The sequence below is a fragment of the Lates calcarifer genome, linkage group LG2 (genome assembly GCF_001640805.2).
Source record: "Lates calcarifer isolate ASB-BC8 linkage group LG2, TLL_Latcal_v3, whole genome shotgun sequence".
Taxonomy (NCBI): Eukaryota; Metazoa; Chordata; class Actinopteri; family Centropomidae; genus Lates; species Lates calcarifer.
The window spans coordinates 29,798,598-29,870,686 of record NC_066834.1 but is presented as its reverse complement, the minus strand read 5'-3'; the positions used below and the strand labels follow the sequence as shown (position 1 = coordinate 29,870,686).

At 40.3% G+C, this 72,089-nt stretch overlaps 1 protein-coding gene across 3 annotated transcripts; it reads right to left on the bottom strand.

Annotated features, from left to right (window-relative positions):
- Window positions 1-21,823: 21,823 nt before the first annotated feature.
- On the bottom strand, window positions 21,824-41,815 carry vstm2b (V-set and transmembrane domain containing 2B). Of its 3 annotated transcripts, none has more exons than XM_018668062.2 (5): window positions 41,075-41,814; window positions 40,352-40,539; window positions 39,717-39,746; window positions 38,443-38,888; window positions 21,824-22,994 (listed from the first exon to the last, which is right to left on the bottom strand). In XM_018668062.2, exons 1-5 carry the CDS (start codon window positions 41,145-41,147, stop codon window positions 22,934-22,936), a joined length of 798 nt encoding a protein of 265 aa, XP_018523578.1. In that variant the 5' UTR covers window positions 41,148-41,814; the 3' UTR covers window positions 21,824-22,933. The 3 variants fall into 3 exon arrangements, with proteins under 3 accessions (XP_018523578.1, XP_018523577.1, XP_018523579.1); XM_018668061.2 differs by having other exon boundaries at window positions 21,835-22,994; window positions 38,447-38,888; window positions 41,075-41,807; XM_018668063.2 differs by lacking the exon at window positions 21,824-22,994 and adding an exon at window positions 34,566-34,735 and having other exon boundaries at window positions 38,447-38,888; window positions 41,075-41,815.
- Between the last annotated feature and the right edge of the window lie 30,274 nt (window positions 41,816-72,089).

Below are 72,089 nucleotides of genomic sequence, written 5' to 3'. Positions count from 1 at the left end.
AAGCCAAGAAAATAGCTGTAACAACTGATGCAGGGACAGCTCTCATGTTGGATTTTTTTGTCACTGTCACGTTACATCATTCTGTGCTTTAGACTCTAAGCACAGATGAGAGATACACTGCTGACAACTAGTCTGAGGTGCGTTTTTGATAAGTGGAGCTTGGGAGGTAAAGTTAGTGTATCTGTACACTACAGTGCAAAGAAACATGACATGACAACATATTATTTTGGTTTGGGTGGAGGGCACGGGTTAATTATGATGTCATGACTAATCCACTTAAATTGACGTGATTAATTGACTTCAAAAAGTAATTAAAATGCCTGTCCCTAATCCCTAAACTTCTGCTATTCTGTAATTTAAAACTCAGCTATCAGTATTTCCTCTGCGTTTTTGCTGTTTTATTTTATTCCTCTATATACAGGTCTCACAATGAAATCCTGATCTCAGTGTGATATACAAATAAAATTAAGCATATCAACTTAAGGAAATTTGTGTTTGGTTTATTTCTTTGTTGTAACAATGTTTCTTAATAAATCTTAAACCGCTGGAAAGCCTGTTTATTACCCTTTTAAATGGTGCCACAGTTGTAAGGAACATGCAATACATGAAAAATTTGTCAAATCTTCTCTGCCAATGCCAAACAGTTTATATTGCTGTTGTTATTGACTCTTGTTTTGAGCTTCTGGTCTCATAGGGCTGGCAGGAAGCCTGCCATGACTGCCCTTCACCGTCAGGCCCATTCTGGTGTCGGCAACACATGCACTGGAACCTGAACATGTGGAGGAATGTTATGTTCAGCGATGACTTCAGTTTCTGCCTACGGCAGTTGCATCGTAGGGTCAAAGTGTGGAGAAGATGTGGAGAATGACCTAACACTACATTTTGGTGGAGGCAGTGTGATGGTGTGGGGCGGCATCTCCCTCACTGGAAAAATGAGGCTTGTCATCATTGGAGGCAGTCTCAATGCAGAGAGAGATCGAGATGAGATTCTGCAACCAGTGGCAATCCCATATCTCCACAGTCTGGGACCAAACGCTATCTCTCAAGATGACAACACTCGCCCCCACAGAGCAGGGTTTATCAGAGACTACCTCCAGAATCTGTTACAACAAAAAAAATAATCTACCAAACACAAATTTCCTTACTTTTGGTGCTAAGTTTATATAGCAGCATATTAACATTCTAACCAACACAGCATGTACTTTATAAATAGAATACTCTTAAAACACTTTAAATGTTTTACCAACCAAGTGTATGGATGCAGTAAACATACAAACTAGAGCTCTTCACTGAGCAGGGAGCAGAAGTCTATGTGGCTTTAACCACAGCCGCAATGAGGGCTCCTCCAATGTGGAGTAGCTCACATTGGAGGAGTATATATGTATATATATACATATACATATATATATATATGTTTTCTCTTAAAACAAAAGCCATGGGGGACATAGTTAAATCACCATTTCCTGGATATATAACAGTGTGATCTGTACAAAATGATACATTACATACATTAAATAAAAAATGTGACCGTATTGTCACGGGGTCAGCTATTTGACCTGTTCTGTCAGTGTCTCTCTGTCTGTTTGTCTGTCTCTGTGTTGCCTGCCCCTCACCCTTGCACTCTGTCACTTCTGCTGGGTCTGCCTGCTTGCCACTCCACACCTGCCTTGCTGCTGCAATCAAGCTCATCTGGTTCCCATCAGCTCATCACCCAGGTTGCACTTAATCCCTGCTCCTGCCTTCAGTCCCTGCTGGATCATTGCACATGCACACAACATGCACATGGTTTGTAAAGAGATTTTGGAAGTTTTGGCTCTTCTTAGCTCCAGCATCTGCACTAGCAGTTGTGCCAGTCAGATCTTAACCTAACCTGTTTCTTCTATTCAGTTCCTGCCTGCCTGCCATTCCCTCCAGTCTGCCAGCCGCTCAACCTTCCCATCGGGACCTGCACCTCCAGCAGCACAACTTCCCCCAGGACTCTTTCACCTGCCACCGCACCCCTCTTTAGACCTGCACACTCTGCACACCCCTTTCCACCTCAAGTTCCAAAATAAAACTTTATTTGTTCTACAGTCTGTGCTCTGCTTTTTGGGGTTCCTTGCACAGGCGTGACAGATATTTTGTGTGGCTTACCTCCTGCATGGCAAATAAAATGCGGACCACTTAAACTTAGTCCCTTCTCCTTTGCTTTTAAACACTTGCACAAATTGAAATAGGGTTTGCACTCATCTCTTTGTCTTTTATTTCCTTTAGAGTCTCAAATTTTGTTGTCTTTGGATTTAAGATTACTAGTCTCCTCTTATGACCCTCTTTATATGAACTAGAAGAAAGTATTTTTAAAGCCCAGCTTTTTTCATTTTTCGTGCTCTTGATCTAGATAGATGTGTTTCTTGTAAATAATTAACCTGTGACTTTTCCTTTTTTTTAGCTTTGCTCAACCCGTTTACATTCAAAGATACCACCTTGAGTTGGTTATATTGCATTTTGTCTAGAGATAGACCAACAAATAAATAGTTCCCTAAAGTTTTCTACAGTAAATAACGTTTTCCAAAATTTCAATATAACTGAAATGTTATTTTATCTTTCACTTTTCTTTATCTTTGTTTTAAGTTCAAACAAAAACAAAAAGTGCAGGGAGTTCCCCAGGTCAGCAACATCTCTTAGCTTGGAGCTTCTCCACCCGGCAAAACTTTTTCTCCTCTCTGCCGTGTGTGCGAGCCCTGTGCATGCACAGCTTTCACTGCTAATTAGCTGTTACTTGTGCCGTGGCTCTGTGTGTAACCAATCAGATGGTGTTGTGGGTGGGACAATGCTGAAGACAGAGAGGCGCAACTGCATCAGAGCCAAAATAACCCAGTTTTAAATCGATCTCTTTTCAGCCGTTGGATTAAAAAAAAAAAAAGGCAGATGCTGATATGCGTCAAAATGCCAAATATCAGTCTATCCCTAATTTTGTCCTTTCTTAAAGTCTTCCCTCTCACTGACACTTAACACATAAAAAACACAATGAACTATAACACCACAACAATCCTTCTGATACCAACGGGCTACTCTCCCTAAGCCCATGTCCCTGTTGGAAGGGGAGGGGAAAATCCTCCAGAAAAGGTAGAGCCCCTCACTAGAGGTGGGTGGAGATACCAACAGGTGCCTTGCCTTCTAGTACAGTGCAACATTTCCCTGTAGACCTTCTCCACCAGTCTATTTGTTAAATAAAAGTAGCCTTTGTAACACTGGGAGGAGAGCTGTGTCCTTGTTTCTAGGCTGTATAATTTTAACAAGAAATGAAATAAAACAGAATACACACCCCCCAAGTTTTGCTGGACCTCTGTTCCCCTTTTCCTCAACTATTTTACTGCCTCTTGCAGACTGTCATGGAGCCGGGGTCCTTAGGTCCAGTGGATTCTGATCCATGTTAAAAGCATCTGGAACCTGATGACTTTTTCCTTCAGAGTTTCATTTCGGTGTAGTCATTGTGGTCAAAGAACAGGGGTATGTTGTTTAGTTTAATCAGTTTCTGCCAGGCCTGTTTCAGAATCATCTCTTTGGTGTCCAGTCGGAGAAAGTTACCAATTTTGGATTGCAGTGTCTCTCTGGGTTCCAGTCTCCTCGCAACTGCTCAGTCTGCCTGTTGAATCAGTAGACTGGTCCCCTCTGGCAAAGTTAGCTCCCTCTGTAGTAGCTCCTTGTCAAAGCAGGGGACCGACTCCTCTTCCCTTTGTTAAGTTCACGTATTTCTTTAGTGATATTGGCTAAACATTTATGTAGTGTTGGTCTCTCTTCCAAGGCTCCTGCCCCTCTGCCATTCCCCTCTTCTTTGGAGTTTGTTTCCATAATGGGTTTAGGCTCTTTCTCCTGTGTTTTTGGGTTCTTTTGGCTACTTTGTCGTCTACCCCCTCTCATTCCTCGTTTGAGTCAATATTGAATTCGGTTTGTCATTGGTTGGGAGTATTATTTGTCTTTGACTGGTGGGAGCTTCTCTCTATGCTGCCATCTTGCTTGCTGCTCAACCGGAAGTCCCATAACTACATTTTTAATCAGTGTAGTGTGCAGTTAAAGTGCAGTTTTAGATAAACTGCTGCCTTGCTTTGCCTGGTTTGGTTTTAAACTGCTTGACCTAGTTTGGCTTTGATTAAAATTGTCTTGTTTATCCCTGACCCTGTTAAATTTGGATCATTCCATCAGTCATTTTAGTGTATTTTAATTCAAACTGTTATTTTCATATAAGTTTTATTCAGCTTCAGCTCATTCTAAGCAGTTTAATTGGGGGAATTTTTTTCTTCATAGGCTGTTTCTTTTCTCAAAAGTATCAAAGTGACTAAGGTGCTTACATACAACATGCGATGATGTGTGTTTCACCAGAGTAGGCCATCACTCATTGTGAAGATTTTATTTATTTAATTGTATATTGAATTGTTTTGTTTAATAGTTTCTAGGAGATTATGCAATTTGTATTCATGTATTTTTTTTTTTTTACTTTATTCAATTGTTCCTTAAACTTTATAGATACATTTTAAATGGTTTTCTTTTAAGCACAGTTGTCTTCTTAATTGAGCAAAATCACACATCTGCATTTCTGTGGACTTACCTGTGTTAGAGGAAAACATTCCTGCTAAAAATTTAGATTAACTCAAGCCTTTTACATAAAGAGTATATTCTCTGGGTGAGAGGTAACTCACCACTACATTATTTTGTATTACTGCAATTTATTACCACACTGTACTACCTAGACAACATTTTGATGAACTGTCCCTCCCAACATGGTGCAGTACAATACAACAGCACAATGTAAGCCTCAGAAATAAGCATATAGTTGAGTCAGCATCTCTGAACAAACCTGAGCACTATAAGCTTCAGTAGGTATTGGTAGCGTCCGTGCTTTGTGTGTCCTCCACAATGTTTATCCATATACACAATCTGTCATGCATGAGCACGCATACATTCACTCTCTGCCATGACTACAGTTAGTGGTGCTAATCTGTCAGCCCTTCAGCCTACCTTTTTCCTAAACTAATTCAACCTGGACAACCCCGCCTTGGCTAATCCAACTCTCTGGCATTTACATTTAGAATGCTTTCAGTTTATCAAATCATCCCAACATTGTGGTAAATTCACTTTCCCTAAATCCCCTTTGGAGAGGATTAAAATGGTGAAGCAAGGCAGGTCAGGGGGAAAATAAAAGCAAATTAAAAGGTGCTCATTTGTCAGCTTGGTTGCTTTCATGGAATCCTTATTGTGTCAAAATGTAATTAGTGCTCTTCAGAAAGCATTTTCCAGCAGCTGTGGGTGTCTCCATGGGGCAGTGGGACACATGGGCAGCATCAGAACCTGATATTTTATTTTTGTACCACCCATTCACTGTCCTGGCAAACCTAATCATCTAGATATAATTATGGACATCCAATATTGAAAATGGTTATTATGGTCTCTTATAAGAGATGCAGGTGACTTATGATCTATTTTTATGCCATCAATTTCTCTAAGCGCTTTCTAACTCGCCATCTCCCTCACACACACACACACACACACACACACTAAGCTGCATGGTAAAGGATGGACCAGGAGAAATTAGACACAAGGCAATAAAACAGACATTCAAATTTAGGAACTGAGGCCTCTGAAGTGCAATAGCACACCAGATGAGGGCAAGTGTGTGTGTGTGTGTTTACTATATGTGGATCTCACATTTATTTACTGTCCTGATCACTGTCTCTACCAAGGGGCCCCTATCGTCTGATGAAGCCAGTTGAAGCTATTAGCAAAGTTTCAGGAGCAGGACCACACCTCAACCACACCCCTTCCGGCAGTCTCATAAATACCAACCTAATCGTCTTCATCTCTTTCACTCTCGTATTCCACACCAGTACCGAGAACGCCATACATTGCCTCAAGCAAACCTTAATTGATTGTGCTAAATCCTTCCTCTTCTTAGCAATGATCTCCCCTGCCTTTGAGAAGCCCCTCTCTGATGGCATTTAGGATGTCCGTGTACACAGAAACTTCAACACCATGTGGTACAGGTGGGGGTACACAAGTTTTTGAGTACACCAGTACTCAAGTGGATCCTCATTTCTTCTAATATTATTCTCTTCTAGGTATCTTTCCACTTGTACTGTTGTGTCTGCTGTGGCATGAAGTTTTTATGCTTTGGTCCACTGTAGCAGATGCCGTAGTGGTATCAATAATACAGCAGTAGTAATAATAGAAGTGATAAAGTAGTAATTGCAAAAGAAGCAATAATGCTAGAAGCAGTACTAGTAATTTTATAACCACAGGTGTTGAGTGGGGATGTAGGAGCAGCAGGAGGCTTGTCATCTGCACCTGAACTTCATCCAATCTTTGTTTGGAAGTAGTGCTTGTCCTAAAGTAGGTGAAAAGCTGGGATGCCAGTGCCCTTTGCTACCTAATGTCTGCAACTACAGCAGCTCCCAGTAGCTGGAGCCATTTGCCCCAAGATACAAGTGCCCCCTGCAACCTCCTGCTTCCAAACACAGCAACTTGTGACAGGCTCTGTCAGCAGGGCTGACTGACGCTGAGGATGCGAACAGGGTTGCTGATTCTGGTTTCCTCTCTCTCCTTCTCTCTTTCTCCCTCTCTCTTTGACTGGGTGTGGTGAGTGAGTGTTGGTGTGCAGGAGTGTGTTGAGCATGCAGCTCGTGTGAGTGACTTTTTCTCTGTTTGTTTGTGTAATATGTTATTTACTTGTTGTTTGGGGGAGTGTTAGTTGCTGTACTTTGGGTATTGGGGGTTTTTGTTCAGGGTTTCCTCTTCGGTGGCAGGGGCCGTCGCCATGTCCGGTGGGGCTCGCTCCAGCTGAGAATGTGGGGTTGCTGATACTTTAAGTGGGGAGATCCAGACTGAGAGAAGTCGCAGAGAAGGAACACTCTGTTTATTCCCTGGCAAAAATTTAAAACTTCCTTCAGGACACCAAGGGAAGCAGGCTGGTGAAAGTAGAAAACCACTTCTCTGATCTGAGACTTTTTGTTGAGTCAGCTAGGCTATTGACAAAAAGATCAGGACAACCAGGTGATGAAGAACTCGCTGATCAGGAAATGTATCGTCTGGGGAAACTGATTGTCAAAGTCAAAACACAAATCAATGATGATGATTATGTTTAGGCAGACCCTCCTCTCTGTATTTCTTTTCCTGTCTTGTATTCTTCTGTGTATCTTATTAGACTCTTCTTTCTCCATGAGTGGTTTTAAAGTGGCCACTTTGAATTTGAATGGGACAAGGAGTGACACAAAAAGAGCTGCTTTTTTTCAACTGACACATATTTAGCCATGACTTCAGCTGTGGTGGAGGAGTAGGGATTGTCTTTGCTTGTGGTTCCTGCCTTCTTCTTGTGAGGTGGAGGAGATAATCAAGGGTTATGTTCTGAAACCTAAGACTCAGTATGATAATATGAAATTGGTATTCGTCAATGTTTATGTACCAACCAAAAGTTTATCTGTACTGAGTGTGTTATGTGACACTATCAGAAACTGTAGCAGTATCTGTTTGTAGGAAGGGATTTTAGCTGTACAGAGAATCCAGAGATGAACAGGAATCATCAAGAGCCCCATCCTGCTGCTTCACACAGAATCAAACAATTAACTGAAGCACATGAGCTGGTTGATGCATGGAGGAGTTTTAACAAAAACAACAGACATTACTCATGGAGTCATTCAAAAGACAACGCTATCTCGAGCTAGACTACATCATCTTCAATCCTGTCATATTAACCCAGTGGGCTTCACTGATCACTGTTTTTATGGAGTAATTATACACAGTGTAATCTGAGTTTGATTGCATTCAGAGATGGTGAGATTTTGGCAAATGTCAAATAAACAACTGTGTATAAAATAAACTTGCAGTTTCACAAGGGACATTACCTGGTCTATGAAAGCTCTGGAGACTGAAATTGTAGAACTACAAAATTTGGTAGCTTCTACTGAAAATCAGAGGCATGTTGAAGCCGTAAAGTCTAAAAAATGGCATTACAGCACAGGGAGCTCTGGTCTATACACGTTTCTTAAACATCACGATGGATGCACCTTCTCATTTCTTCTTCGGACTGGAAAAGAAGAATGGGCAGAAGAAGATCATCCACTCAAATCAGGTGATGGCTCTATAATTTCAGAACCCTCTGAGATTAGACAACATGCTGCCCACTTTATGAAACTGTACAAGAGTGAGTTCAGAGAGAATCCAGATGTGGCTGTGTTCTTTTTAGCTGGTCTACTACAACTTTCTGCTGCTGAGAAGGCTCAACTTGAGAGTCCTCTGTCTTTGGCGGAGCTGCACACTGCTCTCAAGGGTCTGGAGAATGGCAAGGCTCCAGGCATAGATGAGTGAATCTATGTGAGTGAAGTGATGAGGTTGGTCATCCATTTGGACCAGACTAAGTGTGTGCCAGGAAGGTATAGTGATAACATCACTCTAATTCAGGATGTTTTGGAGGTCTCTGGTTCATTGGCTGTAGGTACTGGTCTGATTTCTATAGACCAGGAAAAGGCTTTTGATCGGGTTGAACATCAGTATCTTTGGCAGGCTCCTGCTGCTTTTGGGTTCAGCTCAGGTTTCATAGCCAAGATTCAGGTTTTGTTCAGTGACACTGCCAATGTTTTGAAGATCAGTGGTGGCCTGAGTGCTCCTTTTAGCGTTGAGGGCCATATTTTAGAATGTTCCTGTTTATCACCTCTGTTCACTGCTAAGCTTAAGATTTTCACTACTTTTGGTCAAGTTTTCACTAAGCATGTTTTCATTGGTAAATAGCATAAACAGATAGGTGAACTAATGAACTTTGTCCTGGCTCAGGCTAAGATAGCCATTTACATTAGCAGGAGGAGAAAGGTAGAGTGTGACGGATTCACCACAAAGCCTCTCCACACTGCATCCAAATCAAGAAATCAGACCTCAAGAACACATTCATTTTTTTGTCAATAAATACTCCAAACTCACTCTGTCGATGGTGTGGTCTTTGACAGTGAACAGGCAGATGGTTTATTGGTTTATTAATTTGGATATGCTATCAGCATTTCACACTATAGCATTCACACTATAATCCACTATAGAAGTGGAAAATTGTAGTAAACCATCAAGGCAAAAAATGCCTGTAGAACTGTAGAATTGTATTAGCATATCATGGCTGACACTTTTTGGCCACAGGCATTCACCAGTGTCAACAATAAGGGGCTTGTAAGACAATGACGATGACCTGATTCAACACAGGTGTGCAGCACATCACTCCCTAAAGGGGTGTACATTTTCGAATAGCCACAGAGGCATGTAACAGAGTGCAATCTAGTACAGACAACAGTGACACAACAGAATCATACATCAAGATTCAAATATTGTTACAATAAAGTTTGAAAAGTAAACATTTTTCATAGTTAATTAGTACAATTACAATAGAAACAAAAAAAGAGGGTGGTGAAGCTGATCGCATCAGTCCAACAGTTATTCAGTCTTAATCTCACATTTTAAATGGTTGCATCATCATCATGAAAACAACAGCATTTTCCACCATAATTGCATTTCAAAGATACGCAATGGAAAAAAAGAACAACAGCAACAAACAGCTAAAGTTGAGGGCTTGACAGAAGCAGAAAGCTTAAGTATAACAGACAGTTTGAAGTGTGTAAAGGTGTGTGTGGTACTTGTGTCATTTGACAAAGGTACTGAACAGCAGAGGTGTGGACTCGAGTTACATGACTTGGACTCCAGTCAGACTCGAGTCATGAATTTGATGACTTTAGACTCGACTTGACATGTAAAGAGACTTGCAACTCGACTTGGACTTAAACATCAATGACTCGTGACTTCACTTGGACTTGAGCCTTTTGACTTGACAAGACTTGCTCCTTTCCCCAAAATCCAAAGATTAATAAGTATATTAAGGAACGCTCTGTATCTTTCATGGTGCGTATGTGTGCGCCTGTGCGTGTATTTGCTGTCGGCACAACATCCAATCAAATTAGATCTAGGTTGTTTTGATCCGACAGCATCCATCCAATCAAATTGCAGGACAACCAATGAAGAGGAGCTGTCAAACAATGCACCAGTTATTAAAAAATGATACCAAAGATAGTTTCGTTTGGGTATAAAAATTACGAGGTGGTCAACAAAAAATTAATTGCAGTTTGCAAAACATCCGGGTCGAAGATTACAGACGGAGACGCAACAACTTCCAACTTCGTTCGACATTTGAAGTTGCACAAAGAACGGTGAGTTCTGAATGACAGCTAACGTTGGCTTACTTTTCTTTGTATCTTTTTTCTTGTGTAGTTAAATCAATGAGGCTGTAAACTCACTGTTAACGTTACATTGCAAACGTCCACGGCGAATTCACTCCCTTATTCATACATTTGTTCAGTGATTTTTTTAAGCGGGGTTGTATGAGGTACTTATATGTAACGTTAGTCAATGTACAGTATCACACACAGTAGACAGCGGTCAGCAGCAACTGTAACGTAATGTTTACCACACATACACACACACGCACGCACAATACAATTCATAACACAATGCTAAGATTGATATTAATAATTTGAGTAATACATTTAATTCAATTCAATTCATTTGTGGCTATAAGGGATTTTCTGACCTCTGTTTAATATGCTTACCTCTTACAGATTTGAAGAATACCAGATGAATAAAAGCATCACAAATCAACCACAACAGCCTTCAATCTCGCAATTTCTGGACAATCGTGTTGGGCATTACAGCATGAGTCATCCACAGCAGACAGCTATCACCAGTGCAATACTGTCCGACCTGATTATTGATTGCAACTTGCCCCTGTCTATTGTGGAAAACAAGAGTTTTCAGCACTTTCTGACAGTACTTGACAGCAAGTATAGCCCAGTGTGTCGCAGAACACTGACATCAAAAACAGAGAGAGAGCAACAGAGCAACACTGACCACGTTTCAGTCACTGTGGACATTTGGTCTGACTGGAAGATGAGGGGATTCCTGGGTGTCACTGTGCACTGGATAGAGAAAGAGGCAGAGAGGATACAGCTGAAGTCCAATCTCTTGGCCTGTAAGCGCTTCCAAGGCTCACACACTGCTAAATGAATCTGTGACCAATTTGAGTCAATATGTGATGAATACAACATTAAACATAAACTGGACTACATTATTAGTGATAATGCTGCTAACATGCGAAAAGCATTCACTGTGTGCTTCCCCAGTGAACAAGAGGATGGCGATGATGGAGATCATCTTGATGACCCTGAGCTCTGGTGTGACTTAACCCTGGAAGATCAGCAAACAGTAATGTTGCTATGGCAAAGAAACAGCGCTTGCAGTGTTTTGCGCACACTCTTCAGCTGGTGGTGGGAGACAGTTTGAAAGAAACAAAAGTGGTATCTCCTTCTCTTTCAAAGTTATCAAAACTCAGCTCACTGCTGCACACAAGCACAACATTCAAAGACGTGTTTGATGCTGAATTTGGGGAACAGAAAGGCATCCCTGCTGCAGTCAACACAAGATGGAACTCAACACTGAGGCAAGTGAAGGCGCTTCTCCAGTGCAATCATCTAAAGCTCTGCGCTGTTCTAGAAAAGGCTGGGCACAGGGAGTTGTCATTCACAGCACAGGAGTGGAATCTGTTGAAGGAATTGGTGGACATCTTGAAGCCATTTGGAGAAGCAACTGATTTGACACAAGGGGAGAAGTTCATCACAATCAGTGCTGTTGTTCCATCCGTCTTGTCCCTCAACTACCACCTTGAGAAGCTGAAGCCTCAAGTCTGTTTCCTGAGCAGCCTGGTCAGAAGTCTCCAGGCATCCCTGAACAGAAGATTTCTTGGAATCTTCATCAATGTGAAAATGGCCAGGACACAAGATGGGTTCACTGCTCCTTTTTCAGATCCAGTCTACCTCAAAGCAGCTGCCTTGGATCCAGCCTTTTCTCTGTTGTGGGTGGAGCTGCAGAGGCTGAGCAGCCTGTTCCTTTTGTTGATGAAGAGGAGCAAGAGGACCTCAGAGAAGGAGAAGGGCTGTTTGCTGCATACCATAAGAGGCAGAAGAAGGATGTTGGGACTACTCCATCACTACAGCTAAGTCACTACCTTGACATAGCCGAAGGACAGAACGCCCTTTTGTTCTGGGCATTGAACATGAAGACTCTTCCTTCACTGTTCCGAGTGGCCATCAGAGTCTTGGCAGTGCCTGCCTCCAGTGCTCCAATGGAGTGAATTGGAGTACTACATCCCCATCATGCACAAATGACTGACAGACTTTTGGCCAATTTGGTCTTTTGCAAATGCAATGCAGCATAGGGCTCTGATGTATAAAAAGCACTGTTCATTGTTATGTTCATGTATTTGATATGTTTCTCACATGTACACACACACACACACACACACACACATAAACACACAGACAATATGAGATGAGATAAGTACAGAACAGGACAAACTGCTGTGGAACTAGTTGAAATGCAATATGCCAAATACAATGTTAGCACTTTTGTACAAATAATTACGGTTGTGGTTTAAAATTAAGAATATTTTTACAAAATATGAGTAAAATGTTAAAAATGACTAATGGTTAATAGTGCAATGTCAGCACAATTTTTTTTCTGCAATTTCAATTGCACTTGTTTTAATAAATAAATAAAGATGTTAAAAGCATACATTATCTGTGTAAATATATTATTACTCTGTGGATAAAAGGACTCGAAAGGACTCGAAACTCAAACTGCAGGACTTAGGACTTGACTTGAGACTTGTCGGTCTTGACTTTGGACTTGACTTGGGACTTGCTTGTCTTGACTCGGGACTTGAGGGCAAAGACTTGAGACTTACTTGTGACTTGCAAAGCAATGACTTGGTCCCACCTCTGCTGAACAGTGTGTACAGTGTCACCTCACTCTGACTGGGCTCTACTCAGATCAGAGGATGCAGATGTATCAACGTATATTTAAAAAAAGTTTTTTTTTTTAAATTAAATTAATTTCATTTTCATTTGTTTTAATTTGTAACACCTCTCACAGTCAAGCACAAGCATGCATTTACACACAAAATACTGAGGAAGAAAATGGCTGAATTTTGCATCATCACTGTTGCATATTATCAATATGAATAGAATGGTGCAGGGATGTGTATTTTTGGAGCTCATACTGGGAGTTAGCATCACCCTAGTTCAGTCCATGGTGTTTTTCCATTGGTTTTTGGAGTATTGCAGAAAGCTAAGCTCATGATCAACAAAAGTTTATGATACTTATACGTTTACTTTAGCAAGATAAATAAATTTTTATCAACACGAGCAAAGTGAACACCGCTTTTATGTTTTTTGAAGCCTAAACACAAACACCAGAGGTAAAAAGCTAGTGTTAGGCTATATACCAACCACACCACGATCACATGACGTCAATGTCATGACTTCTGAGCTTCCACAACTTCCACAAGTAATTTAGCTGTTTACCTCCTCTACAAAAGCTTTTCTTCTTATAAAGTTAGTGATAGAGTGTAAGTATAAACACAACACAAACACAATGAAGCTGTAAAGAGGCTCACATTTATACAGTTAACCCTACGTGCTCTAGACAGAACATCATGAGTAACAGATCAGTTTCAGAAATGTGATCCATGTGTTGACTGTAATCCAAGTATCCTAATAATTATCACATATTTTATGTGTCCTTACAAATTTTACAAATTAAGATTCTAGACTTGACACACCTCCCTGGCTTTGTTGGCAGCCGTGATTTTACATTTTGCTATTAGAGTCTCTTTAAATTCCTCTTAAAACTGACAGAATTAACATGCACCCTTCATCTGGGAGATACAGTGAACACCCCGTTAATGCGCACACACAAACTCTGATTAAGTTAATACCGACTCAACTGACCAACACATTAACCACCGTCACCGTACCATTTAACACCAGTTTAGGGAACCAGGGTTTTGTCAACCCTGACTTCCCCTGATAACCAGAGTAGGTTAAACACTCTATGTAGTAAAGGCCTCTCATTCATCTCTCCCCTCCTGTTGGTTACTCTCCTCCCTTCATTCTTATCCCTGTAACCCCTAACACTGATTCAATCAGAGAGACCAATAAGTTTTCATCCTGAACAGAGAGGATGGGCATTTTCTGAAAAATATCTTACATTATTGTGTGTGTGCCTCTGAAAGGGACTATATATACATACATGTATATGTATGTGTGTGTGTGTGTGTGTGTGTGTGTGTGTGTGTGTATCAAGTCATAACAGAGGTGACTAATGAATCTTATAATTTTTCCCCTACAGATCCATCATTGAGGTTAAGGACTGTGGTCTTTATTACAGTAAGTAGAACTGAAAAGAGTCTTTGTGGTTTTTAGGCTTATATGGAGATTCAGGTCTAGGGCTCTGTGGATGTCTGCCAAGCCACTGCACCAGCTGGAAAGGAAGAGTAGACTGTTAAATTCTCCCTCACTCACATTGCCTCTTCTGTGGCATTTTTGCTGCCCACACTGGCAATTCGCTTCGTTACTGTGTAAGGCTCTACAGACACTTTGACAACATTTACTTTGTTGTGCATGTTTGGCTTTAAAATATCCTCCCAACTGCCAGAACTGTTCGAAAGGTAGCCGGGATGTTGCATGATCATCGCAAGATGTCCTCCTTGTGTAAGATGAACTCATGTTAAAGGCACTATTGCAATGTGGGACAGGCAATGTTTCTACAGGCTCCTCTGCATCATGATGCCTGTGTTCCACAAATCCATGATGCTTGGGCCCATGGTGGTACAGATGTATTGCATAGCACCAAAGTCAACTAATGCTCCACCTTCGTTGCTGTTTCCAAAGGTTCTAACTTTCCCTCAGCCCTGTTCAGGGATCAAGGGATAACCCTGAGCACTGCCTCTGTCCCAGATATGCGTGGATCTCTGTACTTTGTGCCTTCTGAGCTCCAGGCTAAAAGCAACAGTTCTGGCCAGCAGGGAAGGTCCCTGTTTCACACTCTTATGTAATCTGTAGTCCCAGATAGAGACTGGATCCTCAGCACCTGAAAGCTCTGCAGTAGACAGTCCACCACACCACAGGTAATTCTTCTTCACCATGTTCCAGGTCTGAGGCACCCTTGTGCATGCCACAACTGTACACATACTTTTACAGTTACTGTTATTGTATATTAGAGTACCTCCACTGTAGTCTGAAGTCTACATTATACATTTTAAATATGATAAATTTTATTTAAAACCTACAACAGTAGCTCTATTCAATGCAAATACACACAATTATAATATAAAATATCAAATTGTTTATTTAAAAAGCAGAAGACAGAAATGTGCAAAAACATTTTATTTCAAATATTTTTATTAAAAGTACTGTTGTTTTCAAAAATGCATTTAAAATAACACACAGTATATCAACTTGTACAAACCTCACCTCAGTATTTCCATAACAAAGTGAATTTAGTGTGGCATTTATATTTTTAAAAAAATGCTGTAAAGTTTTTTGTGTCATGACTGTTAGATAGTCCAGCCTTTGGTGGAAAGTGAAAGAATGAAAATATATAATAGAGTCTGTAAATGCTGGGACAGTGAGACATCTTCATTTTGCTGGCTCTGTATTCCACTGCGCTGCATTTAAAATGTAACATGTCTGACTCAAATTTAATTAGAGCACATTTACATCCAGTTTGGGTGGAAACTCTAGGAATGTTTGTGCCACCATCATGTTTACTTATCCCTTACCCCTTAATGTAAAGGAGTGGCACCGCACTGAACACCACTGAATAAAATCTTGATATAAACACTGTTTATCAGCACTTTAATCCCATAGTCAGAGGTCCCTTTTATACTGTTCAAGGTGGGAATGTTGTGCTGTTACTGTGCCTCTGTCATGTCAATTTTTTTATACTTTATGCAATAAAGAAATATATTTATTGTTGTCTGGCTTTTAAGATGTCACTGGGGGTAGTCACAGCTGAACTGACATCTGTGTAAAAGGGAGAGCTAGCATGGTAGGACAGATGCCACTATCTGAAAGACACACTGAGGTGGTATTTTGCCAGCTTTGTTTGGTTCAGTGTAAACAAGAAAAGGCAATGCAATGAGGGATCTTGACTTGACTTGTCCTCAAGGTATAAATGTAGTATAATTTAAATCTCCAGGATGTAGTTATCCACGAACATGCATTCCAGTACTTTAAGTATGGATATCTGCTAACTTGCAAGAAGTCCTCAGTAAATGGTGGGATGCTCCCCTGTTCACAAAACAATACAATATCCTCCAAATCAATCCTCATTTTCTGGAACTTCCACTGTTTAGTTTTTGATTACAGTATGCTGTCTGTGGTACAGGGAGTCTGTCATGTGTAGACTACGTCTTTGATTGTTTATAATGTATATGTTTTTATTGTGTATGTTCAGTGTTGTGTCATGTGCCAGTTTCACTTCAGGTTAATAGATCATTTAACAATCAACAAGACACTGGATTTCATCCTTTATGCACTATACAGTCCTATATTTCATATCTGTAATCCAACCAATGTTTATATTATAGTTATAATAGTTATAATATATTACTCTGGACCAAAGTGATAGAAGATGAACAAATTGACAGACTTCTCACTTATATTAAGTTGTTACCCTGCTTACCAGTAAATAAATAAACAAAACTAAACTAAATGAAATAAAATATGCAATAAATCCTATCCCTGTGAAACTTCTGTGGAACTGTTTGAAACAGTCAGAGAAGAGATGGATGAATATTTTTTATTGGCAATAGATGGTGGTGGTGTCATGTCTACCCCTGCAGTTCATGTCTCTCTTCATTTCAGTAGCTTTTCTCTCTCTGAGCTTGCCACAGTGGAGTTTTTACTTGAGATTATGTTGTTGTCTGTATGTCTGCTCTAAGCAGGCTGAGTATAATCTAGGCTTGGTCAATGTCATGACCAAGAACAAGTGCAAATGAGTCACATGTCTGCAGCCTACAGGGGGACTGCACTGACAGGGCAAAGAAGGAAAGATCAGTTCAACTGAGATGAGAAAAAAAGGCTTTACAAATAGCTCACAAATACTCAGTGACATACTTTGGATGAGTGGAGGTTTCCTCATGCCTATTGTTCAAGATACTGTATTAGAAAACCAAGTCTATGTGGGTACACATCTGTTATTGGATGTGCATGTGTGTGTGTGTGTGTGAGCCCCAGCCTTCACCCTGGCATCACCCATGTTATCCCTCCTGACCTTGTTTAACCTGGAATCCAATCAGATTTGTGCAAAGAACGTAGGGCCTGTCAGATGTGTCAGCTTCAGCTCGCCATAGACTTCACTGCCAGATGTTCACTATGGCAGCTGCCTCATGGTGCTTAAACCATCTCACTGTTTCTTTTTCATCCTGTCTCTGTTTGTTTCTGTGTATGCCACTCTCATCTATGTTCATCCCTTTTTTCTTAATGTCTTGTAATATATTTCTTTTCATGCACAATATTTGCACCATTAGTTTTGGAGCAGTTAGAGCAGAGCCATTATACTTGTCAGTTGAACAGTATGTTGTCTGTTTCTTTTGATTTCCTTCTAGGTTTTAGTTTCTGTAGGTGGCACGCAGATGGAGCAGATGGAGCCATTCATGCTATCTATTCATACCATGAGGGAGTTGATGTAAGTCAGTCAGGTCAGGAGTCAGTCAAGTCTCATCGTTCAGGGACATGATGCTCCCCAAACAGTAGCCTTAGGCTTCCAGCACAATACAGGAAGAGTCATAACTTGATGCCTGGTGACAGTCTCCAGTGTATTTTAGCTGCTTGTCACCTGGCTTTGTTGATCTGTAGCTAGTGTACAGTAAATAAATAATAATAATAATAATAATAATAAAAAACCCACACTGCTTAACTGACTCCCCAAATTTTAAACAAGAATAGCTGACCCCTGAATCAGAAATAGTTTATTAATCCCTTGTGGATTATTTTGTTTAATATTGCAGTGCTATATTTCACAAATACAAATATAATAAAAATAAAAATCTTCAAAATATAAAAATTACACCCTGTCAATAATATATATACACATAGTTAATACATATAATACACATGCCTTTTATATTGAATTGTACAGATTGAATTATGTACAGAATTATTATCAAAATACTGCACATGGGTGGAAAAACTGATATCAGATATCAGTTAACTGACAGATCGATTCTCAGAGGGAGCAGCTGAACAGGTTGAACAGGACTAATGTTAGTAAGAAAGCTCAGAATACTACACGTTAATTGCACAAGTTTAGAATTACCAGTACTGGTAGAAGCCAACCTGATATTAACCCTCTATCTACTAGGGCTGGACACCCAAAATCAGTATCCTGGTTAATTACCACATTTATTTCAGTTCACAATTAAAAATTCTCTGTCCCTACAGTGGAACTCAGATTAATTATTTGTACTAAAGAACAAACTAAATTATGGACTATGGGTAAGTAATTTTTCTTTAACAAATCAGTGAGAACACTTTGTTAAATAGGGAAATTTAATTAAAATGCAACATCTGTTGCAACTATCAAAAGAATTTATGTCATAAATAGATGTGAATAACATTCTTATGATCTCTATTATTTCATTCTGTCAGCAACATGTCATATGGATGTTATATGGTGTTATTCCCTTAAAAATCAGCCTGTGGGCAGTAGACACTTGTGATTTGGTCTTGGTGTCTTCTAAAGCACTCCTACAGCACACCATTTCTCATTGAATTAGTCATAGAGTCTTAAAATTAGGACTGATGCAGCTATAACTTCCAGCTCCTCTCTCAGCCCAGACACAAAAAAAAAACCCTGAACATGGAAGTTCAGGCTTGTGTGACAAAATGAAACTCAACTCACATGTTCCAGTGAGTTGTGTGACTGATATGTGATATGTGCAGTGACTGAACAGCATAGTAAATAGACCTTTTTGTATTTGCTATTTTTTGTTTAATTTGCAGCAGAACACAAGAGCTCACATAAAAAACAGTTGGTACTAATACACACAGACTTACTTTTAATTTATAGGGAAAAGCATTTAGTATCACCAAAGCAAATTTGTAACAGATGCTGTTTGTTAATGATCATACTCAATCACAAATTCACACCAGTCATATTCATAATCTACTCAGCACTTGTAATCTGTGTCCCTGCTATTGTCCTATAAATGAAAGCTCAGTTTGATGGGCATTCTCTTTGTTGATGTTAATAGATTTTATGTATTGTTAGATACTACACTAACCATGTCATGAAAAGGAGGAGGCCTACAACTGAAACTGACAAGGCTTTAATGAACTGTGTGCAGGTGTGAATGCAGGGAAGATGTTGCCAGCTCTCATTTTATGAATATATCAGAGTGTGACTGTCTATCCTGAGGTCTTGCTAGTTGTACCTATTTTTAGTGGGAGATGGCAGGTGAGATGAGGTGAAAATCCTCTTCAGGTCATGGTTATTGAATGATATTTCGCAGGACACGCCGTGGCTTACGTAAGATCCAGGTTAGTCACATTCTCTCTTCCCCTTGCTTGCCCTCAGTGAGATGAGATTAATTCAGCAGTGACTCTGTAGCCTCTGCCTCAGTCTGACATGATGTTTGCTCTCTGGCTGTAGAATAATCTGAGAGCTGGATCAGAACAAGTGGAAATCGAGTTTTAGTTTAATGCGCTGGGCAGCTGCCCGCTGAGATCTCTATCTATCTTATTAATTCATGTTTCTGTGACTTGTCATAATATCTTTATATCTCCCAGTCTCACTGCAAGAATCTTGAATGACTCTCTCACAGGCTATATGAGAGAATATGTTGTCTTAATCATCAATCAGCACTGGGAGATGGATTTAAATACACCCTGTAGACCAGCTGTCATTTTCTACATCATATTGGAGCTTCTGAAGATTTCCATGAAGTCATGTTTGTACAAGGATCCCTTTATTTTAGGCTTTTTAGAAATCAGCTCAATCACTCAAACCATACAGCACGTTCCATATCATCAAATTCCAACTTGGGGCTTTAAATCTAGTTTACGTGATGCTGCTGTGATTCTGCACACACATTTACTATGTCCCATTAAACACCAGCCAGGAAGGCAATTTTCATCAGTCATCATCTTGTCTGTCAGAAATAAAGTGCTGGATGTCCTAAAATGTTGTCCATGAGAACAAATCAGAAATAATACTTTCTGATCCTTCAAAGTCTTTCCCAGGTTTTTGCAAAAACATCTTGGTTCTAGGTCTCCTCATGTCAAACCTGCAGCCACAATCCTGGGTGCAGTATCTGACAATGAACTTCTGTTTGAAAAACAAGGAGCAGAGGTTTGTGATTACCTTTAACACAGCTCATGGCTTGGCCGTGCAACATAACATATAAAGATATATTCAGTTCAACATTTCATCATCATGGCACAGCGTAGCAATTCCAATATCTGACCTTCACATCCCCGTTCATCCCCCTCTCATATTAGTCATGCCCCAATTTGCTTGAGAATTGTTTGCAGCCGTACTATTAATGTTTCCTGATTGTTAAGAAAATGTTCTAAGCAACAAAGTGTTCCTCTAGAACAGCTACTGACTAAATGTGTTTCAGTGTGCTGACTGCTGACAGCAGGATTTAAGCTCTGCACTGTGAAATTCTTCCTTTTATTTGATAATAACATTTTTCATATGAAACTTGTCCACAAATGAAGTGGAACAGAAAACCTTATATAGCAGCTTTAGAGGCATCAATCATGCTAATGATCGAATTTCACAAACACACACCACACAATAGGTGGTATTCATCAGTTTGCAACAAGTAATTTATGACAAATTTGTCTGTTAAGAGAGTGAACGAACAAATCTCACAGAATAAAGTCAGAGAGGTTTAGGACAAGAATACAAAAATGTTCTTGCATGAGGCCTGTTGTGTAGTAGTTGCTTCACTGGATATACTGATAATAATTTATCCCTTAAAACAGTGTATCCCCTCTTCAATAAGAGCATGAATGAGGACAGCAAATGTCACGATTACATGTATATTTCATTTTGATATTTCTTTTGTGCCAGTAGGAACTTTGGTCTGATTGTCTCCCAATAGATTACAAAAGACCTGCCCCCAACTGGCGCCTGAGGGGTTCTGTCCTCCCTTGTATCACTTTGTATAATGTTGGAGTTTAGAGTGTCTTTTCACATACAGCACAACACAAATATAGAATGCGAAAGTATAAAATACTTGCCTGTGATTATACAGCCACCACAGGACATATTTTTAGGATGTCAAGGGGGACAATTTGACCTCTTGCTGGGGAAGTTAAATGTTAGGCAGAGGATCAACTATTGGGCAGTCTGTGTGATTGTGATGCCACTTTTTCACAACACTGCGCAACACTGGTGTTCTCTGTGACTGTACTCATAACAAAAACAACAGTTCAAAAAAATAAAATTGACATCATTTCAGAAAAAAAAACAAAAAAATTGCTGCCAGTGTGAAAAGAGGTTTGACAACAGTTCCATCTTTTCACACTGGGGGCATTTTTTTGTGCAATGAATTTGCACATCATTTTACTTTTTCAAACTGTTGCCTCCTCAGATGCGCTCACATCCCCAGCAAGACCTCAGACTGTCCCACTGACATTTTAAAAATTTGTTCGCAACTGGCTGTGGTGTGCTGTGTTGCATTGTATGTGGAAAGACTTTATCTGTTGAAAGTAACATTTCTGTGATCTTGGTTAAACCAGAGTAGTCTCTGTTAAATAAAATTCCTTTGTTTCACTTAATTCTTTTGTGTTTTCCTTTTTGCTGTGGTCTCAGAACTGGGCCATAACACTGTACTTAAAGTGCTCTTCCTGGAGAACTGCTGAGACAATGGTGACGCTACATAACGGACTAGTACATGAGTAGATCAAATTAGTGGAGCGAAGTTGTTTCTGTATGGGCGTGAAGCTGCTGTTGTCTGTAGATAATGAGGATTAATGGCAGTCTTTGCCTGTGTATTTTCTGTTGTGTAAAATTGTCTGTGGTGAAAGAAAGAAAGCCATTAACATACAACACCTTTGAAATCTACCTTTTATTACAAAAACAATAAACCTTCATCTTAACTGCTGTTGGCAAGTTACCGATAAATCACTTTGTCTCTTAGAAATGAAATGTCTGACTTTGATCACCATAGATTTAATAAAAATAAACATTATTAGAGGTGATTAACAACAACTATGGTAAGGTGTGCCTTATTTTAATCAAAATATATCAGCTTATTATTTGTTGTTTACATTATCGAACACAGCGATGAGAACAAAAGTATGTATGTGTGCATGTCTGTGTGTGTGTGTTTGGGGGTGGACATGACATACATGATACTAACACACTGGATGAACAATATCTCTGTATATGAAGAGGCCTGACAGGCTACAGAAAAAACATATTAATGATAGACTGGGTCATGCTGATTGAATCACTCATCCAAAGAAAAAAACATGGCAATCATGTCTTCCATATACAGTAACTAATGACAGTGACTATGTTCAAACCAACAGTAGGACTCACACTGCAATGATGTGTGTTGTCAGATGAGCAGGATTCTCAGTGGAGACGCTGTAAAGAAATGTGAGAGTGGAGTGTTTGAGGAGGGCCGTGCGTGAAGCGGGTGCAGAGCGGAGGCAGCGCTTCATATGGCCACACTGTACAGGCTGTGTGTGGATCAGTAGTGATGCTCCCATCATTCACTCTAAGCACATTTCTCCACATTGCTCTGTCTACAGTCCCGTAGTTTCTATCTCTGCTTCATGTCCGAGGAGCATCATTCTCCGTTTTATCTGGCCTCCTCTGTCCGACTCTGTCCGGTGTTGCGTTGCTTTCACTCCCTGCAGTGATGTGTTGCAACGGGATACGTCGATTTAATGTGACCCTTTACTCCCTGGTGGGCACTGACTGCTGCTTGGTTTCTGTTTGGTATAGAAAGTGAGAACGTTGCAGGTCGACATTATTTTGGTTAAAGTCTCTTCAGTGGGCCAACAAGAAGGGGAGGAGCTTATGCAGGAACAGGAGAGTGATGCAGAGGAGGGGGTCCATGGTGCTCATCACGCTGCAGCCTGGATGAAAAGCAGAGATAGGAAGAAGATAAAGAAAGGAGGTTACACCAACAAATCACATTTAGTCTTGTTTAATGTTAATAAAGACCGGTCGATCAGAAACAAGCCCATGGTGGAGGCAGCTGACACTTTGTTAAGCCCTGCTGCACTTGTCAAGCTTTGTATTTCAGCACAGTATGTCTGCACTAATGATGGCAGAGTCATCATTCTTAGTAATCTCTAAAACCACAGTTTCTTGATTTCAGATAATCAAAGGCTGACTTTCCATTTTTAAATCATGACAATCATTTTCTCTGATTTAAAACTAATTTACAACTAACTAAACTCATTTTGAAATGCTAAGACACTGAAACTAATGATACACATCAGAAATTCTCACTGAGAGATCTGCCCATTATGGCACTTGGACAACAGATATATGCATGACAGTTAGCTATTCACTGAGTCATTCCTATGTTCACACAGTCCTACATTGCCCAGATTTATAGAGCACATAACGGGAACATGACAAGGATGTTTCCCAGCTCTGAACTTGCTTAATAAGATGTGGGCTATGGTGGCAACTCATCAAAGGGGTTTTCTTTTCCCCAACACTGTTTCTCTCAGTATAACAGGCCTACACTTGAGATAACTTATCAAATAGGTTAGATGGGTTAGGACTGTTATGAAGCTGTATTCCAATAAAAAGGATAATACTTTTCAATGTGAACTTGAAATGTTTGACAATAGGAGAGTTAATGTGTGTTAGGGCTGGGTGATAAAACCTTCATTGTAATTATCATGAAAAAATCCCTTTCCTTGATAGAAATATAAGACACAGTTGATACAATGTCAAATGTCTCCTGAATGTGTGTTTTAACTTGTCATGTTAGCTTTGGCAGTAATGCATACTAGTATAGGTACGGAACTAGTTAGCCTGTATTTGTAGCCTACATTAGAACAGATAAACACACTATTTAATCCATTCCTTGCAATCCCACTCATGTTGTTTTCTTTATTTTGGAGAGGTGGCACAAAAAGAAATGCTGATTTTCCACCTCATCTTGCATCACAATGCAAAATGCAACATGGAGCGTGTCCATTATATCAGCAGTATTTTTTACATTTAAAAGAAACAGTGATAGTCGTACAGTCGTACATTTTATTTGTAGGGTGAGGTAAGGCTTTTAGCTGTTCATCAATAAGAACACTGCATTTAGTTGTTACTTATAGGATGTACTTTGCTGAATGACCCAGAAGTTGAGGAGATAACGTCATGAAACCTGGACACTCCCGCAACAGCTGGCCACCCTGGCTCACCTGATAGACAACCCCCTTCCCCCATGCCATGTTTGACCAAACATCCCTCTCCCTCTCGTCTCTTTCCTACTCACTCTCTGTTGTCCACCTGCCAGTTGGGGACAGAGAGGAGGAACAGGTCTCTCATTTATTAAAAACGTGACGGATTCTCCACAAAACCTCCCCACACTGCATCTGAATCAAGAGATCAAACCTTAAATTGTTTCAAGAAAAAATGTAAGCGTGGGTATATGTAAGTATAAAACATGTATACAAGTATACAACTCTGTGGATAATAAGGGTCTGGTGTGTTGTCTGCAGTGTATTCAGTGTCTGGTGAATAGACTGAATGGTTAAGATCACACACTGGATCAACAGAGAACTCTCTTGTCATGACAGCCTTACAGAGTCCGACCCTGAAAATCAGCAGCTCAGACAGTTTCTTTTAAAAGCTTCTCTGCATGTAAACCAGGTAAGATAAAAGTTTGACAGAAATCCTTTCAGCCAATATAAATACCTTTAGACTGACATTTCATGTAGACAGGGGAAAGTTCATGTTATTTGAAAACCAGTTCCTGTCCCTGCATCACTTGTGATTTCTTTTATTTTGCCAGATTTGTAAATGGCCACTTTCTGCTGTCTGCTCAGGACCTTAAGTAGTGTTAATGTAATGTTTTTTTGGTAGAAACAAGCTAAATATTTTTTATTGCAACATCTTAACCATCAAATAGATACTCATACTAATGTTAGCCCTATAAAGCATGTGTAATATCATATCACCTCTGAAATGTTTCACACCTTGATGTTAAAATATATTTCACTTTCTCTGTGTCTTTCTAGATTTTTATTTCACTCACTGCTGATTTTTGGCACAGCACATGTTACCCTCTCATTCTGGGACCAGAGGAGTTCAGTTAACTAACAAAGGAGCAGGCTGTAGGATTTTATTATTTTTGTGGCAGAGAAGGAAGTGAAGGACCATGTCGTGTCTACTGTCTCTCAGACCTGATGGTCCCACAGTTGGACCCTCTTGGTCCAGTCTGTTGCTCACACTGAACACTCTCATTAGGGTGGTACACCACACTGACACACTACATCTTATCTAATAGTGTGGTGTGTCACCCTGTATAACCTCCCTGTGTTCTCTCTGCTGACTGCCCACAAAGACAACTCCATCTGCTAACACAGCAGCATCTATGCTGCCTCCAGTGTGGGAATGACTCAAACAAACTGAAGCTGGACTGGAAGAAGGAAAATAGCTTTTTCAAACTCATACTGCAGGTATTTGAATAATTTGTGCCTATAAATAAACTTGAAGATTGGAATGAGTCACAGTAAAGGCAGTGGAGCATTCCTTTAAATTGACTGCATGGTAATATTTGATAAGATGATCCTAAGCCTTTATCACAGCTGTAACATCATGTGCACGCTCACTGCTGCTGGAAAGATAAACAAGTATTTAAGAAACCACCACATACCTATCAAACTTGAAAGCTAAAACTACCTTTGTTTACTACTATTATTTCCTCTTTAAAGTGACTTATGTAATGAATTTACTTTGAATGAAAATAAGAATTTCACCCACCATTAGTTATGTGTCAGTAACCTTCCCAAAATCACTGTTTAGATTATCCAACAATTAATGTACAGGGCAGAATTTGTTTCTTATAAACAAAAGTAAATAAATTAACCATTATCTTCATCACACTATCAAATCATCACACTATAATCCACATATATCTACAACCTCCCCCAGAGTCTATTGCCTAACTGGTAGTGTATTTCATGGCACAGCCTGACATCCCTTTTTGTCCTGGAGGATTAAAACCAATAGCAAGGTCCCTTCAGCAAACATGCCACACTGCTGCAGAATCATCTGCCATGATGACTTGAGGTTAGCCAAGAGGACACAGCCTGTTGCCAGGATGTCTGTGCTCAGATGTGGTAGACTGTGACCACGGCTTGATTTATACTTAAAATGACATTTTAACCTCTACAGTTTAAAATTCCCAAAGTTAAATTCATGCTCATGAAACTGCTTGATGTGACAGTATTCTGTACGTCAATCAAACCAAACCACTAAAACAGTAAATTAAAACAAGCCATAACTTTTACTGACTTGTGGTAGAAAAAAAAGGTATGGCAGCAAACTGAAGCCACAGGTTAAACAGCCCAGGACCATGATCTGCTGACAAAATAAGTTCTACTACAAATGTCACAAGACAGTTTTTACTCAGTGTCAGGGAACTCGCCTCATTAATTCAGGTCTAATGATTGTGGATGTCACATTGTTGTCAACACAGTATTTTAGAAATTTTAGACACACAGCACATCCACCAATAACAAAGTACCAATGTATGTAAAGATATTCAGAATAAGTAGTCTGTCCTGAAGATTGGTTTCTACCAAAGGTTCTGCTAGCTCCAGAGGCAGAAATACCTGCAGAAAGAGACAGAAGAGAAGAGAGAGACGGAAGAGCACACGACTACGGGAAAGAGAAGATATTTAATTAGTAACATGTATTTCTTGGATATGAATCCATACTGATGGAGAGAGAGAGAGAGAAAGAGAGAGAGAGAAAGAGAAGCTTAGTGCATCATGGGAGATCTCCTGGCAGTCTAGGCCTATAGCAGCATAACTAAGGGATGGTTCAAGCCTGAGCCAACCCTAACTATAAGCTTTATCAAAGAGGACAGTTTTAAGCCTACTCTTAAAGGTACAGAGGGTGTCTGCCTCCCAGACTCAAACTGGAAGAAGGTTCCACAGTAGAGGAGCCTAATAACTGAAGGCTCTGCCTCCCATTCTACTCTTGGAAACTCTGGGAACAACCAGTAAACCAGCATTCTGGGAGCACAATGTCCTAGTGGGATTGTAGGGAACTATGAGATCTTTGAGGTATGATGGCACAGCACAGATCATTAGGATCTGTTCCTTACATCTCTACTGAAAGCCTCTCATACAACAGAAGCAAGTGGCATGTGTATTGTGATTAATAAGAATCTCTCTGACAAAATGATGTAAACTGTGCCTTGTGAATCAGGAGTCAAAGACAACAAAGAAACAACAAGCAGTTTTACTGAAATTCAAACTAATAATGATAATGATTATATAGATGACTGCATGCATCAGTAGTCGCATGAACTACAACAGGTGGTTACTGGGCAGTTTTCATTGCACCTGAGATGAGGACTTCAGCACCTTCTTCCAACAGGACTTAATCAAAGCAGCAAACCATCAATACATGAGCTCAGATGTAATCAGCACATATACACAGACAGACACACACAGCCCATGCAGATACAGGACTGGAGCAGCTGTCAGGCCAGATTCTGCTGAGTGACAATGAGGTCCTCTGTGTGTGAGTCTGATTCTGTCTCTGTGTATTTCTTCTTCCTGTCTCTTCTTTTTTTCTTTTTTCCTGTCTTTCAGCATTTTTATTCTGAAGATTTAGTTATCCAGAAAACATTAAGTAGGCTACGTAAGAGCTTATTTTTCTTCAACCTGCAAGAGAGGCCCACAGATTATACGACTGCCTGCAGAGAAACCTGCAAGAAACTAAGTTTGCAGAGACAGAAGGTTTGTGAGTAAACTCAACTAAAGCTGAACTGCTGAGACACCGGCAGAATCTGTCACCGTGTTAACACATCCTCCGGGAGAATCCACCTGGATCCTGCGTTTCCATGGTTACCACCGCAACCTCAGCCGCCTGGATTCCAGCCAAGTCTGCAGCTGCCGCAACTCACAGTGGGCCGGTCTTAATATTCTGCTCGTGACAAGGGTTGTTGATAAAATAAGTAAACTTTAATTTTCACCATCAATAGACATCTCAAATCATAGGTTATTGTTACAGACTAGAACTATTTGCTTCCACCAAATCACTCTTCATTTTACCTGGATCAAGAAATCACAATCTTAGATATCAGACTAATTAAAATTTATGGTGTGGATATTAATACCAAATATTGATATACCAGAATTAATATCCCTGATTTCCATCCCAAACTGGACGGTGCTACCTCATACAATGAGTGCAAATTGGATTTTCCAATGATTATTTTGTGCATTTATGCAGCATGTATTGGTGCCCTGTGTGTGGCCATTTGACTTTTGACCCTGGCTTGGGAGGACGAGTTCTGTATCTGCTTCTTATCACAGAATGTTGGGGAGGCTGAAGAGAAGATGGGGGTTCAGGTCATAATTCTCAGTGACCGTACTTTAACCTCAGTGCAGTTCTGGGAACACATACATGTCTTTTTCTATGAATTGTGTGATAGTCTTATCATAGGTGCAAGGCTGATGTCAGGCTGATGCCCGATGTGGCTACAAGAGATACTGGAACCAGTAAAAAATATTAAGTATGTTACCTACAATTGCACTTATTTACATGTGGACATACTGTGATATGGAGAAAACATCCACCCACTGTAATTCCTGTTGCCTAAAACCTTGTGCTAGTTCTTATTCACTCATTCTCAGTATAAACAAACATATGCACCTTCTTATATATTATAGGTAATAACCCTTCTTCTCCAAGACACTTTGATTATTTGGTGGATGAATGTTCAACTGGAAGGACTGTTTAATTTTTCAGTCTTCTTTGTCTGGTCTTATGTCTCAGTGTGCTATTTATCATGCAGATGCTGATTATTATGAAGATGATTCGTAATCTACATCAGAGATAAGATACAGTGCATTCAGAAAGTATTCAGACCCCTGAATATCTTTTTTGATGTATATATGACGAAGTATGTATGTGTGACAACTTCAATATATCATTTTGTTATAGGTTTGCTTGGAGTAAGTGGTTTGGACTAGGGATCGACTGATTATCGGCCTCGGCATCGGCCGTTTTTTTTAATCCGATAAGAGATCAATTTAAAACGCGGTTATTTTGGCGCTGATGCAGCCGTGCCTCTCTGTCTGTCACTACTCTGTCTCCAGCATTGTCCCGCCCACAGCACCATCTGATTGGTTACACACAGAGCCATGGCAACAGCCAATCAGCAGTGAAAGCTGTGCATGCACAGTGCTCACACACGTAACAACTCTGCTTTTTGCACCACAATCTGGTGCTGCTCAATTGGGACTACTAATTGATTTGAGATTCACATATCTATGCAAATTTTATTTAACTTTGTTTTATTGACTTTATAAAACTTCAGGAAGCTATTTATTTATTTAATTAAAATTTCAGTTAACTTTATAAGAGATGCTGCTGACCCTGGGAGCTCCCGACACTTTTTGTTTTTGTTTGGACTTAAAACAAAAAGTGAAAGATATAACATTTCAGTTATATTGGAATTTTGGTAAACTTTATTTGCTGTAGAAAACTTTAGGGAGATATATATTTGTTTAAGTTTTAATTTAACTTTATAAGACATGCTGCTGAGCCTGGGAGCTCCCTGCACTTTTTGTTAGAATTTAAAAAACAAAGCTGTCTATTCTCTAAGATAAAAAAAAAAAAAAAACCTTTAACATGTTGCAAATCTGAAAAGCTGTTTAATAAACATATTTTTAAAGGCATTTAAACAAAGTTAAGCGCCAGAGTTTGTATTATTCAAAATTTTTATGCCATTTTTACTGCAAATGAACATCACCTCATGAATATCTATGAAATATTTATAACTATTGTTATTATTAAACTGTACATAACTGGACTCTGTGTGTCTTGATGAGCTGAGGAAACACTTTATCTGACCCCAGACCAGGAGGTGCCTGTCTGTAGTTTTCAAAGTAGCTTCCCTTTACTCCCCAAGGTCATATACAAGAGCAATGGAATGGGAGAGATTTCAAGTTTTCCCACTGTTTATCACTACAGAAACATCTGAGCCAATCCTCCTCATGCTGTGGCTGAAGTTGCTTTTGGCAAAGCCAGGCCTCCTACCATAGAGAGCAGCAGCAAAAGTCGTCGGAGTGGATGACAATGTACTGCAGTCATAGAACACATTTCAACTCATATATTTTTCTCAAGAAGAAAATCTGTCATTAACAGGCATTTAGGGAAAAGCAGGGAATTACTAAATCTGGATAACTCAAATTCAACCTCATCAAAGACCTTTATAAAACAAATAGGAATGTAATTGTTACGGTTTGGTTTAGTATGTCTTTGTGCTGTGTTTTTCTCTTTGTGCTCTCTCTGTTCCCCCTCCCTTTTCTGTTCTTTTGCAGAGCTTGTGTGTGGCAGGGGGTGAGGCTGGCTCCTCCTGTTGGCTGCTGAGGCACACCTGAATTCACTCAGTCTATTTCCCTCCACCTTCATTAGCCCGGCCTTCACTCCTGCTCGCTGCCAGAATATTCCATGCTCTCACTGCACATGCAGTTTCCCCAACGTTACCAGTGGCAAGATTCTCCTGTGCTCCGCTGCTTAAGACTCCTCCTGCCAGCCAGCTCCCTGCCTCCCCTGTCTGCCTTTTGGTCTGGTTTTGGTCAGTTTGGTTCAGTTCTCACTCTCCAGTGTGTGTGCGTCTCTGCTTTGGGGTCCTAGACTAAGAGAACTTAACAGTAATCACACAGAAGATGACTCTCTGTCCTTTCAAACTTCCATGTTGCCTGCAGTTAAGATGATACACAACTCCATTTAATTTGCACTCATTGAAATTCAGCACATCATATGTTTTCTAAACCTTTCACTCTAAAAGCTCTGAATTAGCCTGTGAAGCTAACAGTATTGATAGATCGCGGGGGTACTGTGGTGTTTTCATGCTAACAAACAAAAGTTCTGTTTACATTTACAGTAGTATGTCTCAGCAAAATGCATTGCTTGTCTAACGTGTGTGTAGAAAGCATTTCCTGCATTGTTTAAATCGGTGTTTGCTAGCTTTTAGTCTTCTCCACCCCTGCATTTCTGCATTACTTGGCACACTACTGCCACCTATTGTTCACTTCAATAGTGTGAAATCACTACCAGAGATCAGAAACTCCACTAGGTAGCTTTAAAGCAGCAGTAATCAATTTTTGACATTGGATCAAGTTACCAATGGATAAAACAAATGTAATGTCAAAAGTGTTGCCCATAATGACAAACCCACAGATGGCATCACCTGAATCTGAAGTTCCACCCAGCTCTACAAAGTGTTTAATGGTCCTCAACTTTAAAGCTATGACACAGTAAACTCATTGTATAGTTGTTACAAACAGCAGACAGACACAGTTAGAGACTAACTGTTGAACATAGTGGGACATTTAGCAGCTAAAGAGCCTGATATTTCCCACAGAGCTAAAAGAGAGGGCACATTGGACATGAATTCATCAGATGGACACAAATATCACTTCATATGAAAGATCAGGTTGGTCTGTAACTGCTGGATGGATACTGTAGACAAATGACGGTTAAAACTTTTTATGGAAGTAGATTTGTATATAGCTTGTTTTGCTGCTCCTAAGTGAACACACTGTAGGTGTAAGCAGCTGTCAATAGTGTCACTATGGGTCAACAATTAGATATCAAAACAGCCGTGACCAACAATGAGCATCTGAATACAAACACTTTGTTAGTGAAGTTGGTCATGTGATGTTTTCCCAGCTTTACAAGGTGACAGGGACTCAGTGAATGCAGCACAGAGCACAGGAATTTGATGGACAGATGGGGAGAGGAGGGGCAGGCTTATCAGTTACCAGGCATAGCCACCAAACCTCAGATGAAAAACGAAAATATGAGTGGCAATTTGAGACATCTGACAGCTTATCCCCACACCCCCCACACCCCTCAATCCCCTCCCCATATTAATTGTTTCTGCCACTCAGTCAGATGACACTGCAGAAAAGTGACAGATGCCAGCATTCCTGAGCCCTCCCCTTCCACAACACTGGCTGTTATTACTGAGGATAAGGCAGCAGAGCCGAGAGCAAGCACAAGGTAATCTTTCACTTTTGCTTTTTAACCTTCATCTGTTGTCAGGTACGGTGAGCAAATCAGCTCAGAGGAAACAGAAAAGTGCCCATGACAGTTTCCTCTGGGTTCTTCAGTGAATAGAAAATTGTCAGTGAGCCACTTAAACTGCATTTGATTTAGTGTGTAACAGACACCAGCAGCTGAACTGACAGTTCACTCAAAGACTCAAATATCAGCCCACACCACAGCAATATTAATCAGGAGCATTTAGATTCAAATCTGCACTGGCTGCATGGTACTCAAGTGAAATCTATTTCATCTAATGCTTTTTTTTAAAATCAAGAGTAATGAACAAAAATTTCCAAGGTTCAAATTTGCCATTAATCACACAGTTAAATTAATCACATGGAAATAATACCATAGAAAACAATGAAAAAATGATTTTGTTAAATGAGCCAGTGTCTCAGTGATCAGTACTTGGTGTGAATTTCCTCACAGCAAGAAAGACCACAGCCATGCAGGTTAGCTTTAATTCAGTCTCTGAGCACAGAGGTATAGAAAATGAATGAATTGATGTTTTTCACCACCTTGTGCCACCCTATCTGACTGTGTCGCATACTGTGTATATTCTGTATCATCTTGTTCAGGCTCTTCATTGAAGCTATATGATGCATACGCTGAGTGAAATATTCAAACCCAAGACTCAATTTTCTTTCCAGGACTGTTTGATTTCAACAGCATTTCTAAAAAAAAGCAAAAAAACAAAAAAGCTGATTCATAAAGTGCAATAAATGTAGAGCAAAGAGGGCAATACGGGATCATGTGGATTAAGATCAGACAATTGTTCTGTGATCAGCCACTGCACTGACACGCACAACTAACTTTTCTGTTGAATGATTTCTGCAACAATCTAAAAGTGTCTGTGTGTGAATCAGTGACTGTGCTGTGTTTACACTTTTATATCTGTCCTCTCTGATTAAAACAACACAAACTGTACCTTAATATGTTTGCATGAGAAAGTCTCATGTCTGTGCTGTGGTCTGTAGTGTCTATACAGCTGGATCTGTTAAAAGACCTGCTGCAGAGTCACATGGTTTGGGGGTTAGGGTCACAGGTTAAAGATAATGCCGTCAGGTCAGATGACAGATGTTAGTGATAGCATTACACTGTAGATACTGAACTAAGCTAGCCTTTTCAGAATAAAGTCACAAATCTATACCTTTAGTTAAACGCCTTACATTTACTGAAACCCTTACAATTCCAATAAATAAAAACATGGATGCACAAGACAATATGTGGGACACAAATTTACACCGACAAAGCAGGAAAATTTACTGCTAAAAAACTGGATTACTGACAGTTTACACGGTATTACACGGTAATATATAAAGTTTTAGTTCATGGGGAAAAAAGAAAAAAGTAATAGAACATATAAAATATCCCCCGAGGAACAAACTAAACCTTATTTACTGAAAAAAGTTCTGATAATTATGATAAGGATCAGGAGGAAATACTGTTACATACAGAGATGTAATGTTATGGTTTCAAGTTAAGCTTTTAAATTGCTGTTAAAACATCCAAACAAAGAACTTTATAAAACACAATCAGGATAAAAATATGTATAAAATATATGTAGGAAGAATTTTGACAGGTGAATCTAACAATCCAAGCTGTTCATTGTTCACATCTTTGTTGTTTAAACCAATGTCAAATGTGTAGAGAGGTCAAAACAGAGGAAGTAAAAGAAGTTCTGATAGTGATTTTAAATCTGGTGGTGACTGTGAGCCTTTTACTATTTATACATTAAAAATATATTAATTATTCCTGGAGATTTAAAGGTTTCATATTCAAAATGAACTTAATAAACTTAATGAACAGTGAGGATTTTTTTAAAGAATGTACAATATGGTAGATGGGGGATCGATTTACATCTGGTTGGTTATTCCCTCTCTGAGCAGACGAGTGACCAGTGATGTGATCACCTGAGAGCTGCTCCTCTAAGTGTTTGTATTTTATGTTGATGTTGCTGCCTTAAACTCTTCTGTGTGTCATTGTTACAGGTTTGTTAAATAAGTAGAGGCTCTGATCTCTGATTATGAAATTGCTCCCTTTAGTTTGTAAGAGGTTGTAAGTAAAACTCCACAGTGGGTGTGTGGTGTGAAACAAGCTGTGTACTGACTGCTCTTTTACATCTCTAGTCAGCTGAAATGAGTGGATAGAAAACAGTGTCAAATATTTAAATTTTAATCCCAACAACATGTTGATGTCCATTAAGTGACAGATACATTGGATGATCCCTCATTAGCTGCTTCATCAAATGGATTAGAGTGAGTTAGTACTGAGAAACCCTGAAAATGGGTTATGTTATTAATTGAACTAAAATTAAAAATGCATTTTAAACATGATGCAGCTAAACTGTCAAAAGCTGTATCATCAAATCAAAAGGCAAGCAACTGGCAGGCAAGTGGTGAGAGCAGACGAGAAGCAAGGTAATTAAAAATGTTAGAGCTGCATCACTGACTGCTTATTCAGACCAATATAAAGCCTCAGACATTTACTTCTCATACCATTTATATCGTACATGTACTGAGCACTTTTCTTCTGGTTGGTTGCTGCGAAGCTGTGTGTTGATCTGCAGGAAAGGGAAAATATATTTAACCTAAGATCCTCTTACAGAGTTATAGGAGATGTTCTGTACATTCCTCTCATTGTGTGTTTTAGCACTCTGTCTCATCTGCTTCTACTTTAGTTGATGCTTGACCCTCTTAATTTAAAACATTGTACAATTCTGCAATCACAATCACTGCTGCTCTGCTGGTGAAGACATCTGAACCTTTCTACTGAAATGGATTTTTCCTTGAATGTTGTCAAATGTTACATACAGAAGTCCTACTGTGAAAAAGCTGATATTTACAGTTTGTGGGTTGTAGGCAGTAGTGGTGCAGGCAACTGAACTCTCACAATAACACTGCAATAACACTGTACTTTTTATCTGCTTCTGTCCAAGAGATGACCTAGAACATGTAATATGTTGAAAATGTAGCCACTGAAATGAAAGCAATGATCTCAAAAGCTTTAGCTTTCACCAAAACCACACTGACCATTCTATACTATTAGTAGCTCCACGAATAACATTTAACTTCGGAAAGCTAAATCAACAACACTGCTCAATTAAATCAATTCCACTTTAACTAAACCCCCACGTCTTAACTCACGCTTGCACCCAGTCCTTCAAACCGACAGAAGACTGACCAGGGACTGCTGAAGACCAAGTGACCTGCCAAACAGCAGATCTCTCATCTTTGCAAACACATCTGATCATAACGCTGCAATTCACAGCACTTTCACAGACTGGGAGTGGAACAGAGGAGAAGTAGTTTCAGACTGAATAACTTCCACACTAACATAGACTACCTTCATCTGTCTGAGAGGGCGATTTACAGCCATCATTATACCATGCATGTTTTTACTGTCAGTGTAACTGTGATTAATTAATTCAATCCTGTCACCACAGTTAAAGCAGCATCACTAGAGAGCACAACATATAATTAATACATATACTCAATGGTGTGGGAGTGACTGGGGCCCACAAGACTTGATCACTGTATTGAAAAGTCAAAAAATTCATCTATTCTTCATAACTGGTCATGTAGATTTATTAGCAGAAATGCACATCAGACTGATGAAATAATAGATTATGCTCACTTTTAATTTTCTTAACTTGTCAGCCTTGTAACAAGGGGAAATGTGAGCACACATCAAAGAGTTGATGTCATGACTGTGACTTCTTTGAAACAATAGGAGGCATAAAGCAATTGGGCCTGGCAGTCTAATAATGGAAGTCGAGCTTCTGACTCTGAGGTTTTATGTGCTGCATCAGTAATCATCCGGAATACAACCAACAGATGTAGGTTACATAAATGAACAGTGGACACATGGCCTCACAACTTCTTTGTTAATCACTGGTTTGGTTTTGGCCCAGGGCTTACTGAAGAGAACACAGATACAGACGGATGAAAACTGTGTCCAGTAACGCACAGGTCTGGATTTGTTTTTCACTGGAAGTGTGTATTTGGCCTCGTCACAGGTTAGTCCGCTGGAGGCCAGTCTGCAGGGTGGGCCTCTATTATTAGTGACTGTGCTCAGATACTGTATTTTTCATTTCACTGCACTGCCATGTGTCTGGAGTCCACCAGAGGGCTTTCCTCATTATAACTGCAATGCTTGGAGCAGATGCAGCTGTCTAAAAACCAACTGCATTATTACCTGCCCTGATTAAACTAAACACTGCACTGTTTCCAAGTGTCTGCAGTAACTGAAGGAGAGGGGCACACATTACTTCAGCTTGATTATAAAAAACATGTCATATTTACTTTGGCAGAATATTTTAAAATATCTGTGTTCTAGTATTTTTTTCTGTAGCAGGTGGATCCTTGAAAGTTTAAAAGTCACAATAAATATCAAAAGAGGTCATTCTGCTCCTACAATTATCATTAATATTTTTACACATGCAAACAAAGTTACATGTTCACTTTATTCATTCAACACTGGCTAGTAATTGTCATAATTAAATAGAAATGACTATATTAGATAAAAAGCATATTTATGCACTTGCAATGAATCTATAATCCAAATATAAAATTGTTAATGTATCAGGAATGATCTGAGAAGCGGGCCTGGTATGAAAATATGTGTTTAAGCTATTACTGCCTGAGTCTCTGGCTAATATTTTGTTACAGTCACACACAGACACCAACAGTCTAATCACAGGCTACACATTCTCATACGAGCTGATAAAGTCCTCCTGTGAGGAGCCTGATGACTGATCAAAGCTGTGAAAACGGTGGAGTGACACCCCCCTGAAATGACACAGCAGACTTCAGCACAGACACATAAAGCAGCAGACAACAGGCCTATAAAAGATATTGACTCTAATACCTCCCACACCTCTGGCTAGACCCTGCCAATGAACAGCATAATACCAGTATGTGGAGTCAACTAGAGCACAGCCTCACTTCATATCAACACATGGTACCTGTGTGTCAGTCCTGCACAGAGTGCATCAGCAGCACGCCTGACAAGCCTCCACTAGACTTCGATGAGTTTTAATTATTCACAAGTACGTTTCATCGAACAGAGCTGGGGCAGGGAGAAGAGCTATGGGGAGGTAGATTACAACTCTCCACTCCCCATCTTGCTTCCAGCTTTCCCCTACCATCTGCCAACCTGGCCAAACTGGCAGACGTATAAGAGGCATTACACATTTGTGCTCAAGTCAACCTAAATGCTCCTCTGATTTAAAGAGATTTGAAAAGTGTGGTAGAGGTGTGGCAGCAGCTTTTGAACAGATGATGGAGAATGATGAGTTGGGTGATGGCACACATATTCAAGCACTAAACATGGGAGAGGATACATACAGTAAGTCTGAATGCAGAAATATTCATGCGGTCACATGCAGGGCTGTCACCAAATCTGAATATGTGTGAGTAAAATGTCATCTCATCAAATATAATTTTTATGATAACTGATAACATAAGATCATAGACCACAAACAGAAGCATATAGATGTAGAACACTGCAGAAGGAGGTTAGTGCATAACACACGTAACACACCTAATATTATGTATGACTTAAAAGTACACAGTATATCTCTGTTCCTTATTTCCAGAGACGGCCAAATGGAAAACACCTCTATGAATTATAAGAAACTTTATGCATCTTAAGTTAATGGTATTCAACATGGGCAGCACTGTGATACAGGGATTAGCACCATCACCTCACAGTAAGGTTCTGGGTTCAACCCTTGTGTGGAGCCTGTTCTCCCTGTGTCTGCATGGATTTCCTCAAGCAAGTACCCTCCAGGTGTTCTAGTTTCCTTCCACAGTCCAAAGACACGCAGCTTAATTAATGACTCTGAATTGCCTGTAGGTGTGAATGTGAGTGTGAAATGTTGTCAACGAGCATTTACTGACTCGGTGTGCAACAGCTGCTTAAAGGATAAGCAGTATAGGTAATGGTTGGATGGTGTTCAATATGAAACTATCCGACCTGTCCAGACCTGTCAAGTATATCTAAAGCCATGAAAAGAGCAGCAGCAGCAACACTAAAAACTGACTGATCAGTTGGTTGATCAAGACAATGTGTTGTTGTCAAAGAGAATCAACAGCACATTTGCACAATTTTGAGTTTCTGAGAGATGAACCCTGAGACCAATACACACTGTACAGCCTGCTGAGCTGTGTGGAAATCTCAGGTGGGTGCTCCTGCAGCCACCACTTGGGGTCACTGTGGCTCTGTTTCACTTCAACCCCCCATCCCCACCGCGCCCCCAACACTCACTCACCAGCTCCATGCTGCTGTCGGAGGATGGCTGCATTCCCTGGCAGTGGTGAGGCTGATGACTTGGCCACCGAAGTGGTGGTGGTGGATGAGATGGAGGGAAGGAGGCCAGGCTGAGCCTGTTGAGGCACCCGGTGCTTCCCCTGCCCTAACCTCGGACCTCCTACCAGGCCCTGGCCGGGCTCTAAGGTGGCCCTTCCCGCCATGCCCCCTCCCAGCGCTGTGTTGGCATTCCTCAGCGGCCAGCGATTCTGGATGTGTGACACGGCTTCCTCCGCCACCATGGCGTCACCTGGTGTGACATGCAGCATGGCATGGACTGTAAATTCCTGAGTCTCATCGGCCCACAGGTCGGACACGCGGCACTCGTAGACCCCCTCATCTTCCTTCTTTACCTTAGACAGGCTGAGGCGATGGGAGATGGCATTGCCCTGAACACGCACAGTCTGCACGCACAGAGAAAAAAAGGAAACACTGACACATGGCAAACAGCAATATTTGAACAGCAGTCAGTTTAAGTACGCGTCCATCATCAGCTTAATAAGGGTAGCTCCATATTTTATGACTGGAGGTAGTGGCACAGGCATAAAAAAAAGCTTGTGACCCAGTATTAGCTGCTCAGTAGACCAGCACATTAGTTCTTACACAGCCTCAATTATCCGTAATAATGGCACGCTTTAACAGCCCAAATTTATCATATTATCAAAGTTCAATGTGCCACAGCATCTATAACACTGCCATTATTTTGGAGCTCTGAAAACATTACCAGATAAACCATGGGACAGCAGATTTCTTCGACTAATAAGCGTGTTGGCTTAAATAAAACCTGTATATGAATGCATAACGAGGATATTGTAATCAAACATCATTCACCAGTATTGATTCTAAGTTTATTAAAAGAGCAAAAAAACCACTGACCTGCAAAAACATGCTCTTGTTGACCCAAACAACCAATGAGTGAAGTAACAGACTAAGAGTGAGAGACAGATGTATCAGCCACCAGGGCTGAGCCACATTGCCACACTGAGTACTACCATCAAGACCAAACACTGTGATTCAGTCTGCATCTCCATCAGAAGTTTTACCTTCCATCTGTTAATCATAACGCACACTCCCACGTTAGGTAGATATTTTCTCTTTCTGAGAACATGCTCAGTATATTTCTCTCAAATAATTATGAATATAATTCATGAACAGAAAGTCCCATGTTGCACTGAGGGAATAAAAGTCTGCTGATCAACACTCTTCAATCAGACAACACAATAGACACTTACACTTATTTTTGTGGCTTCTCTTGGGGTGACCTGAAAAGAAAAAAAAAATGAGATTCACATGTATGCAACATGTTAATCAGGTAACAAAACACTGACTATTATATTACTAAAACATGCACCACAATACAGGATTGTTCTTTCTTTTGGTGGAAAGAGTAAACAGCACGGGCAGAGCTGGTTGTGTACATTTCTGAAAGACACCATTGATAAGCTCTCTTCCTCTTGCCTCTTCCTCTGCTCTTTTTACTCCTGTTGCATGTTTTAATGTGCTTAAACCTCAGAGAAAACGCCACAGATGCATCTGTCCCCGACTCCTCAGATGAATGAAAAAGACTCCAGCTGATTTGTCATGCTGGAGGGAAAAATAATTCCCACTGCATACTGCCACAATATCCTATCATGGCGGTTTTTAGGCAGCAGACCTGAGAGGAATGTAATGGTGTTGATAACCAACAAGTGCCCTTTCTGCATTCAGAGTGACATCCCCCCTCATCCTGCGTAATGAACATGCTCCCTGAATTCTGTCTGATGGTGAAGACAAACAAATGGATGCAGCCAGGGTCAGAAACATATCATGGATAAGCTGATCACACTCAGCTCCTCTGTTCTGTGTAACTAACTAATGTTGCAGTTACCTTGGCTCTGTTGGCCGGGGCACTGATCTGCAGCTCATGAGGCAGCTCTTTGGGCAAATCCTCTTTCAGGTACCACCACTGGATCTCCAAAGACATGGGCGCTGAGCTGACAGCCTTGAAGGCGCACGGCATCTCCACATCCTCTCCCTCCCCCACACTCACATCTTTAGGGACTTCAATAAATGCAGCTTTGGTAATATGAAGGGTGAACAGGGAAGAGAGGCAGCAGAAGCACAGATTAGTGAGCAGGGTGGCCATATGAAACAGTTGTTCTTACACCCTCCATAAGATTAAAAACCGTAGAGTCTGGCCATCCATTTTCATGCCATCATGCAGACTCATCTATTCTAAGCTCACCTCCTGTAGTCTCCATTAAAAGTGATTTATAGACTGAAATGTGTTATTAGAGCACCTGTGACCTACAGACTGACTCAGGCTTTATTTGATCAAATTATAGAAAGCAGTGTATCCATCCATTTCTTGATGCTGTGATATGGACACAGCTTTGTATTATTATGTGTGTTTGTTTTTCCTTTTTCTCTCTTAAAATACTCCAGCTACTGTCCCAGACAGCGTTACAGTAAAAATGTACAGGTATAATATCAACACTAGCAGGGCACAGACAGCTGGCTTTTCTTTAAACTGTAAGAAGCCACAGTGGATTTACCACGTTAAAATATTTTTCTCTTTCCCAGTTTTCCTCTTCTATGGGGCTTCACTTACCGTTTACACATATCATAAAGAGCGAGTTTAAAATTAAGTAATAAAGGAGGCTGTAGAGTCCCGTTTTTTCCATGTCACAGTAATGCTCGTCACACTCAGCACGGACATTAGACGGTCATTTGACCTGGATGTGATGTTCACTGCCTGCTCAGATAATTCCAAATATGGGCAGAGAAGAGCAACAAATCCAGAGGCAGCCTCTGCATCAGCCAGGCAACATGTACAATCCGAAGGTGAGCCGGAGCTGGAGCATCATTAAACCCGCATGTCAGCGCGGAAACACGGCAAAACGGAACAATTCAGTCCAATAAAAGGTTTTAATCCCTTAGTGAGCGCGGTGCGTCCTTTATTCCCCGCTCAGCACCGTCGGTAAATTGAAACCCAACTTCATCACCACCCCGCTTCCCCGGCGAAGGAAAGCTCTCGTGTGCTCCATCACATAACCGATCCTCTGTGCGTGCGCGCGTCAGTTTGTGTGTGTGTGTGTGTGTGTGTGTGCGCGCGTGTGAATGAGAAAGACAGAGCTGCGACAGCTGCAGCCGGAGAGGAGACCGAGAGGACAACTTCTCCCTGTTACTGACAGACAGGAATTACTGCCAGAGGAGCTGAGTTCTCTCTCTCTCCCTCTCTTTCTGTCTGTCTGTCTGTCGACCCGCGGATTGGTGTGCGTCGCGAGCGCATCGCAAGGAGGCGCGAGCAGCAGAGGTCTCTGGGAGCCCTCCCACCCCCGCGTCTCTCTCTCCAGTGTCTATATGTCATTGCTGCCGGCTTCCAAAGAGTGAACGTTTTTTCCCCTTTTATTTATGAAAACACACAGTCTCAGTTAGTGAGTGACTTTATGTGTCAGAGCTGCCGCTTTAAATTGAGGGCATCAAGATAATCTGTAGACTGCTTCAGACAGTCAGTTGTTAGAACTTAATACAGATTAAATCCAGCATCTAATTCAAATACTTCAGGCTTTTATGATGTGTTCCCTCAGACATTATAATTGGTCATTTAAGCATGACTGATGCATGATGTGTAGCATGCAAACAACGAGCAATTGTTAAGCAAGGGATGCACCATCCAACTCTTTACTCTCCCAGCAGAGATTCCAATACCACAACGTGGGGTATGGGCCAGAACCAAAGTGTCAGTCTGATACTCCTGCTGATACATCCAACCATGACTAAATGAATATAACAAGTGGAAGCACAGAATTTTATAATGACACTGGTGAAGAAAACTGATGTTTTTGACAATATATTTATTCATTTTAACAACAAATAAAAGATGGATACATTATGAAATCCATATGAAAAGAAAGGGGGAAGTGGATGATAGTACAAAAGACTATATGGTTAAAAAAGAAAAAAGAAAACACACACACACACCAGATAACCCCAGTTTAGGTTGGTGCACATTGCACCAGAGATTACAAAAATGAATTTGCAATAAGGACATTCAGGAAAACCCCTGCAGCATAATGGCAGCAGAGACATGAGGCTCTAGTGTCCATAGACTTTATAGAATTGGTCTGTTGAGTGTAATATACATGTGATGAACTAAATCAAACAACATTCTCTGAACTTTTAACAGTTGGTTTCATTAATCCACTGCATTAAAATGTTGTTTACTTGCAGTATAGGTGAGAATACAGATACCAAGAAAAATACTTTATACCATTTTTGATACCACGGGAACAAAAATGACAAATAATTAATTGGCAAAAAGAATAATAAGGACTAGAGGAATATAAACAGTAACAACAATGACAACACTATTTAAGTTGTGTGAGATAGTGCAAAAAAAAAAAAAAATACAGTGTCATATACATACCTTGCAGTTATGTTAAATACTTTAAGATTCTCTTACTACTACTACTACTACTACTGCAAAAAAAAAAAGACAGCAATATTTTTGTTGGTATCAATACAATTGCAAATAAATATGTAATCCAATACAAATTTTTAGTATCGATTAGTATCTGAGAATCAATTTTTTTGACAGCCCTAACATACAGAGACACCTTCTTTATAGGACTCCAAAGCAGATTCACATAAGGAGGCAGGTGGTAGGTAAAAATCTGAATCTAAAACACATTTCTCCATAGCTGAGGGTAAATCGAGAAGAGGGAGAAAGTGGAGAATCTGTCAATTATCATGAGTTTTGTGGTGTTACCATCTGATGGAGGCCATGATGACATCCACAGCAATGTGGGACCACGGTTGGCCTGGATCAGGAAGGGGGTGCAGGAGACCAGAGGGAGTCAGATGGGATGCCTTTCTGTGGGCGCAGACAGAGCAGTCTGCCACAAAGTCCTAGGTGTCATGTGAGATGGTGGGCCACCAGAGTCACTGTTTAATGAAGTGGATGGTTTGGTTGACACTTGGATGACAGGAGAGCTTGGAGGAGTGTCCCCACTGGAGCACCTGAGAGCAGACAGACTCATGGACAAACAAGCAGTTAGGTGCTGTGTTACCAAGGATGGACTGGTTATGCTGGCTTTCTGTCACCACTGTCTCTGTCTCCCACTATACAGTGGCCATGATGCAGGAAGGAGGTAGGATGAGCTCTGAGGTGGTGCTGGCTGCCTCACGGTCACACTGTAAGACTGCCAGAGTATGAGAGTAAAGTGTCTAGACCTGCTCTATATGTACCAATCAGGAACTGACAGAATCTTTGACAGAATCTTTCTGATTCTGTCAGTTCTTGCCTGTGCTGTGTCATAGTGGCATTTTAATATAATACACTTCAGTCATTAGATGTTGACATTATTGGACAGTCTTAGTTGACACACAGTGGACAGTACCTGTAGAATGTTGTAGTTGTCCCTATGGGCGTCTTGGTGGGGCTACTGTGGGAGTATGGGGTCCTGGGGCTTCTGCAAGTAAAACCAGTCCTTTTAAAGCACTTTGTCCATATTCCTTGCAGGAAGTTTGTGCTGAGCTCCACCAGAGTTGTCCCTTGTGATTGAACCTGTTTGTGATTTTCATGCGCAGGATCTAAAGGGACAGTGGGTGTCTGGTTTGCATCCCTCAGAATCCTGTCTCTGCTTTTTGCAAATGATGTGGTTCTGTTGGCATCCAAGGTTTCAACCACATGGGCTCAAGTGTCTTGAGCAGCTGGTCCCCAGCCGGACCCCAATGCGTGTTCGTGTCTCTCCCTGTTTCCTGTCTCCTCTCCACTGTACTATCTAAATAAAGGCAAAAAGCCCCCCAAAAACAAAACTGCAGCGTTGTTACTGTACACTGCTACAATGGTACTGTGTATAGAAAATACTGTACGTTGCTGTATATGTCTACACATCTGTCTTCACGTTCATGTCTGTTATTTCTTACTTTTTTGCTTAATTGATTGATTGATTGATTTTCTCTTATTCTATGTAACTGCAGCATGGGAAATGTCAGAATCAATTAAAATTAAATGAAAATCAAATAAATAAATAAAAAAACTGGGTTAGAAAAAAACCCAATGTTTATAGCAGGGATTGTAACTGTCAGTGGTCCAGACACTAAGTTTTACATTGGGTGCCCCTAGGCCACTTCCTCACACAAAAACACACACTGAAAAAACACACAGACAGAACTACTGTATTACTCTGTCAACGCAGGGAAGAGTCAGTGTTGAGCACCATGGACAGCACTGCAGCTGCACTGCTGAACTGTAGTCAGCTGCAGCCATTCCCAGAGTCACATTACACACCAACAGTATTCACCATTCTCTACGGTAAGAATGTTGATTCTCTCATCTCCCACAGATGGAGTAGTCATATAATATACTAAACTCTAGATCAGGTCATCACGGTGAGTGGACATCCACCATATTGGATCAAGTATTGGATGACTCTAATTATAAAACTTAAAAGTAAAAAATGACATAGTCCATTAAAGCAGACTGTAAATTTGTGTAGAATGTCTCCCAGTCTCCATATTCACACTCTCCCCTGTCAGGCTGTTGGAAGCAGAATGATCTTTTTGAGCTCCTGTTCATCTCTGACAGCAACAATTTCTTGGCTTTTTGACATATGATTATTGGTATTTCTAAGTCGTGTGGCACTATGATTTTTCCACATGCTCATTACTCACAGTTTGCAGATGATGCCAAATTCTTGCCAAATTCTTCCCAGACACAATAACAAGTCAGTTTGGTTTTAAGGCAGGCAAACCACAAAAAGCAGAAGATGGATCTCCCTGAATAGCTTCTCTGAAGACCTAAACATGGAGTAATCTAGTCCATGTTTCATGGCTTTTCACAGTTTTTCCTCTGTAAACAGCTGGAAATTATGCTGTCAGAGCAGTGAGTGAACCACAACAGGCAGGAAACTTAACAATGAGCTGAAACTCACTGTAAAGCTCTGTAAAGCTGAGGAGAGCTGCAGATTCAGCTGATAGCCTTTCAGCAGGATTATCACTACCAGAGACACCTGCCGCATTGTCATGCTGTGTTAGCTACTGACTGTAGTAATGTACAATAAAAGCTATTTTTTAAATATGCCTAGCTGGTCACTTTGCCCATAAATGATGAGTTTTCAGTTATACAAATAATGTTTTCCTTGAAACAACTACAAATATGGACAAGTATACAGTATAGTGCCCTTGTGTTGTGCATTCATATCATGAATTTGCTATAGAGTGACCTTGCTGTGTCACTGCAGACATCAGTACATTCAGTGAGTGTTCACTCCTCCCTCTGGCCAATCACACTTCCATCTTAATCACCTCTATTGAAAGAGACTGGACAGAAAAGCACCCATTCTTTAGTTAAGAAAAGTCATTTCATATCAAACAGGAAGCATAGACTCTGTACATTTATCTCAGTAGTCACTCTGATAGAAATGTCATTTGCATCTCTGCTCACATCTTCCTCTCTGTCTGTCTTGGCTGCTCTCAGAGTGTCTTTTTTCATTTTGTATTCCAGCTGTCTCTGCAGCAGGGCCAATTTATTTGCTTTGGACAACACAGTATGTTGGCAGAATCTTTTTTTCAGTTGCAGATTTCTTTTGGATATGAAAAAGTATAAAGAATAAAAGACAAATTGTTTCTGTTCAACTTGCAGAGCATCTTCAAACACAAGAATTTAGAGTACCAATTTCACACAAATGGGTTCACACAATTCAACAGCTCTTCTAACTGCAAAGTTTTCTTGGCTCTTTGTTATGCAGACATGTCTCTCATTCCCAATTTTCAGCTACATAAAGTCTCTTCAATTGTTCAGTATACCTATATAATTTTTGTTAATTGGACTCCTGCGGAACTCAGTAGATTTTAAGCGTCTGATGGCTTGCTAGCAGCTCTGTGGTCTGAGTGCTAACATCAGCATGCTGCATGCTCACATTGAAAAAGTTAACACACAAGTGGTGCATGTAAGGCTTACAATGGTCATTTTAGTCAAGTGTTAACAAGCAACAAGTGTTACTTACAAAATGTTCTCAAATGCTACATGGCAGTGTGCAGATGCTTTTTTCATGGATGTGCATGTACCTCCCAATGATTGCAACATTTCAGTCCATCCAATATTTCAGTCTGAATCAAAATTATGATCCAAAAGATCCAACCTGCATTGATATCCCTGCAACTATGCCACTAGCTTGGCAATTAAAATGTAAACAAAAAATATGAACCATGGTTTGCCACATTACGTTTCATAATTTAATCAATGTGATGTGACACTAGTGGTAATAGAGAGTGTGTGTTTGTGTGTGTTGTGTGTGGGTGTGCGTGTGTGTGTGTGTGTGGATATGCTCTTGTTAATAAACGCTTTGCAGACAGAGAAACAAAACAACAAGAAACAAAAAGCCTGTGCAGATTTTTCAGGCCTCACAGAAGCCAAGTGCAGCTTTGGATTTAACTCCAGATACTGAAGTCACTGGCTCACTGGCCAATCACAACCCATTCACACTTTCACCATTTTAAATCCTAGCATGTCCGGACCTTTATCTTGTGACCAAATCAATGTAAAATCTATCAACTCAATACTGATATTTCTATCTGAGTTAAGGATTATTGGTTGCTGTAACCGGGCTTTAATCCATATTGACTACGTACCGATCCTTCCCTAAAGTGAGTGATGGAGGACAAAACCTACAGTCATCATTCTGCATAGAAATGCATTCCAAAGTTTCTTTGAAGCTAACATGGAGCTTCAGCGTGTGGAGATCTTCCAAAGTTACAACTACTGGTAGAAAACTCATTCTGTTTCTCTGGACATTGTTTCCTGTTTGATCTGCAGCAGAGGGACTGTAACACAATTAGGAAATTTTGATCTACAAACTTTTAAAAGCAACAACCTTATTTGTATATTTCAGACTGCTGAAGCCTCATGTAGCTTCAGCTGAAATTTGGAGTGTATTTTTCCAATGAACTGAGGCCTGTGATTTACATTGGAATTAGGCTGTGTCAGCTATGAATCTCTTTCCAGCCAGCCTGAACAGGACCAGCATCTCTTTTAATATACATTATAGACATGTTAGGATTGTTTTTGTTCGGCTAATGAGACGTCCTGGGCTTGTTTGACATCTTGCTCACTCTCCTGTTAACTTAAAGATCTAACTAAGCAGAGGTCAGTTAATCAGCCAGAAAATGTGAGAACACCTGTGTGGGTATACAGGGCCTTTGACACACTTACCTGCATTCCTACACAATATTATGTCCCTTTCTTCTAGAGTCCTCTCAGTCAGATAACTAGATCTGTTGGCTGATTCATGAGCAGCACTCACAGTGCTGTCATTATTACATAATGAATAAAGAAATCAAACTGTCAACAGTTTTGGAGACAGTCAAAACATGGCAATAAATGAGAGGGCTCCATTTTTATTCACATTGCCTCAGTTCCTCTCATTTTATTTGTTAAATTACCCCGCCACTGAGTTAAATTCATGATTTCTTAGAGTGTAATCAAATGAGATACATAATTAGAACAAATTTAATCTAAACCATTAAAAATGAAATCCTCTTCAAACAATAAAACATTATTGGGCAACAGCAGTAGCTCTTTATTTTTGCCATATTCCATCTCTTTGTTGAAATATTAAAGGAGCATTTTATTTATTGTATATATTACATATTTAATTTTGTTCATCTTATTTCATTGTTCAGTGTTCTTACTGACATTTGATCCATTTTATTGCTCTTGTTTTTGTTGAAAGGGTTCAACACCAGAATCATAGTGAGTTCAACACAAGACGATAATGCAGGTAAATCCCATGACATGAAGAGATATCTGTGGTTTGGATTGGACTCGACACAAGCCTTTTCTGAACTCTGTTGGCTGCCAAGTGTCAGGGAAGGAGAGAGGAAACAAACCCCCCTCTATCTGTTGTCAGCAAACAAACTGTGATTACCAGCATTATTCTCCAAGAGGACAAACGAAAACAGTCAGCTGCTTTATAATGCCGGGTGCCACTCACTTGGCCTCAGCAATCTCCTTTACTGAAAGTATGACTTGAATTTGTAAGGTTTTGCTGCTCCTCATGGGAAAACATTGATATAAGTGTGACAATCAAATCTGAACGCTCTAAATGTTTTATGTCTGGGTGTGATTGTTGTTCCGTTAGCTTTTTCAGCCACACTAGCAGCATATTTGATTGTTTTGAGTTAATCTCTTTTACTCAATGAAATATAATAGACTGGGACATTTTGACCCTGAGATTTCTATTCACTGAACTGCATCTCCTAGGCTGTACATTAGAGAATAGAGGTATTATTGAGTGAAATGTGTATGGTGAATCAAATTCCCATCCTAGTTGTGGCTAAAAAGCCAGTCTTAGATTATGAGCCATACCTCTGTATAAATGACAAATAAAGGAGAAATCCTTGACACCCACTGCAGCTGCACTTAGATGGGATGTGTTTCTGATTGCTGCATGTACGTCTGTATGAAGGGGCTCCACTTGAGAAGCTGTACTCTGAGTATTATATGCACACCATGCTGATGCTGCACAGTGGATGTGTGAAATGTTTTATAAAACGATGCTGGTGAAGAGCCAGGTTTCCTCCGATGAAAGCACTCCAATGAAAAGTTTTATACAGTCTTCTCTATATCTGGTAGACAGCCAGTGACAATGTTCACTGCTGTTTCGCAGGAGGAGCTTGTCTCTCAGCTTTTTTCATTCATTGCACAACTGAGTGCAATACTATGTATAACCTTGGAGAGACTGTCTTAATATACACTGATCAGCACCAACATTAAAACCACTTGCATAATACTGTATAGGTGCCTGTTGAACTACAAAAAGCTCAGCTCTGGCCCATTGGAGCATGGACACAGGACCTCTGAGGGTGTCCTGTGATGTCTGGCACCAGGATATTGGATCAGATTGGGACCATGGAAGTTTGGAGGCCAGGTCAATACGTTTAGCTTTTTCTTGTGCACCTTGAGACATTTCTGAGCAGTGTTTTTTTGGTGTAGCGGGGCGTATTGTCCTGCCTGAGGAGGCCGCTGCTGTTGGGGACCGCGGGGGCGGGGTGTGTGTCTGTGTACTTTAGTTGGCTATGACATGTCAGACTTACATCCAGAAGAATGTCAGGACCCAAGGTTTCTCATTGTATTGTAATGAGATGGTCAGTGTTATTCACTTGATCTGTCAGTAGTTTTGATGTTGTGGCTGATCAGTGTATGTACCATTATCCCCATTTTAAATTATATTGCGCCTTCACCCTCACTGTGACGGCTAGCTTTTCACCCCACCTTCCAGTGTGTCCACTTAAATAAACACTCTTGATTCAACGTGGTCGTTCAGCACAGAACCAGGTCTGAGAGACCAGAAAACCAACCCAAGGATTCTCCTTGATCTACTGTGGCTGGACTGAACTTGTACCACACAAAAGTCTGCCAAATCAATAAATGTAAATATAACTTCCCTTTCACACATCAGGTACCACAAGGAGACACATTGGTCAGAACACATGAATGTTAAGTGTTATTAGATAAAATTATTAATGCCTAATATAAGTAGTTGGCTTTACTTAAAACACTACAGCAGTTAAATGCTCAAGATTTGAGCGTCATTTTGTGAAATATCAGTGGTGTCACTGTTGATGACTTTTTAAATCAAATGTATTTGTTTATGTAAAACTGTATACAAAACTACTAAATACAACTGGCACCAGATTGGCAGGGGGATTTGTTTTACATGCAAATGAACTCAAGATATTCCACATAAACAAATGCATGAGGCTATGATTGCTACGTGACAACTGAATGATGATGTTTGTTTTATGGTTAGGTTATGAATATTAACTTGTGTGGCTGCAAAGATGTAAGTGTTTGTATTACACAGTGGAGAGGTGAGTACAATGTCATCATAACTGATGGAAACACTGTAAAAATAAGACACAAGTTTTAACCAACTGTCATTTCATTTTTTATGTAAACATGTATTTACGGGATGTACAGGACACCTGGACCATATCAAAGTGGAGTCAGTTCCTCAACAACTGCTGAAACATATCTGTCATACACAAAAGAAACAGTGAATCCCCTGTTTTTGTTTTTGTTTGTTTTTGTAAATTAATTTCCATTCTGACTGAAGTTTCCATTGAATGTAGTTGAATCAGCTGTGATTCATGCAGTGAACCCATGGATGTACAAACACTGTATTACTGTGATACTGAAGAAAACATAAAAAGTATTCTCAGCCAAGTTCTGAAGCATTGATGTGTTTTAATAGTATATGAAGAACAACTGAGGTCTATGGCACAGCAGAATGAGACATATCAGGCTTTGATACACACACAAAAAGCTACTTATTGGCAGGATGCACTGGGTGTTTGAGGTGTTTCACATGATTTGTTGACAATACGAAAAATATATAACACGACCAGCCTTCTCCTTTAAGATCATTATTATTATTTCTTTGAAGCATGCCTTAGCTGGATAGTGAAAGTGTGCCATGAAAGGAAATATGAGCAGACAGAGCCACAGGCTTGCTGCTCCATCAGGACACCTCATATCTCTTTCTGTCTGCTGGCGTTTACACCGATGCTGTAGACATGTTATCTTAGATATCTGGAGAGATCTGCTCAGCGGATAATCAGCAGTTGTTAGCACAACGTCATGTCATTTTGACATGAATTCCCCCTACTGTAGTACAGTGTGAAAATGGACACTGAGACTGTCTCTGTGGATCATAATCATCACATCTGTGTCACTGTTTTCCTGTCAGTGGTGTTTTTTTCTGTGGTAACATGAGATCCACTCAGCTGACTTGAAAGTTTAGAGTTACCCTGAAAACGATGAGGTTGACAGTTAAATTACGAAGACAGACCTGCTCTCTGTCACTATTTAAATCTGCTCTCAGACAACAAGGCACCCTGTCACAGTGTAATCTGAGGCTAAATGCTAATCTAAAGATCCACCTTCTAAGCACAAGCATGAATATTGACAGACATCTTATCGTGAGATTGCTGCTCTGCTGGAAAATGTAATTGAAGATAGGTGATACTGCTGTCCTGAGATTTGCTGAGTGTTTGCTCTCTGAGCCCTCCATCAGCGCTCCATGGTCCCATGTGATCAAACTATATCACTGCAAAGCTGATTTACATGGAGACTCTGCAGAAAAAACACCTGGAACAGCACAACCAAAATACAGCAGTTAACTGAAATAAATGCAACCTCACTTTGTATTATTTTGAGTAGACCTTTGTTATTTGTATGTTGACTATGGTACATTTCTCATTGTGTGGTTATATTTGACTGCAGTACACTGAAAATCACAAGCTCATTTCATTTTCTGGTTGCAGTAATTATGCTTCCACTCAACACACCAGCATTTCTGCCTCCCCAGTCAGTACAGTTAAATCTTTAAATTGTAATTGTAATTTTAGTTCTGTAAATTTTGTTGCAAATGGTGAAATCTGAACAAATGGATTCAATTTCAAAATTAGATTCAGATTTTATAAAATGTTATCAAACCCTAACCTTAATCACAGGAATTAGAGCCTAACTGATCATTTTGCATCAGTTTTTCTGATGGCCATTTGAAAGTGATAAATACAAATAAAAAGTATTCATTATTTCTGCACTAATTTACTGTAACTGACACTCTATTTAAAATGTTTTAATGGCAATATGTTGATTAGTAACATAGCATTTAGGGCCTGGACTGAACTTGAGATTTGACTAAGGACTTTGGTATATTTAGCACAGAGCTCACACAGGAGAGGTGAGTGGTGTTGCTGAACTGATGATGAGATAATAATTGTGGCAGTGAGGATCAGTGGCTGATCTTTCTCAGAAACTCTGGATGAAATCACAGGAAACAGAGAGTTGGAGACAAGTGATGACCAATAGATACTTATGGTCTTGTTTGCCAAATAGCACTAAATCAGCTGAGGCCAACTTAGGCATGCTACTAACATTTTAATTTTGTTACTGAAGCTTCTCATAATGACATCTCTCCTTTTTCTAATCCTAACCCTCAAACCAGAGATGGAAACTGCAAGACTTAGACAGTAGTTCTAAATCCTGCCCCTGTCTCCCATGAGTTATGTTCATATTGCCATTTTCTTTATTGCTACATCAGTGTGGCAGTGTCTTTTTTTCTTTTTTTTCCCTTTGTTTGGTGTGTGTGTGTCCTTCCCTCGTGTCATGTGAGAGGAAGATGGCCCCATAGTACAAGTCTCAGACAACTAGAAATGGATGTATGATTAAATAACTGCTCTTGACAATATAACATGAATAATTGCACTAAAAAAACAGAATTTAAATCACACAATGTGACTTTGTATTAAAAAGTGCTTTAAGAAGCAGGATCTAATTAGCAACATTTGACACTGAAAGCAAAACTACACCTAAAGCTAAGTTAATCACTTAATTGTTGTTGAGATCACACTACCAACATTTAGTGAAATGATGTTTTATCAACATCATGACTGTTACTTAGATTGTGTCTAAACTTTTGTTGCTAATAAAATGTAAGACCAAATAATTTCTATGATACAGCTGAAACCTGTTGAGTACTGGTGCTAACCTCTTCTGACAGGGGATTTTGTTTTAAGAGTAACAGGTAGTTGGGGTGTCTGTGTTATCTGTCCTCACACTGTACACAACACTGGGTGGGTGCGTGTGCTGGTAGGCTAAATAAACCAGCATGTCTTCAGCCAGCAGAAGTTGGGACCAGTTAAAAGTAGTGATAGCAAGGACTGATCTGCTAGTGGCAGGTTTTATGACACAGTTGCATATTTTGAAAGAATGTAAAAAATTCAGGCGGCCTTGTACAGTCTTCCCTGCATCTCTCTCAGTGTGTTAATGTTGCAGATGACTTGAAACTGGTGTGGGATTGGCAAATGCAGTGAGATACAGAGGCAATAGTGTGCTTGTACTCCTGTTTCCACCCTGAAATGGGTACAATTCAGGTATCTAGAGTTTCTAGTATCTAGAATTTGAAATGTATCGAAATTGAAGTGCAGACAAATGACTCACTGAGCAAAAGTCTACAGGACATGTGCATGTTTGTGAACATGAACAAACAGAAGAGCTTCTATATGAATGCAGCAGAAACAAACACACCAGACATGAAGCAAATATTTCCTCTTTTCACATTATTCACTCTGTCTCATCGTCCCTCCATCTTTAGGAAAACAATGGTTACATAGGTTTTATGTGAGGGTCTGTGAGGTCTCTGCTGGTAAAGAATCATTGCCTTTTCATGTGATTTCACTTTAGATAATAATGTGTTAGATCTTCAAAGCCTCAGCACTCATCCAAAGCCCCATACCTAGCCCTGCAACTTCCTCTGAGGCAAATATATTATTAACATGACAAAAGCACCATGGCCTCTCACTGCCCCGCCACTCATTAGCATTTATATAGACGCTGGACGCCATGGCAGACTGCTGTATGGCTTAATTCAGAGCAGCATGCCAAGAACTGACAAGGGATAGAGAACCAGCATGAAGCTAAATATTGATGGATAGTGGAGGATGTGCAGAAGCCAGCATTGGTCTGATGGGGATGTCATATTGTACCTAGAAGTATTGTTTTGTCCCTGATGTAACAACTGATGATCGCTTGGCCTCTCTGCTTTCTGTCACAGAGACAAATCAAATGAGACAAGCAAACGTCTGTGTAGCATATAGAAAGCCAACACTGATATTACTCTCAAACACCATCAATAAGCAGTGGTTCTGTTTGGGCAGAAGAGCAGGAGATTTGTGTTTTAGTGACGACTGTACAATTTAAATAAATGGACCTGTTCTTCCCACAGCAAGACAGATGCTACATCTGGTCAGGGTTTGATTAAAAACAACAGCAATTGTAACATTATTGTTATTGTTATTGTACATTATTTATATCTTTTAATTGCATTCTTTTTAAAAATAACTTTCAATTAAGCTTGTCATGTCTAGACAGACAGAAGGATGAATTTTGGATATGCCTTGCCACTATGACCTGAGAGTGTATTCACAGCAAAAGGTAAATTCAGTTATACCAGACAAGTGCAAGTCCCACAAAGGCAAGTCACTATTCAGTGTATACATTGAATAGGTAACATTGTTTCTTTAGTATTTCTTGGAACCTGCCACTGCTGTTATGGCCTATTGATTTTATTAGCTTGATTTTCGCTGTTGCCTGTGTTTCATTGTATTTCTGTTAGTTGTATTTTAATCATTTTAGTGAGAGATTCCATGGTGGGCCTGGTAAATGAGTGTAGTCCTTTCTGCCAACCCTGGTGACAACAAAGTAAGGCCGGGCAGAAGCAAGGTAGCCATTCAGCTCCTTGCTATCCTAAAAGGCTAAGTAGAAAGAGAGGTCAACTGATTGAAGAGGAATTCTGTGCATAAGATAAATGCAGGGGGCTAGGAGCCTGTGCCTGCACACAAAATCACCTGGTCAGACCTCTGGAAGTCAGAATTACTCTGACTCAAGTCTATGATCCAGTACATCATCATCAGCCCATCAACCCTTCACTGCTGGGGGTCTGGCAGACACTTGAGCATACCCACTGTGCCCATGAACACATCCTGAGCTGCTGCTTAAAGACTTAGGAATGGGTGTGGTCAGTGGTGTTATGACCAAGCACTTAGGGAAGTAGCAAACACCATTTGCACAGCACCATCTGCCAAGGCAAGGCACCACCTTCATTAGAGTATGGGAGAAGCCCAAAGGCCAGCCAAGGGATCACAGTGGTCTGCTTTCAAGCATACATGGTGCATAGTGTTCTAACCCACATATCATGCATTCTTTCAGAGTGATTAATGTGTGCCTTCCACATACACATGAGTGGCAGGATGGTGGGAGTAGTACATCAGGATATGAAGTAAAGTCAGTGGCAGACTTCGAACAAACAAAAACAGAGTTTGAAGGAGAAGTTATTTACTTCACGCTAACAACACAGTAAGCTCCTGGAGTGTCACCATGTTGAGTTCTCAGCAGGATATTCTGAGATGATTCAGCCCTCATCTGGCCTCTAGTAGATTAGACTTTTTCATTCTCATGGTATACACAGAAACACACAGAAATGCCCCCTCTGCCAAACAGCATCCATTGTAAAATAAATAAAAAATAAAAACAAAAATATTCATTCAATGTTCTTTCAAGATGCTGTCTATTACAGCCTGCAAGTGTCCTGCAGGTGTGGGGAATGTGTTGGAATAAGCAGCAGTGTGTGCAGGGCAAGACACTGTACACCAACATTAATAATGCATCACTGCTTCATCATGGATAAATCCAAAAACTCGTCCCTCTTCTGCTCTCAGCAGCAGCTGCTTGTACCAAGCTATTTATGATTATTTGTTATTATTATTAGTTCTCTCCTGATACTCCAGCTTCCTCCCACAGTCCAAAGACATGCAGGTTTATTTGTGATGAATATGAGTGTGAGTGGTTATTTGTCTCTATACATCAAGCCTATGACAGACTGGCGATCTGTTCAGGGTATACACTGCCTTGCCTAATATCAGCTGGGACTGGTTCCAGCATGCCCACAATCCTTTAGGATAAGTGGTATAGGTAAAGGATGGCCTTTACACAGGAAGGAAGGCAGTGCAGGTCTTAGAGGAACTGAATAGCAGCTAAACTATTGTGTTTAAAGTTAAGGATCTAGCAACAAATGTTTACACACTCACTTTATCTCCAGTAATGAGTCTCTGTGTATTTGTTAACGTTAGTAATTAACCTTTTTTTTGTAGATTGGAGTTATGCCCTTGAATTGAGCCCCTGTCCCTGTGTTTGTGCATGTTCCTGCCAGCCACTATTTCACTGCTACAGGGTTGCTAACCTTCGTGTCCATCAAAATGATGGACATAGAGAATTATTTATTCAAGCCTTTTAAAATATTGTCAGCGATGGGGATATTCTCGGTTAACAGCACCCCCACATAGAAAATAGGTACCTGCCTTCAAAAAGCTGCTCTGGTCAAATCCTAATTTATAGCTCTGCCCAGAGGCGGTGGTGCCAGCATGTCACTGAGCAGAGACACATAGATGTAGGGGGTTAATTGAATAAGAGGGTGTCTTGTGATTTTCATGGCTCAAACATCTGCAGCATAATTTCTGCAAGACTGTGAAAACATATCAAATGTATACACAGTGATAACAGTAATTCAAATAAAACAGCAAAAGCACACAGTGTGCTGTAGATAACACCTTTACCCTGATGCACTGTTTCAGTATGTAGGGAGTTGGTTCTCATGCAGAAAGAGAGCCTGACCACGCTTCAGTAGCTCAACTACATTGCTTTATGACATGCTGGATTTTCACTGTCAGTTACAGAGTGAAGCACACACACACACACACATACACGCAAACATGGAAATCCACTCTACTGTGGAAAAAATGTCACGTTCTGAATCCAAATCACTCCACGTGCATTAATCAAGGAAACAAATCACAGTGTACATTGTAGGACATATTGCCAAATGGTATTTCATTTCAAGCCTCATTAGTCAACAGAGGCCTGTGCCTGGATCACCTTTGCCATTAATGTTGTTATGATCTAACACTAACTGCTGCTACCGACTCCTTGAAATGACATGACCTCATCGGATGTGAGCTCAGTATCACTTCACTGCATGAGATGCTGCAGGTGGACTGTGACATGACAAGGCTGTGACTCCGGAGAACAAGGAGATGTGTTTTTAGACATGCTTTTTTATTGGGTTGTTATATAGTATGAAGCTATAGACACAGACTGTGAATACATTCCTCTCTATATCTCCAAGATAAGAAAAAAACAGTGCAAAATCAGAGACTGATTAAAAAAAAACTAATATGTCAATGTCAAATTCAAAGAGCTTTTAAGACATTTTGGAGAAAAAACACTTGATACACTGTGCCAATCAAACATCAGGATGAAAAGCGCCTAGCACAGCTCACATAGCTTCATCAAGAATCAAGGAATATGTTCTCAAACATATCTAACATCTTATCTACAGGGTATGTCATATATTAATTTAAATCTACATTAATAGCTTGTTTGGGATTCCTGTGTGCAGTGCAACTGCAACCTTTAAAAAGTTGACATGTTGAACTGGTGAACATGCTCCACTTTTTCACCTCTTAGTTTCTGTGTCTGTCTGCTGTCTGAATGTAGTGGACAATAGATTATTACAGCTGTTACTCTGAAAACTGCTACAGCTGCTGCTGGGAATCTTGTTCATGCGAGCAGTTTACCAGCTGGAAAATTAAGGAAAAGAAGCTAAAAGCCTCCAAGGGGTTTTGACACTTCTCTGTGTTCAACACATTTCCACTGGTCATCAACTAAACAACTGGGTTAACTAACCATATAAAACACAGAACTAGAAACTGTAACTCTATTTTTAGGTGTGGTTACACACTGGAACCATTTATTGACCAGCAACAGCCGAGTGCAGTGAAAAAAATTTCAGTTTGTTAGAAGTTACTGTGGAAAAATCACATCTTCTCATTGTAGGCTTGTAACATAGAGACAAAGACTCTGGTATTTTAGAGCTAAACTAATGAACTCTCTCCCTCCAGACAAGTCATCTGCGAGGCCCTCCTTAGACTAATGGAGGTCTAACAAAGTTAGACAATTGGCCACATTAAAACATGTTATGGATGTGGAAAGTGTAACACTGACTTCACAGTAACCATGTCACTACACCAGCTCCAGTTGCAGGTGTTGCCTTTGAAGGACAGACCTGTACAACCACATCTCAGTGTGGATCATAATATGTCCAGCAGAACTGCTGAGGATCCCAGAGACCTCCTGTACAGACTTGGAAAAGACTGGAGAAAATCAGCACCAACACACATACTTGTTCTTTTATTCTGTTGTGCAAAAAACCTTTTAAAAATATCTGTCTTGAACTTTTTATGAGAACCTTGGAAGTGATTATACAGTACTGTGTGGATGTGATGGTAGTATGATGTCTCTAAGACACCTGGACCCCTGTATTAGTGCTTTCTATTCATCATGTCACAGCTCTCCCCATGTCATCTAGAATTCCCATTGTTTCCTGTGATTTGTTTCCCTGTCTGGTTCCCCTAGTGTCCTGGCTCACCTGCTTCCCATTAGTTATGAAGCTCAGTATAAGAACACACTGGGATCAGACTTTGGTTGCTCACTCAGGCTTTCCTAGTGTTTTGAGATTGAGTTAATTCCCACTGTTTATTCACCCAGTCCACTGCTGCTCCCTGCCTCTGCTGGGCTCACCTGCTGCCATTATCCTGCCACGCCACTCACTTTCTCCAAGCCTCCGGTCTCCACTGCTCCCCCCTTGCCTCTCCATTCATCTGCCAGTCTGCCATTCCCAGGCCTCTTCACTCACCGGGCCGCCACCCACTCCCCAGATCTCCATCTCCTCTGTGTTCTCCCCTCATCCATTCCCCAACATAGACCTCTTATCTTACCATTAAAACCATTTACCTTTTCTCCGCTGGTGCCCTTGTATGTGTCTGCTCTGGGTTCCTTTACTAAACAGTTTTGGCTAAAAGTATCACATCAGCCACTATATTCTTGACATTTTGTAGATACGTGTAACTTGCGGTACCCCCCCCACTCTCTCTCTCTGTGTCAGGTAACCTGAACTAAAGCCCAACTATACTGCCTGTCTCTCCAGCTCTGGTGCTCTCTTACGATGTAGGTCTGCACAAAGGCCAAATATCCCCACCTTTAAAACAAAGGTCCATGTGAGTCCACTACCTGCCCAGCATTGAAACTCCCAACCCCCACCTGGATCCCAGCCCATTCTATAGAGAGGAAAGGACATTACATGTTACGTGGCAATATGGCACCTTCCTATGAAGCAAGATGGCGCTGTCCTATGGCAACATGATGTTGCTGTGTGTGTCAGTCTGTCTGTCTACATACATCCATGGATGTATGTAATGTTTTATCAGGAGTAGGGTTATGTGTTGTGTGTTTTTATTATAACGTGTGATGGTATGACTGTTGTCCTGTCATAAACACACTGATACAATTAAGTTGTATGGCAATGAATAACTGAATCTTAAAGTATTAAATCTTCATAAAGTCCTGATAAAATCACAAATATTTTGCTCAAAGTAAAACATTTTCATCTCATAGAGACATTTACACTTTCACCTGCATTCATGCTGCCAAGAATGAATTTGCGTCCACTCCTGTCATTCCACTGACTTTGAGTGCAGTTGCATCCATTCTAAAACTAGTTTCATGTTGTGTCTGAGCACACCTTTAGACAGCACTATCTTCCACTGTCATCAAAACACAAAATGAGGGAAGATCCTAACAGAATGTTTACCCCTCCAGTGGAGTTACAGAGAATCTGTGGTGGACCAACATCTTACTAAAACAACACAAACATAAACACCAGGCTCCATTTAACAAAAAAGCTGGATATTATGTAACCACAGCCATAAACTGTTATTAAACAAAGAAAGTAAAAAATCCCCTGTGAGCTTCTGTATGAACTGCATGCTGTCAGCCCACTGGTATTGTCCCTCAGCAGTAAATAAATTGCATATTCACTGAATAATAACAGCAATGTCACATCAAAGTTTAATTCATTATTTTATTCTTTACTCTTCGTTGTCTCAGCACTCCCATCTCCTCTTCCTATCAGCCTGAAATGTTATGTGCTGAATACTAACGGAAACATTTTGGCTTGAATCAAGGAGTTTCATCTTTGACCTCTGAAAATGAAAGAACTGTCTTTAGTCCTCCCAAGTCTCCTGTTGTGGTTGTTGTGGTCACTACTTCCTGCTTTGAAACATATATAGTTTTAGCAGGTAGCTTTTCCACATGTATACCTATTGTTTACATCAACTTTTGTAAATACAAGTTATACCTATATTTTCAGTTTAAATTGATTTGGAAATTCACAAAATGTTAATGTGAACTGAACAAACAAATCCTCATCTTTCCCCCGTATATCTGGACAAACTTTCGCAGGACATAACAAATTGATGCTTAGTTTGCCTATAGCTGTATCTAAGCAGCGTTTAAATTCATATTGTTTTGTTTACCATATTTTCTATTATTGCTGTTTGGTGAAAAGATGGATATGCAGTTTGTTGTTGAGTGAAAAAGATTCTCCTCAAAATGTGCCACATTATCAGTGGAGGTGTGCTATTCAGGCAGCCTGGCAACCTCTGCAAATCTGTCTTAAAAAAGCTCCATTTCTCTCTCTCTCTCTCTCTCTCTCTCTCTCTCTCTCTCTCTCTCTCTCACACACACACACACACACACACACACACACACACAGTAGCATGCTTAGAGAAGAGTGTCACAGGAAAAAAGAGGGAATGAGGTAGAGATAATGTAGATGGAAAAAGCACTTGAATAGATTTGGGTGTCTGGAGCAGAATAGAGGGATTTTTCAAAGTGATTTCAAAACATCATCAGCAATAAAACATCAACATGACAAAAAAACACTATGGCACTGTTGATATATCCATATCATATATGGATGTGACCATGTATGTGATGATGGTGATGATGATGAGTGATTTGTAGATAAATTAATATATTAGACATAGACATATTTAGACATATTAGGTACAAACACTTGGACTGTACTGATGGTACAGTGGTCAAAGGTCAAGGTCAGTGTGACCTCACAATACACATTTTTGGCCATAACTCATAAATTGACAAACTAATTAACTGCAAATGCAAGGCATACAATTCTGGATTCATTATACCTTTTAAAATGTAAATTTTGTGCTAACTAATTATATATTGTAGATCTGATGTGATGATACTCTTCCAGCCTTCCACAAATCCAATGTTTTCTGAGCTCTTAAAACAATATGAAGAAGTAAGTACTTAAAATTATCAAATATATTAATGCTTTTGTTATCCCTCTCTTCTCCAGGAGGTTCTCTTCAGAGCTATGTCAGGGTTTTGTGGATGTGGCCTCCTTCCCATCCTCCAAGTTTGCAATCATCTTCTGCTCCTACCCACAACTGAGAGGACCTCCTCATGTGTGCCCTTTCACTTGAAGCCAAGGCTTAAGCCCCTGACCTTTGACCTCTTTACTGAGAGATGCACGTATCGATCCTGCTGCTGCTTGGTAAACTTAAGATATAGCTGGAATATAGATCAAAAGTATCACATGAACAGTTTGTAATTAATTGGCTTGTAATATTGTTTTAATGTCAAAGGGTCAAAAACCTGCACAGATAAAGGGAAGCCAAAGGAGCCATTATATATATATATATATATATATATATATATATATATATACACACACACACACACACAAACCAACAACGCTCAAGAAAAAGTTTCAACAAGTTTCACTCCACATCACATGCTATTTAAAATATATTGAAGTAAAGCCAGATTTATAAGTTGGAGAGAACAGAGGTATTTGTTTAGACCTATAGGCCTGCGCCTGTTAAAAACAGGCTAGGAGGTCAGTAGTTTATTATGATGATGCACACTGTTAGTATTGGACTGTGCAGGCTCCATTAATCTTAATTTAAAATACCCAATATAAGCAATATCACACATTTGTATCATCCAGCTCATAGCTGGGATAAATAGCAATATTGTGAATTTGAGTGAAGCCATAGTTAATAAAAATGTATAACAGATATGTGATGTTACACTTTCAGTATATACATTCACTATAAACATTTATTATTATTTCAATCGGAATTTATTTGGAAATACACAATTATCAAGCACGTCAATAACTGACAGGATAGGAGCCTTAAGGTTGCCCCCTGCACCCCACCCCCGATTTGTGGTCTGGGGCCTCAAGTAGTTTAATTCAACCATGTTTATTGGGAAGTTTTTGGGAACAATGGAGTGAAAAAGTCAATGCTGGAAAGTTAATGAGATCATTTGTTCAAGTACCGTACTTGTTGCAGTTATAAGGTTCTTTACTGTTTCTATTTTCTGCTACTTCATACTCATACTACAAAATATTGTTACTTTTAGTTGACCCTACAATTACTGATTACATTAATGTTATATTAATGTTTTGTGCCCAAAACATAAAAAATATGTCCATTTTTTTGCAGATTGAACTGCCCACGAATATGTAATATGTTTTAAATGAGCTGACCCTTTACCAACAACAACATTAAAATTCTTTTACACATTCATGCATCAGTGCTGATAAACTAATAATTCAACCAGTAATAATACAACATTGATAACAGCTAATCAGCTGCATAATAACAGCATAATAATATTTTTACTTTAAATACATTTGGTGATAACACTTCTATAATTTTATGTGGTTAGGGTTAGGGTTAGGGTTAGACTTGCTTTAACTTTAACTGAACTTGCAGAGCCTCAGTCTAATGTGTGTGTATTGTTGCAGTGTGATGTGTCCATCCACCTGAGAGACCATGACTACTGCAAGTGCAGGAGAACCTCTGCATGCCTGGCAGAGGACACAGCCGTAACTGTCCATGCTGCAGGAACTCAGAGGTTAGACATCTGGATTGAAAGAAAGGAAATTGTTCACTCATTCACTGTTGGACATTTCTATGAAGAGAAAAAATAATGTTAATTTGTAGTGTAGTCCTCTGTAGTTAATCCTGTGAGACTGTAAAAGTTTGTTGTTAATAAGTATCAAGTTTTCCAGAGCCTGACATCCTCTCATGTGCTGCTGACCTTCTTCAGTTTCTGCTTAACCCCCTGGGAAGTTGGATTCAGTCCACAGGCCTCGATCCACCATCTCACCTGCCGACCTTCCACTGGTCTCCACTGCCCTCCCCAGCCCTCCACACTCTCCAATGCTGAGAGCCAGCTCACCCCAACTGCTGTAAACACTAACGGTCCTGTGAGGATAAACAACCTCTCAGTCAAAGAGTACCAGCAAATCTACCATGAAGTGGTAGATGATATGCTGAGGTTTGTGTATAAAAGGAAAAAAACTCTAATTTTCACATTTGTCAAATCACGCAAAAATCTCAATTCAGTATCATTATTATTTAATATCTGTTTCTTCCACCACTCACAGGTAAGAGTGGCTGGGTTCAGCCCTTGGATCAAACAGAAGCTGTGGGAGACCAAATCATCCCATGATTTCAATGTCAGCCAATCAAGACGGACTAGTGCATGTGGATGTATCATACAGGGCTAGAGTCTATCCTCCCCTTTATGATAGTGACACTCTTGGAGAACCAGAACCTGGGCCACCACCAAATGAGAACTAAAACTACAACTGTAACACTGTTAACAATGAAAGCCATTGGAACAGTAAACTGTAAATAGTTAATGGTTAATAGTCTAAAGTTACAATAAAAAAAAATGCAGCTTCAGTCAGCAAACTCTTGAATCTACCTCAACCTCCTCAACCATTCAACCCGTACTATCATCTAACTGGACACTAACATCCTCTGCAAGCCAGCTAAAGTGCCATATTCCTCCACCCACAGCACCAGCTTCCACCTGTAGCTACAGACATATCTCCATCTAAAACATCTGTAAGCTCGCTCCACCCTCCACCGACTAGCCACCGTCAGGTTTAAGCATCAGGCTCCTGATGCTGTGGGTGGAGCTACAGACATATCTCCAACTGTAAGCTAACTGAACTGCCTCACTCCACCCTCCACCAACCAGCCACCATCGGATTTAAACACTGTCTCCTTACTGCAACAGCTTTGCTCTAGCCTCCACCTGCAGACAGCAGACAGCTGAGAACATACTCCACCTACCACATACAACCTACAAGCTATTATGACCACGTTTGCCAACCTCCACCTCCAGTTTCTGGTGGGAATCTGCAGCTTTCTCAAGCCGCAGATTTTGGCAGATAGCTGAGGCCCAGACCTCCACCTAAAGGCTCTGAAAGCAACTGTGACAGATGCTTGCAGATACAATCTGATATCCTCATGGCCTCATGGAATCCTGCAGCTTCCTCCAGCTGCAGATTTAAGCAGATGGCTGTAGTCTGGACATCCACCTACAGCTTGTGCCAGCAACCCACAGCTTCCTCCACCATTAGATTCTGGCAGACAGCAAAACCCCAGCTTCCCCTGTAGCCTCCTCCACCAGCAGATTGTTAAGACAGCTAAGGCCAAATTCTCCACCTACATCCTCCTCCAGAAACTTCCAGTGGGACCTCCACCCTCACAGTCTTGCTCATAGCTGCAACTTTATTCTTCTACCTCCAACCCCTGCCGCCATCCAGCAGCCTCCTCCACTTGAAGAACAGACAACTGAAGCCTGATCTCAGGTGGAGAGATGGTGGTGCGCATAGATGCAGCGGCTCTGAGCTCTCACAACTGGCATAGGTTTTGCACTTTTAATTTAAGTTTGCTATGTCACTTGCTCAACACAATCTCGTTGTTACTGACAATGACAATAAAGAATTGAACTGAATCCCAAGGGCCAATTCCTCCACCTACATCCTCTCTCAGAAACTTGCCCTGCAACCTCCACCAGTACTGTTCTGCAGATTGCTCTAACCTAAATCCTCAACCTCCAGGCTCTGCCAGCATCCTACAGCCTCCTCCACCTGTAGGTTCTAGCAGACAGCTAATGACTGGATCTCCACCTACAGCCTCTGAAAAAAAAATGTCATGCCCTCCTCTAGCAGACAGCTGAAACCAAATCCTCTACCTACATCCTGATACGTACAGATAGCTGCAAACTGGCATCTTCCACCTCGAGGGTTGGGCTAAAGGTGACTCCCAGAAACCTGCAGTGCCACCTCCACCTCACCCCAGGCTTCAGCTACACATGTAATTTGAATAATGAGACATTGACATTTATTTATTAGCATCTTTTTTCATCACGATGATTCCAAAAACATCATCAAACTGTTTTTCAGGTGCTGATCAAGTCTAAGCTGTCACATAGGCCCTTTCACTCAAAACCAAGGTTTAAGCCAGTACCAAAAAGTCTCTTACCTTTGACCTAACTATTGCCGGTAGAGAAGTGGAAAAAGAACTCCTTTAAGGGAATCAAAAAAGTCACCTACTTGTCTACATTAGTCTGTTCTCAATAAATGCTATAAAAATTGTTCAGCTGACGATCAATGTAACTTTTGATACTCTGTTTTGTGAAAACTGCCCAAATGATTATTTCCTGATTAAAATCAAATGTGAATATTAACCTAACCAAGTTGTTTTTGTGCCTAAGCCTAACAAACCTTAACCATAGTGTTGTCTCTTCATAAAACAAATAATCATGGTCTGAATGCCACAGTCTATCTGAGTATTGTTGCTGACCATGTTCATCCTTTTATGGCCACAGTTTACCATCTTCTAATGGCTACTTCCAGCAGGATAATGCTCCATGTCACAAACAAAAGTCATTTCAAACTAGTTTCATGAGTTCAGTGAACTTCAGTGGTCTCTCCAGTCACCAGATCTGAATCCAGTGGAACACCTTTGGGATGTGGTAGAACAGGAGATTGGCATGGAGCAGAATCTCAGAGGAGTGTTTCCAACATGTGGAATCTATGCCATGAAGATCTGAGGCTGTTTGAGAGCAAAGGAAGGAACTACCCAGAATAAGTACGGTGTTCCTAATATAGCACTTGGTGAGTGTATAAGCAAGGTAACAACAAGTAGCAATACAAATTGGTATATTCCTGCAAACTTACTACTACTACTATATATTAAAGGAATGAACATGTCAAGGAGAAATACAGTATATGGTCTTTTCAGTGGAGTAGCAAGTGTACAAATATGCTTTTATATATATATAATAGCCTACATGCTGTAAAAATGTCAGTGAGTTAAATAATATATCAGCTTTAATTCTGTTATGTATTGTATGTATGTATCATACAAAGTAAAGCATGTATATTATAATGAGCAAGGAGATGCAGTGGCAATTGTCAAATCAAAGAACTTTAAGTGACAGAATTCAGATACGCACAACATACAGGATGCTGCTTTTAATGTCAGGGACAGTGTATATTTTGTGTGCTTCCTGTGCAGCAGGTGCAGGCTGATGTGCTCAGCTACTGTGTGCAGTTGGTTTCTGGCAGCTCTGGATGGTGGGTTTATGATCTTTGACCCATTTAAGCCCGGGCACTGCTGGTGATCCTACGGATAAAGCACACTAACCAGAGACAGCTTAACACTGACCTACACTCCTCATAAAAAAACATGTTATTAATGTTGATAGGTGAAGCAGACTGAGGCATGTCATATGACTCACTGCCAATGCTTCGCTCACACTGATGCTGGGCTGCTGTGGGTCAGATGCCGGCCTTCAAGGAAAATATATCTGAGGCCAGTGAATTACATTCTTTTCACTGCCAAATCTCCTCTGCACATTAAAGCACAGGGAAGTTTTAGGAACACACACACACACACACGTGATGCATGCACCTTCCCTCAGTTAATTCACAACACTACTGTATTCTTTATTCTCTGTAAATCATGGCAGGAAAGCTATCAGTTCAACACATTGTCTGAATAGATGTGACTTGACAGTGACTGCCTGTGAGGTAAATGTAACTGGGGGAAATGAAGGGGTGGCTGGGAGAATAGAGAGCATGAGCAGATGTATTTACATTTGAGTGGAACAGTGACAAGTGGAGAACAGTGCTTTCAGAGACAGAGGTAAGAAATCCTCTTTGTGTCATCAGGAAGTAGCCCGGCTCAATCTGCCTATAGGCAACAGATTACAACTGCAGGAATAACCTCAGCCACCATCAGCAAGGTCAGCACACGGTCAGAGACACCAATCACACAACAACTGCCTCTCACAGAACACTGACACCAGACACCTCCCATCATGCTGACTGGCTGATGGTGGCCAGGATTTTTTTTTTTTGTGTACTAAAGTCCTGTATGGCATCATTAGGGCACTGTACAAATCTCAAGTGAGTAAGATCCATACTGCCATTTCAATCCACAATTTGCCTGTTGTGCCATCTATAGGTGAATTTCCATTCAGTTATTCAGTGTTGTGTGGAGATGAGCATGTCTACACAGGGGATGTTTTAGAACAGAGTTCCTATTACAATCAATACAGCTGTCTACACACATTATGCATGTAAAACTGTATTCATTTTGACTTTGGCTCCATGTGAAAATATGCAGCCCTCTCATTTATTTGAATAAAGCCAGTCCAGTGATGCAGGGTCGTGCAGCAGAAAAGCTGAATGTGGTTTTTGCTTTAACGTGACATGACATCCTCTGGCAAAGTTCTGGGCTACACAGCACATTATAACTATCATAACTTTTGCCAGTTATAAAGACACTTAGAGAACTGCTCTAACATATCATAGCAGATTATAGATTTTAAGTTTTTGAAATGGAATAATGTCTTATAAACATCAGTAATGCGCTATAGCATAATGTGAATTGTAAGTGACAGTGACAGTGAGGACTTCTGAGCAGTATCTGCTTCCTGCAAGTGAACTGTAAGAAAAAAATATTAAAGCATTTACAAACATTTATTAAGAATTTTATAAAGTATCATAAATGTTACTATTGACTATTGTAATTCATTATTATCAGGCTGCCCCAACAAGTCTCTAAAGACTCTGCAGCTGATCCAAAATGCTGCAGCACGATTACTGACAGGAACTAAAAAAAGAGACCAAAAAGAGCTCCTAGTCAAATCCAGAATAGAATTTAAAATCATCCTCCTCACCTACAAAGCCCTTAATGGTCAGGCACCATCATACCTCAAAGATCTCAGAGTCCCCTCCAATCCCACTAGGACACTGAGCACACAGAATGCTGGTTTATTGGTGGTTCCCAGAGTTTCCAGGAGCAGAATGGGAGGCAGAGCCTTCAGTTATCAGGCTCCTCTACTGTGGAACCTTCTCCCAGTTTGGGTCCAGGAGGCAGACACCCTCTGTATCTTTAAGAGTCGGTTTAAAACTTTCCTTTTTGATAAAGCTCATAGTTAGGGTTGGCTCAGGTTTGAACCATCCCTTAGTTATGCTGCTATTGGCATAGACTCCCGGAAGATTTCCCATGATGCACTGAGCCCCCACCCCCCATAAGTATGAATTCATATCCCATATTACATGTTACTTACTCAATATCTTCCCTTTCCTGTAGTATTGTGCTCTTCCGTCTCTCTCTCCTCTTTTGTCACTTTCTGCAGGTATTTCTGCCTCTGGAGCTGTAGAGTCTGATCTGTGATGACAAGTCTCCTGCTGTTCCTACAACTCCACTCAACACCTGCCGTTATAGAAATTACTAGTACTGCCTATAGTATTATTGCTAGTTTTGCAATTACTACTTCACTACTATCATTACCACTACTGTATTATTGGTATCACTTTACATTTTTTACATGGAATCTGTGTTACGCTATGTTCTTCTGTTGCTATTCCCCACCTTCCTCCCTCTCCCCCTTCCCCACTCTCCCTCTCTCTTTCTCAACCCAACCGGTCGAGGCAGAGAAGGTTTCTGCCTCTTAAAAGGAAGTTTTTCCTTGCCATTGCCGCCTACTGCTTGCTCTTGGTTGTTGGGTCTCTCTCTGTAAATATCATAATCTAAAGAGTACAGAGATCTGCTCTGTATGAAAAGTGCCTTGAGATGACTTTTGTTGTGATTTAGAGCCATATGAATAAAACTGAATTGAATTAATATATCAGTGTGGCACTAATCTGTGTACAGCTGGCTCTGGTGCCCCAAAGTGGCTAAAATCAGTGAATGCAGTTGTTGTGTTTCCTTGAGGTCTAACAAATACATTTTCATCCTTAGAAAACAATTGCAAGACATGTAAAAATAACAAACTGACATTTAAAAATAACAATTTTTAAAAACTCAGCTTGGTTTTCTTACTGATTAGTGCTGGCTTGCACTCGTGTATGCACAAGATACAAACAGTTTTCCTTGTGATGTGGAATGCAGATGTATGTTGTATATGTATATGAGCATGAACATACATTTAAGTAGATCAGGTGGCCTGATGATCTGTAGCCTACACCCTGATGACAAAGCTCCAGCAGCTACCGGAGTGTGTGGTGATGTGATTGGATGGTGTGGGCTGGTGGTTTTTATTATTATTAGACTGACAGCTCAAACACAGATAACAGAGCAGTGCTGACCACAGGTCATGACTCTCTGATGCTCTTTAATGGTTTCATCAGACCTTGGATATTTCTCTGTCTAACCTTCTATTCTGGACCTGGAGTGACTCAAAACTGCTCAAGAACACACCATGTAATGATTTTACATGTTGGGCTCCAAGTTCAGATTCAAATCAGAAGGCAGGACTGGTTTCATTGTCATGTAAATAGGCTGTGACTCTGCCTTCATTGTTCAGTCATTCAGTCAGTGAGGGGCGTGAGCCTGGAAAGAGCAGAGGAAGCCTTAAGATCAGGTTTAATGAGACAGAGCTTTTGACAAAACTCTATTTTTAGAATCCCAGCAGATGTGATGTGAAGATGGGATGCTACTCTGCTCAGCTAGTGAAAGGTGGAGTGGAGGGAAAACATTGCCATTCATTTGTATGATCTTTTTCAGTAAAGTATTTACACAGCTGTTTACAGTCTGAAGCAAAGAGCTGCATGATGTCCCTGTAAGATATATGATCTGAAGCTAATCATTGTATTCTGATGTATTAAATTGAGACAGAGAATTTCAGATCATATTTAGGGTGCACAGCTTTTCCAACCAGGACTGAGTTCAGAATTTTCTGTCTTGATTCTTAGGGACACAAAATAAAAATCTCTCATCTGCTCCTTGATACATTTCTGAGAACATGTTTTTTTCTGTGCACGTGTCACTAATTAAAAAAGACAGACCCTGCAGCTAACACAGCTTGCCTGTGTAGCCTGATGTAGTGTTGTGAGGGAAGACTGCTTTGACAGTATTGTTCCACTGTTAGTAAACCACAGTTTCTATCTCCAGACTCCCGTAGGGAAAATGATGCACTTTTCACATTTCTAATGAAACTGCTGCTGGTATGAGCAGCATTTGTCTAGCTGAGCACCAATCTTCTGTGTTTGAGTGATGATTAAAGCTGTATCTTTGTCCAAGTGTCAGGTCATCACCTCTGTGGTCCTTATGAGGCTCTACTGTGGATGTCTGTGGTGGCCAACGATGATGTTCTTATCTGTCAGCCTGTCCTCCTCTTTGGTCCAGAATGTTGTTTCAACTACTGTTGGGTGACTTAGATGAAATGTGGTTCAGACATATGTATTCTTCTCAGGATGGACTCTAATAACTTTTGTGAGCCTCCTTTTCATCTATCACCATCAGGTCAACATGTTAATTTGTCCAATACTGTGGTTTAAGTTACAAACACAGTTTGTATAAACTAGTGAACTTCTCTGTTGATCTATCACTGCACTTCTGTGATTCTGACACTTTCTCTCTCACACACTTCAGATTTATGTACATCAGCTTCCTGCTTCCTCTTGCTGTTTACAGCTTGAGCAGACCTGAATCCAAATCTCAACTTGAATAAATTTAAAACAGAACCTGCAAATGTCTTGGAGTCCTAGTTTCACATCAACTGTGGTGTCCAGCTGCACCATTTTGGGATTTAATACATAGGACCATGGTAACAGTGATACAGATACCAATTTGACAACCTGATAACATTTGTATTTGATATCTGTATCAGCACCTGTTCTGCTCTAAGCACAACCTCTTGTTTGGTTCTTCTTTATGCGATCAGGTTTGCTTTTCTTCCCTAAAAGAGGGAAGGGCAGATATTTCTCTTCAGCTCTCCGGAGCTGTAGAGTCTGATCTGATGCTCCTGCTCTCATGATCCACGTTCTCATTGTTACTATTAATAGTGTAATTATTTTTTTATATGTATTATTCTATATGGAATCTACATTGTGCTAGGTCTCTTTGTCCTATTCTGTCCCCCCCCTCTCCTCCTCCCCACTCTCTCTCTCTCTTTCGCAACCCAACCAGTCAAGGCAGATGGCCGCCCACCCTGAGTCTGGTTCTGCTCGAGGTTTCTGCTTCTTTTCCTTGCCACTGTCACCTAGTGGTTCACGTGGTCTGAACTAAGTAGGGTCTAGACCTGTTCTATATGAAAAGTGCCTTGAGGTAATTTCTGCTGTGATCTGGCACTATGTTAATAAAATTTGACTTCACTTGATTTGATCCTGTCACATGAACCTCTCATCTTGCAGTGTTGTGGTTTGCTCTCAGGACAAGTTTAATTTTGTCCTTCTAAAACAATTGAGAATATAGTTATCATGGTACTCAGTATCTCAGAATCATCTGCCTCATTTCTTCTCTGTGTCTGCTGTGTCTGCTTTAGAGCAGCTTATTATCTGTCTCCCTTTTGTTTATTAAATCCAACAGAGAAAAGACAAGGCTTTTCTCTGTTCTCAGTCTGTCACACATGCTGTGGAGAAGCAGTGAAGATGTCTGTATGTTTTTGTTTGTTCTGGGACTAATTATTTTGATTTCTAATTTAGTCAAAGCAGCTCCTCCCTGCTGGTCTTCAGTATGTACCACTGTGCTGCATCAGTCAACATAAAATACCACTAAGAGAAATTTGCAAGCATCTGATTTTCTGTCAGCTACGTTTATAAGAAAATATGGCGATAAACTAAAGAACATGTAGTGAGGTCCAGTGTGAGCATGCTTTGTAAATAGAAAATTCACCAAATATGTATGAACTCAAAGAGCAGGTGAACCTCATGTGTGAGTCAGAGAACGGGAGAGAATGTCAATAACTTAACAAATGGCTTTAACACATTCAAATCGATAAAATAGCCATTAGCCATGAGTGC

Coding starts and splice junctions, on each gene's coding strand:
- vstm2b (XM_018668061.2), bottom strand. CDS start 41,147: ATGGAAAAAACGGGACTCTACAGCCTCCTTTATTACTTAATTTTAAAC. Junction 40,540..41,074: donor CTTTATGATATGTGTAAACG/GTAAGTGAAGCC, acceptor ATATTACCAAAG/CTGCATTTATTGAAGTCCCT. Junction 39,747..40,351: donor CCCCGGCCAACAGAGCCAAG/GTAACTGCAACA, acceptor TTTTCTTTTCAG/GTCACCCCAAGAGAAGCCAC.